The 72089-nt window shown below is 44.1% G+C and overlaps 2 protein-coding genes across 2 annotated transcripts in view; both read left to right on the top strand.

Moving 5' to 3' along the window:
* The first annotated feature begins 22239 nt into the window (after positions 1–22239).
* DYNC1LI1 (dynein cytoplasmic 1 light intermediate chain 1) lies at positions 22240–50375 on the top strand. The gene is made up of 13 exons (XM_075587034.1): positions 22240–22532; positions 24726–24799; positions 40425–40541; positions 40876–41106; positions 41840–42009; positions 42452–42545; positions 42796–42931; positions 43765–43876; positions 45851–45910; positions 46450–46491; positions 47184–47304; positions 47418–47561; positions 48327–50375. The coding sequence occupies exons 1-13, from the start codon at positions 22411–22413 to the stop codon at positions 48437–48439; spliced, it is 1536 nt and encodes a 511-aa protein (XP_075443149.1). The 5' UTR covers positions 22240–22410; the 3' UTR covers positions 48440–50375.
* Positions 50376–57930: 7555 nt separating this feature from the next.
* Positions 57931–72089, top strand: part of CMTM6 (CKLF like MARVEL transmembrane domain containing 6) — a 48448-nt gene continuing 34289 nt past the window's right edge. The window contains exon 1 of the mRNA XM_075587033.1: positions 57931–58421. Coding sequence (XP_075443148.1) covers positions 58302–58421 — 120 coding nt within the window. The 5' untranslated portion in view covers positions 57931–58301. The remainder of the gene's footprint in view (positions 58422–72089) is intronic.

The raw sequence follows: 72089 nt of genomic DNA, 5'->3' as shown, positions 1-72089 counted from the left end.
ATAAAGACATTTGTTGCTATACAGTTAGGTGCAGAAATAATTGGACACTGACACAATTTTCATAATTTTGGCTCTGTACACCACCACAATGGATTTGAAATGAAACAACGAGATGCAATAGAAGTGCAGACTTTTAGCTTTAATTCAAGGGATTGAACAAAAATATCGTATGAAACGTTTAGGAATTGCAGCCATTTTCATACACAGTCCCCTTATTTCAGGGGCTCAAATGTAATTGGACAAATTAACACAACCAGGCAATGACTGCTTGAAGTCTGGAACACATGGACATCACCAAACGCTGGGTTTCCTCCTTTGTGATGCTTTGACAGGCCTTTACTGCAGTTGTCTTCAGTTGTTGTTTGTTCGTGGGTCTTTCTGCCTTAAGTTTTGTCTTCAGCAAGTGAAATGCATGTTCGATCGGGTTGAGATCAGGTGATTGACTCGGCCATTGCAGAATATTCCACTTCTTTGCCTTAAAGAACTCCTGGGTTGCTTTCGCAGTATGTTTTGGGTCATTGTCCATCTGTAAAGTGAAGCGCCATCCAATCAACTTCGTTGAATTTGGCTGAATCTGAGCAGACAATATATCCCTATACACTTCAGAATTCATCCGTCTGCTTCTGTCTTCTGTCACATCATCAATAAACACTAGTGACCCAGTGCCATTGTAAGCCATGCATGCCCATGCCATCACACTGCCTACACCGTGTTTTACAGATGATGTGGTATGCTTCGGATCATGAGCCGTTCCAAGCCTTCTCCATACTTTTTTCTTCACATCATTCTGGTACAGGTTGATCATAGTTTCATCTGTCCAAAAAATGCTGTTCCAGAATTGGGCTAGCTTTTTTAGATATTGTTTGGCAAAGTCTAATCTGACCTTTCTATTCTTGAGACTTACGAATGGTTTGCACCTTGTGTTGAATCCTCTGTATTTGCTCTCTTGAAGTCTTCTCTTTGTGATAGACTTGGATAATGATATGCCTACCTCCTGGAGAGTATCTTCACTTGGCTGGATGTTGTGAAGGGTTTTTTCTTTACCATGGAAAGGAATCTACGATCATCCACCACTGTTGTCTTCCGTGGACGTCCAGGCCTTTTTGTGTTGCCTAGCTCACCAGTGCGTTCTTTTTTTCTCAGAATGTACCAAACTGTTGATTTGGTCACTCCTAATGTTCCTGCGATCTCTCTGATGGATTTTCTTTTTTTTTGCAGCCTAAGGATGCCCTGTTTCACTTGCATTGAGAGCTCCTTTGACCGCATGTTGTGGGTTCACAGCAACAGCTTCCAAATGCGAATGCCACACCTGTAATCCACTCCAGACCTTTTACCTGCTTAATTGATGATGAAATAACAAAGGAATAGCCCACACCTGTCCATGAAACAGCTTTTGAGTCAATTGTCCAATTACTTTTGGTTCCTTGAAAAAGAGGGGGCTACATATTAAAGAGATGTAATTCCTAAACCCTTCCTTCAATTTGGATTTGAATACCCTCAAATTAAAATTGATAGACTGCACTTAAAGCCCATATTCATTATTTAACTGTAACTTGAATTTCTTTTGGTACACAGCCGAAATAACAAAACTTGTATCAGTGTCCAATTATTTCCGGACCTAACTGTATATGCTGAAATGAGAGGAGGAACTGGGTGACACTCTTGATATAGAGAAATGGGTAAAGATATGGGCCGCTTTGGCCACGATTAATATTTGCACAACCTTGAAGGAAACTCCAACAAACTGCTGTTCCGGGGGTACTTGACCCCGGTCCTTTTACACGCAATTAACCCCTCTGAATCCCCTCAATGCTTTCGAGGCTGTGGCCTCACACATGTGGTGGTCCCGTCCTCTGATCATGCCAAATATTCACTCTAATTGGTGCACTGCTAGATGAACATGTCGCTCCTGACCTGTGGATTGCCCTGATGGGTAGGCCTCTGCCTGACCTACCTTGAATGTCAGTCAAACTGGCAAACCAGATCCTGCTGCCAACAAAGTGTGCGATAGCAGCCCTCTGGAGACAACAGACAGTGCCTGACATTAACATTATCAAATGCAGGGTGTGGTACATGCTATCCATGGAACGAATCACAGCCTTTTTAAGGGGAAATACCAACACCTTTGCAGTAATATGGGGTCCATGGCTGATTGCTGAAGGGAGAATGGACCAGGCCGCAACAGTTATGATTAGCAGCAGTGGGTCCAGGTTGACATGTGCTGTGGGTCCAGTGAGGACCATGAAGGGTGGTTCATGTAGTTGAGGAGACCAGCCTCTCACCCCCTCCTCCCCTCCCCCGTCTCCTTGTGTTCTTCCCTGCCCCCTCTACATACCAAGTATCATTACCTGTATGAAATTGCAATGTACTGAGATGACTATTGCACTTATCTCCTTGTCTCCCCCTTTTATTTACTACACTAAATATGCGGAAAAATAAACAGGTTTATATATATATATATATATATATATATATATATATATATACAGTGTTCGACAAACCTATACATTTGCTCGCCCCGGGCAAGTGGATTTAACATCGTGGCGAGCTCCTATTGGCCCAAGCAGCACACGTTTGGTACTAGGTGGCGAGTAGATTTTTTTGTTCGGCGAGTAGATTTTTTGGTGATTTGTCGACCACTGTATATATATATATATATATATATATAAATATATATTTAAAAAAAGTTTTGACTACCCCTCCATGAAATATAGCTCATCTGTAATATCATAATGCATATAGCCTGCTGGCAGATATGGAGAGTCAGCTACCTATAATGTTTAGACAGAAAGAAGACATAGAAAGAAAGGGTGTCATTGGACATGTGCGGAGAAAAGCAAGAATTCTGGAGCAGAGAGAGGCGGAAAGAATTGATGACATCATAATGTATTCCTCAAAGACAAATGAGAGGCACAAAAATAGCATAAAATCCTTTATAGATCATAATATAAAAACATCAAGATAGATTGCACTCACAAATTAAAAAGGTATAGTTGCCTGGTAACTGGAGTCAATACTCCCACTAAGAAACGGCCACTTGTTTCCTCCATCCTCCTCTCTATCTCCGATCGTTGTGGTGCCTGTATTTGTCCTGTCTTCCCTTCAAATACTTTCTGGGCATGCTGCCCGTCTATCTGCACAAGCTCCTCACCCCTACCACATGCAGCACTTATCATCTGAGATCTGACTCCAAAAGAGTGTTCATGGTCCCAAGGTTCAGCAAAGTATCCGGCCGCTCCTCCTTCTCTTACCGTGCACCTCACAACTGGAACAATCTACCGGAGACGCTCACAGCCACCACCAGTCTAAGTTCTTTAAAAACTAAAGCTGTCTCACATTTTAATCTGGTCTGTAACTGTTACATACGCCTATAATATATATATATATCTCTTACTGTGCCTGGAATGTCTTGTATATAATGTATAACCTTGCTCACTTAATGTAATTATTTATTTTTAACCATGTATCTGTCATCATAACCAGGACATACTTGAAAATGAGAGGTAACTCTCAATGTATTACTTCCTGGTAAAACATTTTATAAATAAATTAGCCCGGAGACTGGAAATTCTACTACTAGTTGGACCTCAATCCTAAGAATCGGTGGCCTGACGAGTGAGCAACTCCTAAAGTATGTCAGTGGCATCCCAAAGGGCAGGGCCGCCAACAGAAATCGTGGGGCCCAGGACAAACATTTTAAGCAGGTCCCTCCCCCCCACCACCCATGTCGGCGGTATTGCGAGCCGCGCCCCCATTTCACACCTCACAAGCCTTCTCTCTTCTCCCCCCCCACTTCCCATATATTTCTCTCCCTTCCGTCTCACCCCCTCTAACTCACTCTCCCGCCTCACATGTATTTCTCTCCCCTGCGTCTCACTCGTACACCCTCTTTTCCTTACTCATCCCCTCTCTCCTCTCCCTCTGTCAATTACCCCATACTCACTCATTCTCTCCCCCCGCACACAATTCCCCCCACAAGATATATACCAAAAAACTTCCCACCCCAATGCAAAAAACTTCCCACCCCCAAATACATTTTTAAAAAATCCCCACCCCCAAATGTGTACAACCTCCCCCCCCCCCCCCAAATGCATACAAAAACTCACTGAAAGGGAAAGGCCGGAATCTCCATCTTGTCTGCTTGAACTTTTCCCTGAATTATATACTGTATGTAAGCAGAAAAACGACCTCCAGCTTTTGTTAGTTGTTTTCAGTAAGAGTAGAATTGTTTTGCTGGTCACATGCCAGTACTGTGTTTTCCTTAGAATTGGTTTAACCCAATACATATAAAAAAAACAATACATATGTAGCCGGGCTCCCCTCGCCGCATTTATTGTTGTCGGGTGGGAGGGTTGCAGCAGGGCAGGGAACGCTCCGGTATATCGGAGGTTCCGCGTATTAGGGCGCCGCCATGTTGGGAGTTGGCGCAGGCGCTGAAGGTGTGGAGCAGGAGGTTGCGCATGCACGAGCATAGCAGTCAAAGCCCGCGAAAGAGGAGTAGCTCCCATAGGGTGGAGCATAGGGAACTACGAGTCCCAGCAGCCCCCGCGGGACCATGTGATGCCAGGGGACCAATCGGGTGGTATGAAGGCAGGAAGGAAGAAGGATATAGGGGTCGGAGGGCGCGCACGTTGCTCAGAGCTAGCGGGAGGAGGAAGGAGACGGAGCTCCGGTGTAGGGAGGCATTCAGCCCCTATACCTAGGCCCTATACCCAAGGTCCAGTTAGGCCCTGAGTCCCCGTAGTGTGGAGCGGAGATAGGGACTGGCCCTAGACAGGTTCCGGTTCCCTTATTGTGCCGTTCAAGGATCGCTTAAAGAGACAGTGTGTAATTAGAAGGAGGTCTGGGTTCAGACCCTGTTACTTTGGTTGCTGATCGTCTGGGTGGGATCGCCCCGGACGTCAATTGCTGGAGCCACCTCCCATCTGACCCTTTGTGAAGATCCTTGGCAGGCCCGGGTACTGGAGTGCCCGGCAGGTAACCATCAAATGCACCAACTATACCACCTATTCATACAGGACATAGTGGCTGCGCAGTCACACATACATATCTCACTTGAGGGTGGGGGACATATTGTGGGGGTTACTGGACACGGGGTGGGATCACCTGGTGGAGGTGGAGGTAGCGTCCTGCGAGACGCAGTAGTTAGTGTCTCCTCTAGGGAGGGACACCGGTTAATATATATATTGCATATGCTACAAGTAAAGTCATTCGTTTGTTTTACATGCTGTGTGCGTGGAGTGATATACAATTGTCCTGCAAGGAACCACTCCCCCTCTGGTGGGAGCCATCGCAGGTGGAGGCGCTGCACCAAGTATAAGGTATTATCTGTTATTACGCGTGCCCCAGGTTCTCCGTGGCAGAGGCTTAGGCCCTGTGAGCCTACAGGTTATACAGCACAAGGTAGCGGTCTGTGTTCACGAGGAAACAGGGCTACACATATAACCCCCCCATACATAGATACATATATATACAGTTGTGTGGAAAAAAAAGTACATCCTCTTTCAATTCTATGGTTTTACATATCAGGACATAATAACAATCATCTGTTCCTTAGCAGGTCTAAAAATTAGGTAAATACAACCTCAGATGAACAACATCACATGACATATTACACTGTGTCATGATTTATTTAACAAAAATAAAGCCAACATGGAGAAGCTATGTGTGAAAAACTAAGTACACCCTTGCTGCTTCCATAGGAATTAAGATGCTAAGTAGCAGACAGGTGCTGCTAATCAAATGCCCTTCATTAATTGATCATCAGCAAGTGTGACCACCTCTATAAAAGCCAAAGTTTTAGCAGTTTGCTGGTCTGGAGCATTCAGGTGTGTGTTAACACAATGCCAAGGAGGAAAGACAACAGCAATGATCTTAGAGAAGCAATTGTTGCTGCTCATCAATCTGGGAAGGGTTATAAGGCCATTTTCAAACAATTTAAAGTCCATCATTCTACAGTGAGAAAGATTTTTCAAAAGTGGAAAACATTCAAGACAGTTGCCAATCTTCCCAGGAGTGGACGTCCCAGCAAATTCACCCCAAGGTCAGACCGTGCAATGCTTAGAGAAATTGCAAAAAAACCAAGAGTTACATCTCAGACTCTACAGGCCTCAGTAGCATGTTAAATGTTAAAGTTCATGACAGTACAATTAGAAAAAGACTGAACAAGTATGGTTTGTTTGGAAGGATTGCCAGGAGAAAGCCTCATCTCTCTAAAAAGAACATGGCAGCACAGCATAGGTTTGCAAAGTTGCATCTGAACAAACCACAAGACTTCTGGAACAAGGTCCTTTGGACAGACTAGACCAAAGTGGAGATGTTTGGCCAAAATGCACAGCGAGACGTTTGGCGAAAACCAAACACAACATATCAGCACAAACACCTCATACCAACTATCAAGCACAGTTTTGCGGGGTGTTGATTTGGGCTTGTTTTGCAGCCACAGGACCTGGGAACCTTGCAGTCATTGAGTCGACTATGAACTCCTCTGTATACCAAAGTATTCTAGAGTCAAATGTGAGGCCATCTGTCCGACAGCTAAAGCTTGGCCGAAATTGGGTCATGCAACAGGACAATGATTCCAAGCACACCAGCAAATCTACAACAGAATGGCTGAAAAAGAAAAGAATCAAGGTGTTGCAATGGCCCAGTCAAAGTCCAGACCTCAACCCGATTGAAATGCTGTGGCGGGACCTTAAGAGAGCTGTGCATAAACAAATGCCCACAAACCTCAATGAACTGAAGTACCGTTGTAAAGAAGAGTGGGTCAAAATTCCTCCACAACGATGTGAGAGACTGATAAAGTCATACAGAAAACAATTACTTCAAGTTATTGCTGCTAAAGGTGGTTCTACAAGCTATTGAATCATAAGGTATACTTAGTTTTTCACACATGGCTTCTCCATTTTGGCTTTATTTTTGTTAAATAAATCATGACACGGTGTAATATGTATGGTATACCCAACATTTGGGTAACAGTGATCATAACATGGTCTCATTTGAAATAAATTATCAAAAAACAGATTACTTGGGTTCAACAAAGACCTTAAACTTTAGAAAGGCAGATTTTAATAAACTGAGGTCTACTCTACATGTAATACATTGGGATGATGTTTTTGCAATGAAAAATGTATAATATAAATGGGCAGTCTTTAAAACATTGTTAGAAAAGCACACTCATCAGTGTATACCCTTGGGTAATAAGTTAAAAAGTTAGTTATAAGATAATAAGATAATAGTTTAAAAGAAATAAGTCAAAACAAATGTGGCTAAATAAATAGGTAGGGGAGGAGATGGACAAGAAGAGGAAGGCGTTTAGATTCTTTAAGTCAGAAGGGACGGAGACATCGTATCAGAATTATAAGGAATGTAGCAAACATTGCAAAAGGGCAATCAAATTAGCAAAAATGGATAATGAAAAAAGGATTGCAATAGAAAGTAAGGTCAACCCTAAAAAGTTCTTTAAGTACCTTAATAACAAAAAAATGAGAAAAGAAAATATAGGACCCTTTCAGTGTGAGATGGGTAGGCAGATTATTGGAGATAAGGAAAAAGCAGAGGTATTAAACAAATTGTTTGCCTCTGTGTTTACCAGGGAAGAATCAAGTTCAATAGTAGTGCCGCAGGAGGAAGCCACAACCTCCATATTAATGAACAATTGGTTAACTGAGGAAGAAGTTCATAAGCGACTTGAAAAAATTAAAGTAAATAAGGCACCTGGCCCCAATGGCATACATCCAAGAGTTCTCAAGGAGTTAAGCTCAGTAATAGCCAAACCATTATATTTAATATTCAAGGACTCCATTTCCACAGGCTCAGTACCACAAGATTGGCGTAAAGCAGATGTGGTGCATATATTTAAAAAGGGAGCTAGATCACAACCGGGAAATTGTTGAAGCCTGACTTCAATAGTGGGGAAACTACTTGAAGGTTTAATACGGGATAATATTCAGGAATACCTAATGGAAAACAAAATTATTAGTAATAGTCAGCATGGATTTATGAAGGATAGATCAAGCCAAACTAACCTTATTTGTTTCTTTGAGGAGGTAAGTAGGAATTTAGACCAGGGTAATGGTCTACTTAGATTTTGCAAAGCCTTTTAATACGGTTTCACACAAGAGGTTGGTGTACAAAATAAAGAAAATTGGACTCAGTAATAACATATGCACCTGGATTGAAAACTGGTTAAAGGACAGACAACAGAAGGTTGTCATAAATGGAACTTTTTCAGGTTGGGCTAAAGTCGTGAGTGGAGTACCTCAGATATCGGTACTGGGACCCCTGCTTTTTAACTTGTTTATTAATGATCTTGAGGTTGGGATCAAGAGAAAAGTCTCCATCTTTGCTGATGATACTAAATTGTGTAAGGTAATAGAATCAGAGCAGGATGTAATTTCTTTTCAGAAGGACTTGGAGAGACTGGAAACGTGGGCAGGTAAATGGCAGATGAGGTTTAATACAGATAAATGTAAGGTTATGCATTTGGGATGCAAGAATAAAGAGGCGACTTACAAATTAAATGGGGATATATTGGGAGAATCCTTGATGGAGAAACATTTAGGAGTGCTTGTAGACAGCAAGCTTAGCAATAGTGCCCAATGTCATGCAGTAGCTGCAAAGGCAAACAAGATCTTATCTTGCATCAAACGGGCAATGGATGGAAGGGAAGTAAACATAATTATGCCCCTTTACAAAGCATTAGTAAGACCACACCTTGAATATTTTGGGCACCAATCCTAAGAAAAGACATTATGGAAATAGAGAGAGTGCAGAGAAGAGCCACCAAATTAATAAAGGGGATGGACAATCTAACTTATGAGGAGAGGCTAGCTAAATTAGATTTATTTACATTAGAAAAGAGGCGTCTAAGAGGGGATATGATAACTATTTACAAATATATTTGGGGACACTACAAGGAGCTTTCAAAAGATCTATTCATCCCACGGCAGTACAAAGGACTCAGGGCCATCCCTTTAGGTTGGATCAAAGGAGATTTCACCAGCAACAAGGGAAAGGGTTCTTTACAGTAAGGGCAGTTAAAATGTGGAATTCATTACCCATGGAGACTGTGATAAAAGATACAATAGATTTGTTCAAAAAAAGGTTGGACATCGTTTTAGATGGGAAAGGTATACAGGGATATACCAAATAAGTAACCATGGGAAGGATGTTGATCCAGGGATTAATCCGATTGCCAATTCTTGGAGTCAGGAAGGAATTTATTTTTCCCCTTATGAGATATCATTGGATGTTATGACACTGGGGTTTTTTGTTTGCCTTCCTCTGGATCAATAAGTAAGTATAGATATAGGAGAAAGTATCTGTTGTCTAAATTTAGCATAGGTTGAACTTGACGGACCTACGTCTTTTGTGTTCTTGTTCATCTAAGGTTGTATTTACCTAATTTTAAGACCTGCTAAGGAACAGATGATTGTTATTATGTCCTGATATGTAAAACCATAGAATTCAAAGAGGGTTACTTTCTTTTTCACACAACTGTATACTGTGTTGGATTAGGGACCTGGTTCCAGGCCTTCCCTTCCGCAGGGGAGTGGAAGCAACTATCCCATACTCCACCAGGAAGTGTGGGAGATAAGGAGAGACTCCTGGGGCCTCAAGCTCCTGGGGTTGACTCCAGGGACACAGAGAAGAGGTTGCTGTGTATGTCAAGATGCTGTTGATGTATGCTGTGAGACCAGAATAAAGACCATCTGCGCATTGCTGGGCTGCCTGCACAAGGAGGAGTTTGCTGCCACGACCTGTTTTTTGCCATTGGACATTTCCTCCATTTACTGGACTCAAAGTATGTTCTCGAAAGCCTGTCCTATCTATCCCCACTAACACCGGCGGGCACTCTGAATCCTGTAAGACTAACAGGTCAGCAGCACAACACCAGTAATATGAACCAAATCTTCCTTCAGGTAGGGGAAAAGGGGTTACATACATTAAGACGATTCCTTCTAATACCTCTTTTCAAAAAGAATAGTCCTATTTTCATTTGTATTTTGAGCACAGTGTTAAAAAATGGGACCCTTTTTATTTTTCGACATTTCTCACAGAAATATCACGACATTTTCATGGAAATTTGAGCAATTTTAGGTTTGTCAGTGAATTATCAAATAATTCTTAAATGTAACAATCTAATAAATATTCTTTGGAATTGTTGATGACGTGATGACCTCATTAAGTGCATAGTTACAAAATGGTGTTTAGCGAACGGGATAAGCACGTTATAAAGAACAAGAATTATGTTCCAAAACGCTTACATAAAATGTTTCCTGATAAAGGATGGTCGCTAGGAGAATTGAAAATAACGAATTTGTATCGTTCAGGAGTGGGAGTAGCTGGATCAATGCATTATGGATTATGCAATCAGACATTGACATTCCCGTCTTGGGGCGTGTGTCATCAGGAGGACATTTTGAACACAGAACTCAAACTTTATAGTAATCTTAGTGTTTCAGATTAGATTACAACAGTTTAACACATTTACGACCTACAAGGGAAAAACTCCAATTTCTCATTGAATAGACATGAACCTACTGCAGTGTTTCTGGTACTTGTTTATGTAATACAGTGACATCAATTTAGTTCACATCAGTTGATTGTCTACATTGTGCTTCTTATATAGTGTTAATCTACATAACAGACCTACAATTGTGCACATTTTCATGGAGATTAAGCGACAAATATATAAAATATGATGAGAAGGGTCCCTTTTTTCCTGAACACGGTGTATAATGGTGTGGGTATATTGCAGTATACTAGGTTATTTCTAAAGTGGGTAAAACTGTGCCACGTTAGATGTTTGATCACAATCTTCAGAGCACATAAAAATGGGTGAATCAGAATGCTGTCTTCCAATACCTAGAAAGTTTGGTATGAAGCTTTAGGCTGCGTTTATAGTAGGCGCGCTATGGAGCGCATGACGTCGTGTGCGCCTGTCACTCAAACGATCTCTGCACTGTGATTCGAGGTGACGGGGGGGGGGGCGTGGCCGTGAGGTTGCCCTTATTGGCTGAATCGCTCATAACAATGATCTCTAGGAACCTGATTGTTAGTTTTCATTTCCTGGAGTACTGTTTTGGAGCTGCCATTTTAAGTCTGTGTGTCTGACGCGTTCATACAGTATTCCATTCCAATGACTATTTAGTGCTCCAGAATTTTGGAACCCACACAATGATGAAAGTGCCTGTTATACCAAAAAGATGTACTGAAATCCAAGTGTATATATCGATTTGGAACTCAGAATTTATGTTATGTTTTTCACCTATTCCCTTAATTTCACTCGCTTTTTACTTTAACGTCTCTTTACTTTCTATTTTTCCTTCTCCCTCAGCTCCTGTTTAATGGTTTGCACCATATGCATGTGCTCAATTGCTTTTGGTAGGATGACGACACCTCTCAGGCTTTAGGATTTGTGTGACACTCATTTCAGATAAGTCTTTCTGCACATTACTGCAAAGACGACTTATCTATTACTTTGGCTTAGTAGAGATTACTCCTAATGAGATAAAATCAGGCACTCAGGCTGTTCGTAAATAGTTGCCGGTTTGCACAACAAACATCCATGTACCACAGTTATCAAAGCACTTTTATTTGCTGCACATAAATCTTTAGGAAATCATTTTAAACTCCAATGTTATACATTATGAAATGTTTTAATGATGCAAACATACTTGGTGTTTCAATTATATGAATCCAAATGTACACATATTTTACATGTAAAGTCTTCTCTGAAAATATATAGTAACAAGTAAATTATCTCTCCCTCATGTCATCAACTGTTTAGCTTATCTGATATGTCAGGCATTAGTCTGCTTTTTACATTAATTTCCTCATAAGTCATTTGTCCAGCCTGTAATGTGCAAATTAGATCTGTTCAATTAGGGCACGTCAAGTGATGTTTTAGTAGCAAAAGTTTTAACTTTGTTTGAGGACACATTGCATGGGTGGCATTGCAGTTAAGTGTTCATAAATGAAAGTGAATGTTTTAAATGTAGCTGGAGTTATACAGGAGTTACAGCTTCATCTACATGAGCATATCACTGAACATCTTTCTGTGAGCTACCTCCTCTATCACTAATAATCTACACTAGTGTAGCCTCGGTAAGAAATGGGGGCTATATATCTTTCTCCTACTGGTGTAAGTCCTGCTAAGGGCAGGCCGCCAGTAGCTATCATGGGTTTCCCCCGCTTCAAGCCCTGCCGTGATTGGTGGAGGTAGGCCCCCTGACTCTGTGTGGAAAGGCAGAGACACAGGGGAGGGGCCTGCTGACATCATGATGGGCAGGGCTGTCTCAATTTAGTTGCAGTTCCTGTGTGTTCTGTGTGTTAGTTATTGCTGGAGTGTCTGACTGGACAGTCAGACTGTGTGAGCTAGCTAGGTTCCAGAGGAGCAGGGCCTAGTTAGCTGGAGGTGGACCAATTCCCCTCACCCTGCCTAGGGGGTGAGGGAAGAGCTAGCCCCACCCCGAGAGCCCTAGGTTTGGGGTGGAGACAGGGAGCAAAGACCCCACAGACCATCCTGAGGGTGTACTTCTGGAGGAAAGGAGAAGGAGGAAACCACCTCTACACTTTGTGCTGCTGTTGCACTGTGCTGCTGCTGCTGCTGCTGCTGTGTGCTGTACCGCTGTTACAAGGACAATAAAGACATTGCTGCTTTTATACCAAGACTGTGTGAGATTGGGATCTCTCTTCCCTGAGAGGGAATTCTCTGTAAGGGTCCCACCCCATATCCCTGGGGCTTATAGAGATGGAGGCGCTGCACCGTTGCTAAGAAGATGGAGGCATATACCCCAGAAGCCTGTCCCTGTTAACCCCAATACCAACGCGGGAGACTCAGGCCCTCCTGTTCCTCACAGGTATGCACCACCAATATGCATGTAGCGAGCCCTCACTACACCCTAGAGGTTCAATCTGCGACCGGGGGGTGGGGGGGGAACATGGGTTACATTTGGAGGCGAGCTGCTGAGATCCCGAACAGGACAGGCTTTCAGCAAGGCAGAGCGAGAAGTGTGAAGTGCACCTTCCGTGCAAGTACTGTAGAGAGTAGGGCATGTATGCATACCAGGGGTAGTCAGGGAAGCATGGACTCTAGCACAGTACGCCCTGGGTGCCCTAAGAGGGTGATGTAAGATGGGTGTGGAGCTATAGCTGTCCTAGTCCCTTGAGGCAAGTAGTGTGAGGCAACTGGGGGGATTAGCCTATTAACTTGTCCAGGGACCATGGCCCAGGGCCCGCACTATGAGTGACCAAAAGTAGGAGACGCCCGTACCTTAGGGAGATGCCCGGGTACACTAGCCAGCACCCACATAAAACACACCACAGAGTACATGCAGGAACCGTCAGCGAGTGCGGTGCACAGAGAAAGAGTTCTGCCTAGCCTGGGGTATGCCACATCATATCAGTGGGTGAAAGCAGTCAGAAAGAGAATGCAGGGAGCGTTCAGAGAGCAGTATGAGAGCAGTCGGTGTCTAGGAACGAGTTATACACTAGACACTGAGAATAGTGCAATTATACATTTGGAGGGCTCATCAAAGATGGCGGCCGTCCCTACATGTGCTCCGCGGAGCATGAAAGAGTTAAAAATGGCGACCGCAGTGCCATCCACGGCCCAGCAGTTAGCAGCCGAACTAAAATGGCGACTCCCGCCAATCCTGGATCGCGCACGTAAAGCGTGCAAAGAGACTGTTAGGGAAATGTGGCGGGAGATGTGCAGGGGTTTGGCGCCAAACCCAGATCCCCTGCAAAAGGAGCGGCGCGAAAGCCGAAAGCCCACCCACCTGTGCTGTGACTTGCCGACAGACAAAGCCACATCACACTGAGAGAAGGAGTGCCCCTCTTGTTTCCACCAGAGGGAGGGGGCACAAGGAGAGCCAATCAGGAGCGTCCTCCCCAGCGAAGGGAGGGACAGGAAGTGAGAGCGAGGAACTTCACTTCCATCTGGCATTCGAAGAGCAAGGAGCTGAAACACTGAACTGTTCCACCCCTGAACTAACTATGTCAGAACTAAGCACGACGGTCTTCCAACTCCCAGGAGGCTTCCTGGTGGTGGAGATCGAGGGCCGAGAGTACCTCCGGTGCCTGTGCGTCCACTGCAGGACACCCGGACCGGCCGCAAGCACCAAAGCACGATGCCCTTAATGTGGCACATACTACCTATGGCTTAACGAACCGTGGCCCATGATAAAGACCCCTCGGGGTGCCTCTCCGGGAACCCTAACGGAGGTGGCGGAGACAGCAGACGAGGCTGCCCTAGTTCCCTGCACCACTGCTGAAGTGGGAACCAAGGCCCAGCCAACAACCGAGCCAAGAGAAACTCCGGCGGAGAAGAGCGTGACCGCAGTGGAGGTACCGGAGCAGGCCCGTTTCGTACCACTACCCACTGGCGGGGCCGCAAAAGACCCAGGTGACTCCCTAGCGGAGGATCCGACCAAGTCGTCTTCGGAGGAAGAAGATGGCGTTTCATCAGTGGCGCTGCGCCTACCGGCGAACCACCCCAGCTGTAAGAAAGATGGCGGTCCACTTACCGGAGAGAGGGAGCAGACGAGTCCGGACACCTCCCGACGGCGAGCGCTGGTGTGGCCTAAGGCCCGTAGAAGTCCCACGGCCGTGGTGACTCCCAGTGCGGCGGAGACGGGATCCGAGACGGCTCCAGAGGTACCAGAGGTCATCAGCCGGCAGCGGAGCGGTAAGGAGACTCCACCACCCCCTTACTCCCACCAGGCGAAGAAGGATCCTGCAGAGGGCGAGAAAGAAAGGCTTGCGGCCTACTTACCCATCTGCGGACCGGATGATCCACCACCGCCCCTTCCGGTCTTCGACGCACTTCCGGTGCGTGACCACGGAGCGGATGGAGATTCCACGGGCGGCCATGATGACGACACTTCCGGTTCCGGCTGGCACGGAGGACCGGCGGCCATCTTTGCGGCCAGAGGAGCCGCTATGGCGGCTGCACTTGCCAACCTTGACCGCCACAGCGTTCGCAGATGAGCACGAAGCACGCCGGAGAGGGCAAGCAAGAAAGTGCCCAGCGGTTGCGGCATTACCCGCTTACTGGACATTGATTCGGACATTGCCCCAGCCCCTAGCGCCCTTGCCCCGGCCACTGCCCATGCCCCGTCACGAGTCATGACACCGGGACCTAGCGGGGATAAGTTAAGTAAGAACCCCAAGTACTCCAAGGATTTGCGGGATTGGGAACTAAATGACGAGGGGTCTGATGGTGAAGTACCATATGCCAATGTAATACGTGTGCCTAACCCTATATCATTTTCTCCTATGCCTAGAGGGAAACCCGAGGGTCCCACACTACTGCTGAGACAGGGCCTGTCAGCAAGGTGGTTTCCAAAATGAACCCCACCATCTACATCAATGCACGAGGTAGACGCAGTTGCTCGCACTCTACTGAGGCGGTCACGTCCGGTGTATCATCCCAAGCCGAATCAGAGACAGGTACTTCTAGTGCAGTGTCCGAGTACGAGCACCGTGACAAGTGGTGGGCACCCCTGTTCACTGGGTACCACAATGGTATGGACCGTACCAGGTTTTTGTTAATCAGGAGCAACATAGTAGACCATTGGTGGGCGGTAGGTGCCTATACTCCACAGGAGGTGGCGGATGAGCTAGAACATAGGTTCCAGGAGATAGAGCAGAGGGTCATCCTTCCTAAGGGGCCTAGTATTTTGTACGATGACATTGTATTTTGTACGATGACATTGCACCAGTAGAACCAGAGTTTTGGGTACTGCCAAGTAGGGCGGGTCATAAGAAGCTTCCCAGGTTGAGCCGGGCAGACAGGGCCATAGTGGCCAGGTATAGACAGTCACACGGGTACGAGTTCCCTTATGTGCCTGAACCCATAATGAGTGAGATAGAGGAGCACCGAGACAGCTGGCTCAGAGAGGCTGTGCAAGAGTATTTACGAAGAAAGTTCGGTAAAGCAGGCTACCAGAACGAAGATAAGATCAGTGAAGTAATCCGGGCCTGGAGTGTGGGGAGGTGCATATACATGCACAGTGTGGTTTACCGGCCAGAGTCTGGGTCGGTACAGCCGTACTATGTCACGATAACCGACCATAATGGGCGGGAAGTTCGAAAGCCTGACCCGCGGCATTATCACTAAGGAGTTAGGTTCTCCACTTTGGGAGGTACCTCTGCATTGTTACACCATGGTCTGATTATCTGCACTAATCAATTGTGTTTTGTTTCCCAGATTGTTCACCTGTAGTTTGGTGCTGCTAAATTAGGTCCAAGTGGGGACCATTGGATTCCACCTCAGGGAGAGTGTAGCCCCGGTAAGAAATGGGGGCTATATATCTTTTTCCTACTGGTGTAAGTCCTGCTAAGGGCAGGCCGCCAGTAGCAATCATGGGTTTCCCCCGCTTCAAGCCCTGCCGTGATTGGTGGAGGTAGGCCCCCTGACTCTGTGTGGAAAGGCAGAGACACAGGGGAGGGGCCTGCTGACATCATGATGGGCAGGGCTGTCTCAATTTAGTTGCAGTTCCTGTGTGTTCTGTGTGTTAGTTATTGCTGGAGTGTCTGACTGGACAGTCAGACTGTGTGAGCTAGCTAGGTTCCAGAGGAGCAGGGCCTAGTTAGCTGGAGGTGGACCAATTCCCCTCACCCTGCCTAGGGGGTGAGGGAAGAGCTAGCCCCACCCGAGCGCCCTAGGTTTGGGGTGGAGGCAGGGAGCAAAGACCCCACAGACCATCCTGAGGGTGTACTTCTGGAGGAAAGGAGGAGGAGGAAACCACCTGTACACTTTGTGCTGCTGTTGCACTGTGCTGTTGCTGTGTGCTGTACCGCTGTTACAAGGACAATAATGACATTGCTGATTTTATACCAAGACTATGTGAGATTGGGATCTCTCTTCCCTGAGAGGGAATTCTCTGTAAGATTCCCACCCCATATCCCTGGGGCTTATAGAGATGGAGGCCCTGCACCGTTGCTAAGAAGATGGAGGCATATACCCCAGAAGCCTGTCCCTGTTATCCCCAATACCACTGCGGGAGACTCAGGCCCTCCTGTTCCTCACAGGTACGCACCACCCACATACATGTAACCAGCCCTCACTACACCCTAGAGGTCCAATCTGCGACCGGGGGGGGGGTGGGGCGGGGGAACATGGGTTACACTTATAAGCCTGCAACATTTCCCTTTCACCCACCACAGTCTCTCTCAATAATTATTTTCACCCTACTTTCCTTCTTTTTGCTGCAACATCTGTCCTCAATAACATTTTCTTTTCTTTTATTCTACACTGTTGGTACTATATAAATAAAACTACATATATACACATTGCAAGACATAAATAACTTATTTACCCACTGACACTTTGTTACATATTGTAACAGGAGTCATTTCCCTAGCAATTTTGTTTTGCATGTTTCCTGGTACCAAATGGTACATCCTTTTATCAGGCTTTGCTTTTAATCAGACTTAGGCCTCGGTCCCGCTGCGCTCGTTGGCGCGGGCGGCCATGTCGCGAGTTCCCCACCAGCAGGGGAATCCTCGCGAGCCGGTCCCGGTCCCCCCTGGCGGCACAGCTTACCACACGCTGTGGCGCGTCAGCCGCTAGGGGACACAAGAAAATGGTGATGGTTAGCGTTGACGCGTCACGTGGTGTGGCTGTGAGCCAATGGGAGGGGAGGCTTCGGGAGGAGGAGAGGCTTCGGGGAGCGGGGAGGAGTGTGGAGTGAAAGCGTGAGTGCCTGTCTGTGTGTGTGTATGTGTGTGCCTGAGTGCGTGAGTGCCTGCCTCTGTCTGTGTGTGTGTGTATGAGTGCGTGAGTGCCTGCCTGTGTGTGCGCGTGTGTATGAGTGCGTGAGTGCCTGCCTGCCTGTGTGTGTGTGTATGAGTGCCTGCGTGTGTGTGTGTTTAATACTTACCCTCAGCAGCTCCAGCCCGAGTCCGTGGAGGGAGGGGGGGGGGGGGGAGAGTAGCGGGTCCCTCCGCTCAAGCCACGCCCCCCCTCCCTGTCAAACCTCCCACTCCCGCCCACCTCCCGCTCCCTACAGACCGCATATCGCGGTCTGTGTATGTCAGCGCACCGTCTGTCTGCAGTGTGGGTGCGCTGACTCTGGGAGCGGGGCCTTAGCCTAAAGCTGCGTCCATATTCCCTGTGACCGCGGGGCGAACAAAAAGCGTACCTCTATGAGGCAGGCCATAGAGTGCGCGATTCTCGGGCAGATAAACAATTTTGATTTGGTCGTGCATAGGCCGGGTCACGTGTGTGGTTCAGCCAATGAGGGCAAACTGCTCACGTTACATCACGGCCACAACTCTCCATCGCTGTGCATCTGTAAGGAATTGGGGAACACGTCCCTTATGGTGTGTTCCCTCCTTACCTCTTCATGGTACCGTAGCCGCTGGTGCCTCCGCCCCTCTCTCCGCCGGTGCGCGCACACCCGCTCTGCTTAGAGCGCGTGCGCACCCGGGCTTCTTATTCCATCCCCACGGAGCTCAGCTCCACCTCCGCTGATGTCTCGCCTCCCCCTCGCGCACAGCGCACAGCGCACTCGCGCAACGCTCCCCAGCTTCACGTCAAGCACCAGTAATTCCCTTGTCTCCTTGTGCTATCCCAGCTTCTGCTGGGACCGCACCTCAGACCCGCCTCCCATTGGTTCTCCTCCCTACAAATACCCTGCGATCTCACTCAGTCTTCGCTCAGCATAAACCTTTGTAGCCTCGTTGCTGTCCGTAGTTGTGCCGTGCTCCCTTCCCTGTGCTTTGTCTTGCAGTGTCCTCTTGCGTACCAAACCGACTATCTCTAGAACCCCTGGACTCGGCTGCACGGAATCGGATTATCCTCCCTTGTTTACTCCCAGACCAACGGCTAACGGACCACGACGATTCTCTCTTCTCCAAACCCTGGATCCGGCGCGTATCACGTTTAACCCTCTATCTTCTACCTAGTCCTGGCAACGCTAGACATTCCACCTTCCAGGCACGCTTCCGCCGCTGTGGGTGCGTGGTTTTGTGCCGTTCTACCTCAGTTCCGGGGTCCTGCCTTGTTGGTGGGTAGCGCGAGCGTTATAGCATCACAGGCCACAGATTGCTTGGCTAACACGCGCGCCTACTATATCCGTGGCGTTACAGTGCAGCCACTTTTTTTCAGTTCCTTGCCTAAGGCTAGGTTAAAAATAACTGTGCACCAAATTGTGAATATTTGAGAAATAATATATACTAGTGGGCTGTGGGCTAACACTTGCCCAGAAGCTACTATGGGACAAAACTATGAAGCATTAAGTGTTTATAATGCCAAACAAGTGATAGAAAGTACACCTAAACGTAAAAACAGTGTTACATATGGAAAACGATACTTACTATTATCAAGTAACCACAAATCCTTGAAGTACTATGGGAGTCTGCTGCTAGACCATAACAATATGGCTCGTCATCTCAGATACTGGTAGAAAAAAAAAAAGATAGCGCACAAGTGTAATATTGATACATTCAATTGTGATAAGGCAGGTGATTATCGCACGTACATCAATAAGATTCTTTAACAGCATGTCATGTTATGGATACGTTACCACAATAGCACACAGCCTCCTCCCATGTCCCTGGCAACCACCGTCGGTGTGCCTCCGATCGGGTATGCAGACAAGTCTTTAGTTCCAAGCAGCCTGGATCCCGAGCGTCTATTGCTGTGACGCCGACAACTTCTATGGACATTGTGGAGACCTGGCGTGTCTATGTTGATAATAATAAGGCTCCCACACTACTGGCGATCAAGCCGAAAGCTTCCAGTGGACTGGCTGATGACATCACTGGTATCACGTCGCTAGGCAGCGATCAGACACCGGACCGTCAGATTAGCCAAATATAATAGCCGCAAGCAGATAGCTATAGAAGTGGGTAGAGACTAATGGACCTAGTCCATATAGGTCTAGGACAAAAAAAAAAACATCAACATGTTTCATAGTGTACCTCTACTTCATCAGACTCTATCCACTACTATAGCTATCTACGTGCTACACTACACTACTACGTGCTACAGTATCATGTACCCATAAAATGACATGCTCTTAAAATAATTTTATTGATGTACGTGCGATACTCAAACGCCTTATCACAATTGAATTGATCAATACTAAACAATGAGAGTTGTGTGCTATCTTTTCCCCCTTTATATCCTTGCTTAATGCCCCTATTCAATATGGTGATAAGCAGGGCAGGGTGCTATTGCACTGTGCATCAGAGGGAGGCAGTGTAACGGTTTCACACTGTGAAATATCAATTACACAGCAAGTGTTTTGTTAAAGACTGAACAGCTTTTCATGTCACTACCTGCACGTCACATGTAGCTCATTTCTTCTGCTTCATCACATGTAAAATATTTCTTCAGGGGCCTGTGTAATGATGCAAAATGGGGCTGTGATGCCCACAAAAGTCAAATTGTAATTCACCTTCAATTCTCATGTTAAACTAAACAAGGCTTAGCGCAATGATTTAAAGATCTCCTGTGCTACCAATATCCATCATGTCAATATTTTTAAGATGATCTAATCTTCCAAATTAATATGAAAATTCATACATAGTATAGCCCGGACCTACAAGCGGGGAACTCACCGGGCAGTCAGGAGAGTTGTAGGGGCGACCCAGTCGCTGGGGCACCTCGGCGGGACGCCGGGAAGGGCGCCGCCATTTTAGAAGTGCAGTAACAGCTTGCACATGCGCAGAGGGTATTCAGAGTAGTGGCGGCCATATTGCTACAACCGGCGCATGTGCAGTGCATTAAGGAGCGGCTGCCATTACACCCAGATCCCTAGGGGAACAACAACTCCCATGAGCCTCTGGGAATAGGGACACAAGGCCCACAGCATCTGATAGGGCTCCCATGATTCCCCCTGCAACAGTGATACATTTGACGCGCTCAGCGGGACCCCGCCAGTCGGAAGAGGGAGCTGGATCAAGCAGGTAGTGTCTCAGAGCCAGTGGCTCTGAGACTAGGCCTAGTATATCCCCCCTTAGGCCCCGACTCACAGTAGCTTGTGGTTGCTGCAGGGAAGGCCCATTAGATAGGGGCGCTTCCCCATTTACTGTCTAGTGTCAGGGATACAGTGAAGACGCCGCACTGTGATTGTGGCCTGTGGTCTGGGACCAGACCACCTCTGTTGTAAGAGACCCTGTATGGTGATATTATCAACGCCGGAATTCACCCCATGTGGAGGCGGATGCCATTGCGGACGATGACAACATTGGATCAGACGGATCCCCTTGTTAATCTACATTAGGCTGCGGCCAGGCAGAGAACGGGCGCGCTGGCGCTCATCCACTGCGCCCTGCTCGGCCGGGTGATTCGTGGCCGGCTAGGCGCGTGCTCGCCTGGGGGCGCGGCTACAACGTCACGGAACTGGTTCGACCTCATTGGGCGAACCGCTCACGTGATGCGCTTGCGAGCGGCAAATACAAATTTGCTTGCTCTCAGCGCCGAACGGGCGCAGGCGCTTTCTCACGCTGGCCAAACATGTTGCCGCAATGTGTTTCATTGCGGCCAGCGTGAGTGCGCCCCCCAGCTCAGCGCCACCCTGGACGAGGCCTTACCCAGGTGCTGGAGCCCCAGGCAGGTACCCAACTAAGTGCACCAATACTTCACGGGATAGTGCGATCTCCTACAATTTTGGGGGGGGAGGTCCTGACATTGGGGGAAAAGGACATCAGTGTATTGGTGCCAAGCACCCTATGTACTTTGAGGACAATCATTGGTGGTACGGGGCTGGGCCTATTATACTGTGTGGTACAGGGTACTGTTATAGTGTGTTCAGTAACGGTTGTTATTATACCGGTGTGTATATTATTGGTATTGTTGCTGTAAGGGGCTTATCCCACCACGTTGGGATCCCTCACAGGTGGAGGCACTGCACCGAGACGAACCAGAATCACCCCAGGCTCCCAGTCGCGGAGGCTCAGGCCTCCTGGATGCCAGACAGTTAATAGCAGTACTGGTAGTTACTTCACAGGTACGGGGGAACAAGGGCTACAATAGTAAACAATACATATAAGTTGTAACCCTCCCCCCCAACAAAGGTGTGGTGTGGTGTGGTGTGGTGTGGTGTGGTGTGGTGTGGTGTGGTGTGGTGTGGTGTGGTGTGGTGTGGTGTGGTGTGGTGTGGTGTGGTGTGGTGTGGTGTGGTGTTCAGTAGCAGTAATGCTGTAATTGCTTTTATTACGTCACGCACGTGGGCGGGATCTAAGCACCCGGCGAAACGTCACATCCGCCATGCCGCTTCGCCCCGCCCCCTTTCCCCTCTGCCTGTCTCCCCCCCCTCCTGGCGAATCCTGCTTCCTCTCTCCCGGGGACCGCGCCTTGTCCAGACAGCAGAGGGGTGGCTGGTGAAGAAAAGAAGGGAGAGGGGGGGTTGGCCACTGAAACAATAATAGGAAGACGAAATCCATAGGATGGCGGCAGCATCGGGGCGAGCCGGCTCTTACTCGTCTCCATCCTCCAGCTTTAATGCGGGCTATGGTAACAGCCACAACGGGGCGGCGGCTAGTGAGGATGAGGACGGACAGAATCTGTGGTGAGTGCGGCCACACCTCATCATTATTATTATCATCAGTGTAAACTCCCTCTCCTGCCAGCGCGGCCTAAAATACATCTCTGGCAGCCAAGCGGCTGAAGTGCCTGTGTATGTGTGGCGCGCTGACTGAATGAATGGATGGGGTGGAAGGTGGGAAACACATAATGGCCGTTACGTGGGTAGAACGCCGTTATTTTGAATGTTGATGGGGAGGCGGCGCGCGCAATGTGCACGCGCCTCACTCGGCGGGCTAACCCATTCATTGCTCGATTTGAGGTGGTGGCTACATTCGAAAGGCGAATGCCGGGGGACCAACCGGCATGTCAGGTGTTAAAGCGTGTTGTGGGCGGGGAAAAGGGGTAAGACTGTGTGAGGCGGCAGGGGCGCGCGCCGCACCTGTCACTTATCCGCGCGCACGTACCCACACACCTGTCAGTGTCTCGCGCACTCCGCATTGTTTGCGTTTGGCGACCTAGGCGCGCCTCGGAGGTCACGTGATTCATTGACAGCTGGGCGGGGCTAAGGGCATGTTTGTGCACAATGACAGAGCAGGGATGAAACATGCACCAATTACATGGAGTTCTCTGGTGCACATGGGATTCTCGTTGCTTTTGTGAATTGGCTTTGCAGCTAATCAGAGCATCGTTTTTGATTGTTATTATCAAGCCCAAATAAATGGTGTTTTGCTGTGCTTCAGCATGTAAATCAGTGCTAGTAACTGTCCTCTAATGTCTAATATCTAGTTAGGCTGTGGAAGGACCAACCACAGGTGTGGCCTCATACAACCTGACGTGACTGTCACTGGCACGGAAAGCTGAAATGCCACAGTTATGTTGGTAAAGGGTATATAAAAACGAACAGAATACCAGCGTGTGAATGTTTTTCATAAACCAAAGACATGTTGATTTCTCAGGAGCTGCCATAGTTGTCACTGTTTATTTTATAGCAGCAATCCTGAGAATAAAGATGTTATAGATTGCTCTGGAACCAGTGGATTCCAGGTGGGGGACCCCTGGTTCAGGCTATAAATAACCAGTGGATTGGGGGGTTCATCTGGGTAAACAGTATGACCGCTGGGGCCAGGGCTTGTCCCAGCTGAAAATATTAAAGCCGTATAGTCGTGGCTTTCCATTGATGGCCCCAGTTGCTGTTTGTAATCCACCTCCATATTTGTATTTTGTTGTGGGCGTTTATTTCTATTTATTTTCAACTGGCACAAAAAAAAAATAGATATCTTTGGAACTGAGGGGTCGCTGGCTGTCTTGATTTCTGGGAGGTCCCCTAGTTCAGATCAAGGGGAAGAGAAAAAAATTCATGTAGGATTGCTATTTTATTACTTGATGGTTGGTTAATCAAGGAGTTTGATTATAATGCATCTTTTGTGTGGAGAAATGCATGTAAAGCTAAGTACTTGGATGTTGTGCTACGCACTTTTATGTAGTGGAGTTGAGCCACTGAAGGCTCACAGGCAGTTCTATTTTATTTATCATTTTTGTTTTGTACAGAATTTGTGCATTTTACATACTAATAATAATACTAATTGACAACTATTATGTCATCTGTTTGATACTGGAGTGGCCTGTTATGACCTCCAGCACTAGTTGTAAGGTTGTTTTGTGTGTATTTATTATATTCCCTTGTGATTTGGCATCTGCGGATTGATGTTTGTGAGTTTTGTACCAAATCTTTTTGTTTTGGCACAAACCTCGCATCAAGGGGTCCGTGCAGCCTTTGATGTAGGGAATTACTGTGGCTTGCAATGAGACTTAAAGCAGCAATTATGTTTAACCCTCCCCTATTTTTTTTTACAGCAGTGGAACCGGAGGTCCTCCGGAGCTGAACCACGCTATTTTAAGCTTTGGGAACAGCCCCTCCCCCCCCCTGGATCCCGAGCTATATATCTTGCCGTTTAAGTTACCAATGTTACTTCCTAGTGTCTTCAAATGACCATCCAATGGAAAGTTGCAACCAATGATGATGCTGCTTCCTATTGACCTGAGATTTGGTGGCCATTTTTGTTTCAGCTGCAAGGAGAGTTCAAATTGGTAACTTCACCGATTTTTAAGTGTCCCGGAAGTCAATGGTCCCCAGTTCCCATACTGTGTAAAATAATAAATAAAAATAGCAGCTGGTATTGCTGCTTTAATAGGTCGGCTTGGGACATTTCTGACCACATGACATCTCTCTGGACAGGTCCTCCATCCTGAGTGAGGTCTCAACACGCTCCCGCTCTAAGCTGCCTGCTGGGAAGAATGTGCTGCTGTTGGGTAAGTCATGATTCCCCTCCTTTTGACCACCGCATCCTATTTGTTAACAAATGTCCTTGTTTATTTCTTGATTGTAAGGCTCTTGGAACTTTTTAAGAAGTGAATCCAAAGCATGGACTGTTAATACGTTTTTGATCTGCACGGCAGTTTGCTTTTGCATCATGTGAAAGTTAACTCCTTTCTTCTTGAATGTCTTTGTTTTTTTTGCTGGTTGCAATACCTTTTATTGGATAAATATGACCATGATAATAAACTGTTTTTTAGTGTATGCTTTCAGAAATCTTAAAGTTCCCTTCATTGAATATGCTCCCTAAACAACTGCATTTGTGGATTTGGTAGTGCAAATACAGCATAAAATAAATAACATGTTGGTCCACTATAAGGTATCACCTACTGGAAATAATATAATATTTTGTGGTACCAAAATTGCTGAAAGAAATCTGAACTCCAATTTAGATCCTGTTCACAACGTGGGGAAGTGTGCAGTGGTGAGGATTTTCACATATTTCAGACCTAACATGTTATTAGATAAGTCCTAATAATAGAGCAAGATAAACTGATCAAACAAATGGCACACAAACATGATACTTTTTCAACATTTATTTATCCTCAAATGATTTAACATCCATGTGTAAAAAAGTATGTGAACTTTTAGATTCAGTACCTGGTGGCACCCGCTTGAGCAGCAATAACTTCAACTAAGAGTTTCCTGTAACTGCTGGTCAGTCTCTCACATCAGTTTTGAGGCATTTTGTCCCATTCCTCCTTGCAGAACTTCAACTTGGTGACATTTGAGGGTTCCTTGCATGGACAGTTCGCTTCAGATCCTGCCACATAATTTCGATGAGTTCTAGGTCAAACTTTGACTGGGCCATTCTTAAACGTGGAATTTCTTCTCTGCAGCTCTTTTGTAGATCTGCTTGTATGTTTAGGATAATTTGTCTTGCTGCATGACCCACGTGGCTTCACCTTCAGCTCATGGACGGATGGCCTGACATTGTACAAAAAAAATCTGCTGATACAATGCAGAATTCATGGTTGTCAATGATGGCGAGTTGTCGAGGTCCTGAGGCAGCATAGCAGCCCCAAACCATCACACTCCCACCACCATGCTTGATGCTTGGGAGGAGGTTCTTGTGTTCGAAAAAAATGTTTGTTTTTAGCCAATCATAACGTTTCTCATTAAGGCCAAAAAGATCTGCCTTTGAATTGTCTGTCCAAACAATATTGTTCCAGAAGTCTTGTGGATCGTCTATGTGCTCTTTGGTGAACGTCAGATGGGCAGCAATGTTCTTTTTAGAGAGCAGTGGTTTCCTCCTGGCTATCCTTCCATGAACACCATTCTTGTTCAGTCTTTTCTGACAGTTGAGTCATGAACACTCATTAGCCAATACGAGAGTAGCCTGCAGATCCTTGGATGTTACACTGGGGTTTTTTATGACTTCCTGGATGATTTGCCGCTTTGTTCTTTGGAGAGATTTTGTTAGGATGACCGCTTCTGGGGTAGGGTGACTGTGGTCTTGAACTTTCTCCATTTGTACCCTGTATCTGTCTGACATTGGATTGGTGGAGACACAAATCCTCAGAAATTGTTGTGTGACCCTTTTCTAGATGAGCATCAATAACTGCTTTTCTGAGGTCCTCATTTCTTTTCATACACCTGTATGGTGAAGACCAAACGTACAATTTTTTTTTTATATTTGTATAGGGTGTGGCCTTCCAAACTCCCCCCTGAAGATCTACCTAATTATTTAAACACCTGATTCTAATTATCCCCTTTTAATTTAGCTGCTCAAACCAGGGTTTCACTTACTGTTGAACATACCCCGACTCTTAATTACTCATTGTTTGTCTAATTTATACCTCAATTTGTTTCAAAAGACATGGATTTGGTTAATATAAACCCTATTGGATATTTAAGAACAGACTTGTTTTGATTCATGGAAAAACTATGGCGTTTCCGTAATTATCAATGGGGTTCTGTGATCCAATAGAAATCAGCTGGCTTATCACCCACGATACAGGTGGCACCGCTTTTGAATAAGATAATTTGGTATGTCCTATTGCCACAGTTTGATCGTCTAACTCAGGGGTGTACAAACTTTCTGCCCTGCGCCCCCCTGCCTGCTCTCCCCCAGTGTCGCCCCACCCCCTTACCTTTTAATCTTGTGTCAAATTACGCAGCGGGGTCATGTGACATTACCCCATGGCGACATTTGATGCTGCGTAGCTTGAAGCCGGCTCAATTCAGCTAAGTGAGTTAGAGTGAAACAATTTTTTTTCCCATCTCTTTTTGTTCCCAAGAGCAGTGCTCTGTTTTTTCCATTGTTCAGGTGAGTTACAGAGGCCTCGCGCTGAAGAGCACGGGGCCTCTGTAACCGCTGCAGCTTGCACACCCCTGGTCTAACTCTTCCAGCACTAAATCAAAAGAAAATAACATTATCAAAATTAAGCATGCCGGCCACTCCATGGCTAACCACAAACGGAAAAGATTTATAGCTAGCGTAGGACCCAACTTTTTGAGCAAAATGGTCAACTAAAGAATCTTTCTTTTGGATAATGTCATATACAGGTAGTATGAAAAGAAATTGATGAGGAAGAAAACGAAAGGGTTGGTTATAATGGATTTCAGGCATTCATGCATAATTAAAAGAATAAAAGAAAATGTGCTTTAGTACGGTTTTCTTTTACGTAGTGTGCTCAAAATGTCTTGCATATGGCTTAAATATAAATCTTTCAATTATTGCATGTTTTTGGTGAGCTTACCCGTTTGTGGACCTATTTGGTTCAGAACAGCCCAGCTCTACAATACTTTTCCGATTTTCTCAAAGCACTGAAAAAGTTCTAGATGAATATGGTGCATTTGAAAAGCAGATGGACATTGGAAAATGTTGCCAAAAGCATGCAGAATTTAACTTTCTACCCATGGTTCACTTTTAAGACCACGATTTTAGCAGAATGCTAATTTTTGCAATGCTTGCACTAATGTCTCAATGTTCCATGTGTTCCTGTCAATTTAGCACCATTCTGTCGACTTGGCAATGGGGAAAATGAATGTATTTAGGGTTGTTGAATGGCACTGGACATTGCTGCAGTTTCTCTGTACCATTTGCCAGTCAGGGTAGATGGCTTGAGGAAGTCAATTGCAGTGATCATTGTTGAAATGTGATAGACCTTAACTAATGCCCTTTTCTGTCCTATTGATATTTCGGCAGTGCAGTGGATATTGAGGTGTTCACTGCATAGAAAGTTATATAAAATTCAACATTCATTTCCATACCTTCGGTTAGGAAAGATATGATGTGGGAGCAGTATTGGTTGTGTGCCACAAACCGCGTTGGAAGTGGAGGGTGGGAATTGATGCAATAAACTGGGCGTCAATGCACCACTGTTTATATTGTAGAACAGCGGTGCACAAAGTGGGGGTCGCGAGACTGTGGGGGGGGCGCGGTTTACAGAGGCCCCGCGCGCTTCCCGAAGGCACTTAAATTAAGCTGCAGAGCCTCTGTAAACCTTTCCTTACCTTGGCTCCACACGCGTCGCCATGGCAACGCGGCGTCAAATGACGCCGCATGGTCATGTCACGTTGCTCTGGCAACGTGACATCATGACGCCGGAGCCATGGTGAGGGGGGTCGCGGGGGTGTGGTGACCGCCGGCAGGGGGGTGCAGGGAAAAAAGTTTGCGCCCTCCTGTTGTAGAATAGAGCCCATCATAGTTGCTATTAGTGCAATCAAACGTAGCAGGCGAGAAAACACGACATCTGGAGAAAAAGACTGATCCAGATGAGGTGTCCATCTGTGGGGCTGCTTTGCCTGTCTATGGTACATGCTGGTTTATGCATGACATGCTTTTAAGTATTATCTGTCCTGTACGTGCAATATTTACCTTAACTTTTTTCACTAAATATTACATTACTTACTACGTTATGAGTTGTGCACTTTTCTTGTTTTTTCTGTTTCTGTTGCAACATGCCTAAAGAAAGGACCTGAGTGGTCTTCAACGCTAGCACAGTTTTTAGACATCAGTTAGTACTTAAATGTACCACTTCCACCTTACTAATTCCTTTTTTCTGCCGTAAGAATGCTTCCTTAAGTGCTCTTTCTTTCCTTGTTATGTAGCCTTGAGTTGGTTCATAATTCTGTACTAAACGTGGACTTTTTTCCAGTGTCGTGGCAACTGATTTATCACCTACCATGTTATATATCCAGTGATGTGGGACAGGAATCACCTGGAATGACCCTAACTACATTTATCTTTCCAGTGTAATGCTATTAATTAGTGTTTATACAATACCCAAATCTCCCTGCTGCTTTGTCTAATTCTTACATTTGCCATGTGCTATTTTTATCTTTGTTTAGATTGTAAATTCTTCACGCAGGGAATTCCATCTTCCAAAATGTTCTTGGACACCTTCTCTTTGTTTCTCATGAGTTGGCTCCTGTTTACTTAAACTAATTGTATAGTGTGTATACTTATGTTGGGAAGTCTTACACACGTGGAGCCATATATAATTGGTTTTTATGTATGTAATTTTCCTGGCATTGGACAATTTTAACCTCTCCCCAACCAGAAGATTAGAAGCCCCGCGTGCCAACGTACTTCCGGGATTTGCGGCTCCACTTTCATTTTCATCACCTAGAAAACTAGCAAACAGACTATCATATCATGAGAGATTGATTAAAATATTTAATCGGGTGCTTCAGGGGTTAATGTAGCTACAGTTTGATTTAAAAAATACTACATTTTGTGTATGATGGGTCAAGACCCTTCCTGCGTCTGTGCAGACCTATAAAGAGGACTTAATGGGGGTGAGGGGGACGACGACATCACTAAAAGTGACATATGTCGTTTAGAAGGCAATATATGATCGCCAGACCTCTGGGTTGTCGGCCTCCAAGAAAAGAACATTCCGGAGACATTCCGTGTGCCTCACAGAAAGGGGGTGACGCAGGTCGCTGCTTTCTTGGAGAACTTTATTAGAAAATGAGTATCATATGACGTCATCTGTACTGTACTGTACATACTAAGATACCTATTCGCCATCGTGGCAAAAAGACAAATCAAACCACACGCTACATGGGTAAGAGGTGCCAAGATATTCATTTGTCACTCAAATTTAGGAGCAAGACAGTTAAAATTAGTCTTGTTACATCCGTCATAATCGCCTGAATCTATTTATGACTCATGTGTCGAAGTATTAGAGAGAGGAAGTTATGAGTGCATTTATATATCGAGGCAAAGATTTAAACACTTTTTTTTTTTTTAGGAGTTATATTTTTTTTCTCTGTTGTAAAACCGTCAACCCAACAGTTGATTTACGATAGGGGTGGGCTTATGTTTATTTTAAATGGGAAAATAATGGTATATAGGGCTTGCCCTTGAGCTATGAAATCAGAATTCAACAGAGGTGTGTTTGTGATCAAACACGACTTCTCATATTTCTACCCCAGTGACCTCTGGGGAAAACCTATGGCATATGGTAAAGTATTGTACAGGTGGTCCTCGGTATCCAACTGTCCGCTTTCCGTCGAACGCCTTATCCGATGACACATTAGGCCGTGTCCAGGGTGAAGCTGAATGCGCGCTCAGCGCGATGAAACACATTGCGACAATGTGTTGGCCCAAAGTGTGCCCGTGAGCGTTCCCCACTGCTCAGCTTCAAGAGACAAAATACCTTGAATTTGTAGCGCAATGGCGCATCACGTGAGTGGTTCGACTCGCCCCCCATGCGTGCACAACAAATTTCAAATGGCCAGGAATTGCCCCTGCTTATTCATCGCCTGACGTCACAGCGCCCGAGTGAGAGCGCGCTCGCTCTCACCCTGAACGAGGCCATATCCAACGTCGGAAACGCTTATCTGACTCATCGCCACGGATTAACATGGACCTGCAATTCGATGGTCTGTTATCCGACGGTGGTTTGTGGGATTCATTCTGGTGTATAAGCGAGTATCAACGTGTTTGATTGCGACGAGCACGCGCGCTCGGCTTCATCGTGAACGCGGCCTAACTCTTGACAAAGCGTTAGGCCGCGCTTATAGTGCTCGCGACGCGACCGATGACGTAGCCACTGGCAAGTTGTAATTTGATTTTTAGCGACGTCGCTGGCGACAAGGCCAGTGACGTCACTAAAAGGGACGGGCCGCGCAATTTGATTGGTTTAGAGAGTTACATGTGGCGACTGTCTCTAAAAAAATCATCCCAAGGCACTATAAGCGCAACCTTAGGATGCAAAACGTGTGTCGAATCCGATAACGTGGTGTCTTGTCTGAACAGGCTGATAGATCGGTGCACATACAGGATGCCCAAAATACAATCCCTAATGACACTGCAGATTAATTATCATAGACTTGGCGTATACTGCAGCTAAACCAGCAGTAATACATAAGAGATTGCTATTACAAATCAGCCGACAGAACGCTTGCGCTTCAAACTAACCTATCACGCTCACTACTGCTAACCTAATCCCTAAATGTCCCAACTCTCTGTCTGTGTTCTATCCTAAAGAGACTAAGAAAATCATAGTAGAGCGCAAGAAACTATAAGGAGATCAGTTAGTCAGAGCATCATTATACTGCTGACTTCATTAATGGAGACAAGCATAATCAGTTAGTAGAGGCTCTCCTGCTATTGGTGCATAATGTATACCCTGTTCATTTATGTAACTGTACTTGTAACCATGTACTATTTGTTTTACTCGGTGCCCAGGACATACTTGAAAACGAGAGGTAACTCTCAATGTATTACTTCCTGGTAAAATATTTTATAAATAAATAAAATAAATAATGGGTATTTTACCAATAGACCGTATGTAGCTGGGCTGAGAAACACGAACTGAAGCGCTATATAATACTGCAGATAAACATCTTTCCTTGTGTTTTTTGTTAAGGTTATTTGTTGTAGGGTGTCTATCCGCTATTAGGGACACCTCCCTGCACCCCATTTTTCCATTATTCTTTGTTCCACCTGGTGTATTGTGTATTTGCGTTTAGCCAAGCGATAGACGGGCAGTCTTCCATATCTTACACTGGGTACAACCAATGATATGGAGGTATAGCAGATTTAAAGGTGACATTTTCCACCAGTGAAATTACAACCCTTTGCCTTGCGCATGATTTAGTTTTTTTTATACTGTAGTTTGCTGTGTTTAAGATTTTAAGAACTTGTATTTTAAAATTGATAAAGAATTGCATTCTGTTTTATCGTGACATCAGTGGCTATGTCGGTATCAAGTGCATATTATAAGTCACTCTTCACCCTATATGGGGTAATCTTAGTTTGTAGTTGACATCATTTTTTTTCCTGATTGTATCTACAAAACGGTACAAAAGGTTGAGCGAGTCTACATCTAATAGTTGCTAATAACAAACAAACATCCAACATTTTTTGGAAAAGCAAAGTTATTTCACTTTCATAAACCATGTCATTTAATGCTTTTAAATTTGAAGGCTTTTATTGGGATTTTGCTGCATTTAGCTTATAATTTTGAAAGTTTTGTAGCGAAATTGTCAAAACGAATCATCGGTCACATTGTAGAACAGACAACCACTGCATGTTACAGCTGAGCATCTGACTTGGTTTAGCATCACTTGCATTGCAACTTACTGTAGTCTTGAATCCTGTAAAATACTTTGGATCATTTTTCTGAAATGTATTCCTTACAATAGGTTAAGTATTGTATTTCTGTTTGTCCTATTAATTAAAGCATTATTTGCTGCTGTTGACTTCAGAGCATTGAAGAACACATTACAGGCTCATTCAAGACCGATTTTTCATTTACTAAAAATTAATTAAGTTGTCCATAAAGCTGAGTCCCCGCTGGCATTGTGGGTAGTTGAGCGCGCTGGAAAGTTAAATTTTTTTGGTTTACCTGAGCGCAGGTGAGGGTGTGCGCACCGCGTGAGAGGGATTTGCATACATCTATATATGTAAGTAACCGCCGCCCGCTCAGCGCTAGCGGGGACGCAGCCTAATGAGGGATGTTACTTTAGTAAGTATATCTGGAAATGTGCAGTAGACCTTTTTTGTTATTATCCAGAATAGCCTGTGTCTGGAGTAAATACAATCATTGTATAATGAAGAGATCTGTACAAGTTGTTTTTTTTGTTTGTTTGTTTTTTTATTCCCATATTTTTCCCTGGTTTACCTAGCCGACAGTCCGTACACCCTGGGTTGGCTTGCTCCGGCACCGGGTGAGGGATGGTACTCACCGGGCGGGGTGGGAGGTCTGGGAGAGGGGGGGGGGGCTGGGAGAGGGGGGGGGGGGTTGGCTATCAGCAGTGGTGGATTTCCCGTTAGGCCTGGGCCTACAGCGGCAATATTTTGAGGTGGCAAAAATATCCGTCCCATATATATTTGCCACGCTATCGGGCCTTATGGGAAAGAACTGCCCCATGGCACTTAGCTGTTGCTGCCGCCCTCCTCCTCCTGAACTGCAGCGTCAAATGACGCCACGGACGTCACACGGCGTGTTGGTGACATCCACGTGTCCTTTAACACTGCGGTCCAGGAGGAGGGCGGCACCAACAGCTAAGTGCCTTGGGGCTATTGTAGTTTTTTGCTACATGCTGTAGAAGTGTATTCGCAATGTATGCTTTGTGATGGGGATCACAACTTGATTTGTATCTAAATCTTGCACTATAAATGTATTCCAGGGTGTTAAACAATGTTTGTTTGCAGTCTCATTCTGCAGAACAATTTTCATTGACTTCTCGCTGGCCAGACACAAGTGTCAGCATGCTTTAATGGATTTTTAATTAATGGATAATTTTTATTTAATGGATAGCCTTTCTGCCTAATGGGAACAGAGATGGGCAGTATTTATTTTGATTATTACATAATAAATCAACACTGACTTGGGAGAACTGACCTTTACAATGAAAAATATTACATTCCACTGCCAATGAAACCTGCATTCAGCAGGAATTTAAATTGTTTATAAGTGTCATTGCCAGTATGTAAGTGTGATCAATGTACATTTTTAATGAATTGAGACAGCCAAGAAGTCGTACAAGCTGCAACATAGCAAATTGTATAGAAACCTATTAAATTTTGATCAAAGCATTTAATCAAACATTACCCAAGTGTTTAAATCGTTCTATTATGCAGACACTCCCTCCAACTCCCCCTTATCGTAACACTTGTTTTATGGTCCACAGTAAACCATACTCAAAACCAGCTGTAGATAGATTTTAAAAATCCTTCTTTTTTTCATATCGGTAGCTGTAGATGTACCGTGTTAGCCGAGCTTAATAATCAAAAACGAATAGACAATACCCTTCTGTGGCTAACAAAATGCTTTTATTTGTGCGAGCTTTCGAGATACACTGATCTTCTTCCGGCGGTGTTACAATGGATAAAGCAAGAAAGGGTTTTACTTAAAAACAGTGCATCTTGGAATGTATTTGTGACTGAACTCTCTTCCCATGAGGGCTAAAGGCCATGTCTATACATACTGCGCTACAGTATATGAATGCGCACACACAGCTGTCTCTTACACATACATATGTACAATGTAATTCTATCCCTATATACCAACTATCTGATATACCCGGCATTGCCTGGGATTTAATTTTCCCGCTCCCCCTCTGTCTCCGCTCCATCCCCCCGTTAAGCTCCGTTCCCCCCCTTCACAGTACCACACATCACTCCCCCCCCCCTGCACCTCACATCACTCTCCACCCCTGCACCTCACATCACTCTCCACCCCTGCACCTCACATCACTCTCCCCCCCCTGCACCTCACATCACTCTCCCCCCCCCTTGCACCTCACATCACTCTCCCCCTTGCACCTCACATCACTCTCCCCCCCCTTGCACCTCACATCACTCTCCCCCCCTTGCACCTCACATCACTCTCCCCCCCTTGCACCTCACATCACTCTCCCCCCCCCCTGCACCTCACATCACTCTCCCCCCCCCTTGCACCTCACATCACTCTCCCCCCCCCTTGCACCTCACATCACTCTCCCCCCCCCTTGCACCTCACATCACTCTCCCCCCCCCTTGCACCTCACATCACTCTCCCCCCCTTGCACCTCACATCACTCTCCCCCCCCTTGCACCTCACATCACTCTCCCCCCCCTTGCACCTCACATCACTCTCCCCCCCTGCACCTCACATCACTCTGCCCCCCTGCACCTCACATCACTCTGCCCCCCTGCACCTCACATCACTCTGCCCCCCTGCACCTCACATCACTCTGCCCCCCTGCACCTCACATCACTCTGCCCCCCTGCACCTCACATCACTCTGCCCCCCTGCACCTCACATCACTCTGCCCCCCTGCACCTCACATCACTCTGCCCCCCTGCACCTCACATCACTCTGCCCCCCTGCACCTCACATCACTCTCCTCCCCCCTGCACCTCACATCACTCTCCTCCCCCCTGCACCTCACATCACTCTCCTCCCCCCTGCACCTCACATCACTCTCCTCCCCCCTGCACCTCACATCACTCTCCTCCCCCCTGCACCTCACATCACTCTCCTCCCCCCTGCACCTCACATCACTCTCCTCCCCCCCGCACCTCACATCACTCTCCCCCCCCCGCACCTCACATCACTCTCCCCGCCCCCGCACCTCACATCTCTCTCCCCCCCCCCCGCACCTCACATCTCTCTCTCCCCCCCCCCCCCCGCACCTCACATCTCTCTCTCCCCCTCCCCCCCGCACCTCACATCTCTCTCTCCCCCCCCGCACCTCACATCTCTCTCCCCCCCGCACCTCACACCTCTCTCCCCCCCCTGCACCTCACATCACTCTTCTCCCCCCCCCCCCCTGCAACCCACATTACACACTCCCCGCATCCCCCCTGGCACTCGTTTCCCCGGCGCTCCTCAGTGTGGCTGGATGAAAGCCGGAGGGGTGAGAGGGGGCAGCAGTGTTGGTGGCTCAAGCGGTATGAGTGTGGTGTGTGGGTTGGAGCGCAGCAATGAGAGCCGAGAGCCGTGGGAGGCGGGACACACAGGGGCTGGGGGGGCTGGGTGCCGTGACACACAGGCCAATGAGAGCCGTGGGAGGGCGGCCGGACCAACGGACCAATCAAATTGTCTACAGGGACGCACAAACAAAATTTTCAGTTTATAGATGGGGCTATACATACATAGTATCTACACACAATAGTAATGCAACAACACCCTCTTACATTTCTACACCTACCAACAGCATTGGTATACCACAACACCTTTTTATAAAGCGCTGTATACACTGTGGGCACTTTATAAATGTATATTTACATTCTCTCATTCTCTCATCACCAACATTCAGGGACCATTTCACACCTTAAGGCTGGCGCTGAGCGTGCAGTGCTTGCCACTTTTAGTTACATAAATGTATATAGGCAAGTCCCCGCTCACGTGGTGCACGCTCACTCAAGCTTGGCGCTTGAGTAAACAAAAAAAAATAACTTTCCAGCGCGCTCAACTTGCCTGCAATGCCCTCCGTGCGCGCTTGCGAAATAGCAAGGACACTCTGCGCTCCAGCTTGGAGAGCTGGTGACGTCACCGCTCTCAAGCATGAGCGCGGTCAGCGCCAGCGGGGCTGCAGCCTAAGTCATAAATCGCATACTGCACAGGGGGGAGGGATAGGCTTCAGTCACAGATACAGTACATTCCAAGATGCACTGTTTTTAAGTAAAACCCTTCCATTGTAACACCACCAGAAAAAGAGATCAGTGTATCTCGAAAGCTCGCACAAATTAAAACATTTCGTTAGCCACAGAACGATCTCGTCTATTCATTTTTTTATTACAACAGGGCCCCGGGAATACGGCGGGTTCCGTTCCAGGGGTCCGCCGTATGGTGAAAATCGCCGGAAAGCGGATCCGGCGATTTTCAGTTCTGTACATGCACAGAACGGCGTTTTCGCCGTTCTGCGCATGAGCGGCCTATGGTCTGTGCGCGCAGACAACGGTCTGCGCATGCACGCCGGGCGCAACCGCCTGTTCTGCGCATGCGCGACTCGGAATTAAAGATGGCGGTCCCCTTCTCGGTGCCGCCGTATCAGCGGATCGCCGAAAAGCGGGGCGCCGAGAAGCGGGGCCCTGCTGTATATCTATAACTATCTCGATCATGTGAAATCTTTCAGTTTTTTTGTTTTTGTTTCTGAGAAACAATTGTAGCAAAATTTATTCCTATTTTTCAAATCTGATTGACACAAAAAATAAAACTGTCAGAACAAAAAAAAATTCAGTTGGGTATCTGAAGGAAGGCGAGTTTGACACACAAGTTTCTCAAAGTACATTTTGTTTAATAGCACAGCACACAATTATGATAACAGTAGTGTTGCCTCAGTGTGATAAGAGCAAACACTTATCTCTCCTTAAACACTGGTATTTATACTTAATTTTTACATCATGCATATTCAATTTTCCGTGCCCTTACTCGATGTATCTTCTTCACAGCATGTTCCTGTTATCTCCTTTCTGTGGCTTAGTGTAGTAAAATGGATGGTCGCAGATTTGCCTTAGTAAAGTTAGTAAAGTTGTGTTTGCAAAAGTCTTTAGGGATGGTCCATTGTCCACAGACTTTATTCAGTTCTTCAAAGTTTCCTCCAGCTGTATTCGCCAGTAGATTGTTGAGATAATCTTGCTGACCGTCAAACTTTAACCCATGCCTTGGTGTTCATGCTTTCACAGTTTCATCATAAGAGTGCCGTTCTATAGTGCGTGCGTGCGTGCGTGCGTGCGTGCGTGTGTGCGTGCGTGCGTGCGTGTGTGTATAAATAAGTTTTAAATAAATACGTTAATAAATTATTAATTGTGCGCGCACACACACACACCTACATTTCAGTGGCGGTAACAGCGTGAATTCATTATTTTCCTCATCTTCCCCCATTTCGGACGGTTCCACGTACACTGCCGTGCGCGTGCGGTCCTATTATAGAATGGGTGACTAACCTCAGCCAACTATAAATGCCACGCAGCAAGCGCACGCACTATAGAACAGCCCAGTGTAGGCGGCGGTAGCGTGCGCACACCACAGTACAGCCCTCTATGGGGCAGCCCCAGTGGCTACGTGTGTGGGGGTGCGCAAAGCACGATGACGTGTACGCCAGCAGGGAAGACCAGAATTTTTGTCTTCACCACCGTGCTGGGACGCATTCACATGTCGGCGTGCAGCCAATGGAAGGTTAGATATGCCCTCTCATGGCTGCGCCCCCGCGTCATGGAGTCGCTCCCCTACAGACCGCACAATGTGGCTTTTAACTGTGCACGCGACATCCGGCAAGACTGGGGCCATAGCCTTATGATGGTCTGTTTTTGGAGGTCTTACAAGAAAGTCCAACATTATCACAGATGTTCAGAAGATTGTAATGCAGATTGTAAGCCTGACTTCAGTAGTGGGGAAACGACTTGAAAATTATTAGTAATAGTCAACATGGATTTATGAAGGATAGATCATGCCAAACTAACCTTATTTGTTTCTTTGAGGCGGTAAGTAGAAATTTAGACCAGGGTAATGCAGTTGATGTGGTCTACTTGGATTTTGCAAAGGCTTTTGATACGGTTCCACACGAGGTTGGTGTACAAAATAAAGGAAATTGGACACCGTGAAAATTATATGCACCTGGGATTGAAAACTGTTTGAAGGATAGACAACAGAGAGCTGTCATAAATGGAACTTTTTCAGGTTGGGCTAAGGTCATGAGTGGAGTACCTCACGGATCGGTACTGGGACCCCTGCTTTTTACCTTGTTTATTAATGACCTTGAGATTGGCATAGAGAGCAAAGTCTCCATCTTTGCTGATGATACTAAATTGTGTAAGGTAATAGAATCAGAGCAGGATGTAATTTCTCTCCAGAAGGACTTAAAGAGACTGGAAACTTGAACAGGTAAATGGCAGATGAGGTTTAATAGAGATAAATGTAAGGTTATACATTTGGGAAGCAAGAATAAACAGGCGACTTACAAGTTAAATGGGGATATATTAGGGGAATCCTTGATGGAGAAGGATTTAGGAGTGCTTGTAGACAGCAGGCTTAGCAATAGTGCCCAAAGTCATGCAGTAGCTGCAAAGGCAAACAAGATCTTATCTTGCAACAAACGAGCAATGGATGGAAGGGAAGTAAACATAATTATGCCCCCTTTACAAAGCATTAGTAAGACTACACCTTGAATATGGAGTATAATTTTGGGCACCACTCCTTAGAAAAGACATTCTGGAACTAGAGAGTGCAGAGAAGAGTCACCAAATTAATAAAGGGGATGGACAATCTAACATACGAGGAGAGGCTAGCTAAATTAGATTTATTTACATTAAAAAAGAGGCGTCTAAGAGTGGATATGATAACTATATACAAATATATTCGGGGACAATACAAGGAGCTTTCAAAAGAACTATTCATCCCACGGGCAGTACAAAGGACTCGGGGACATCCTTTAAGGTTGGAGGAAAGGAGATTTCACCAGCAACAAAGGAAAGGGTTCTTTACAGTAAGGGCAGTTAAAATGTGGAATTCATTACCCATGGAGACTGTGATGGCAGATACAATAGATTTGTTCAGAAAAATGTTGGACATCTTTTTAGATGGGAAAGGTATACAGGGATATACCAAATAAGTAACCATGGGAAGGATGTTGATCCAGGGATTAATCCGATTGCCAATTCTTGGAGTCAGGAAGGAATTAATTTTTCCCCTTATGAGATATCATTGGATGATATGACACTGGGTTTTTTTGTTTGCCTTCCACTGGATCAATAAGTAAGTATGGGTAAAGTATCTGTTGTCTAAATTTAGCATAGGTTGAACTTGATGGACGTACGTCTTTTTTCAACCTCATCTATGTAACTATGTAAATAATTTAGAAGCCAATTTCTTTGAAGGCTCACTTTCCCAGAGCAATTGCAACTTCCTGGTCTATGAAACATTAGGCATCAGCAGAACAAATCTGCAAAGCAACAACTTGGTCTTCCCTACATCCATTCTCAAAACACTACCCAATAAATGTATCCACAGAAGCTGACATTGGAAGGAAAGTGTTCCAGGCAGCTGTGTCGCTATAATTTGCCCAACCCAAGATTTTCTTGAGGGGGAGAACGGCTTTAGGACATTCCCTTATGTCATACGCTGACATGGAGGGACTGGAGAGAAAACGGACATTTTGCTCACTGATTTTTCTCCTGGTCCCTCCATTGCAGCAAAGGCCTAGTTCCCACCTCTATTTTCTTTTTGTGCAGATTCTTGCAGTACATTTTCTATCCTTTTTATTATACTATGCTTCAGTTTTTCTTTGCATATGTTACATACAGCTGACCTGAAGCAGGCATAGGAGGAGTTATAATCTTATAATATAAGGCTGCGAACAGGTCAGACGTCTGTGTCTTACCTTGAGATGACAGAGGCTATTCCCTCATCTCATGCACTGCTGCCATGGATGGACTAGTAGAAGTTATCAGGAATCACATTTCTGTTTTTACTATACAAATTATCACACTTTATAAAATTCTGCCTGATAAGAAAACATTAGGAACTCTGATTCAAACACCACATATAAAACTTTTTCTTATTATTACCAGTTCTGTTTACCGTCTTGATAAAAGATTGTGTTAATGATTTTAGTCATTTGTAGGAGCAGTTTTTTATGTGTATATAATGTCCACCTCTTTGTTTGCTGCAGGCGAGGATGGAGCAGGCAAAACCAGTTTAATAGGAAAACTTCAGGGAATTGAGGAGTACAAGAAAGGAAGAGGAATGGAGTATCTGTACATAAATGTGCATGATGAAGACCGAGACGGCAAGTAATTCTCATTTATTTAGTGCAGATGTAACTAGACGTGCTCTTTAAACTATTGTAACATCTATGTTGCCGGAGGTTCTCAAATGAATTACTGAACAATGTGTTTCAAACACATTTGCCCTTTATTTATTTATTTTTATTACATTTTTTACGTTTTCTTCACTCTGCAAGTCCTTTTAAGACAAATAAAACTGTTTTCTATATAGTAGTACTATGCAGCATATAGTATGTATTTAGATTTGGTTCAGATTATCTACAGCTGAATATGGTCATGATCACTTCGTACATGTTCTGTGATTTTATATTACAACCTGTTTTAATTCTACTGCAGATCAAACCAGATGTAATGTGTGGATCTTGGACGGCGATCTGTATCACAAAGGCCTCCTGAAATTTGCTGTGGATGCCAGCAGTGTTAGGGACACATTAGTTATGTTGATAGTAGACATGTCACGGCCATGGTTGGCTCTGGATTCATTACAAAAATGGGCTAGTGTAATCCGAGGACACATGGACAAACTGAAGATTCCACCGGAACAAATGAAAGAGATGGAAGAGAAAAGTAAGTGGTGCAGTTTTATTACTTTTATGTCCAGTGTTTACGTTCTAAGATAGTAATTTTGGGATGCATTACATTCTATCCTTACTCAGAATGTATGACATATGTATTGTAAGACAGCGGCAATTTGGACTAATGAAGAAATGCAGCAGTACTCAATTGCTTTGAAAAATCATACTTACTAAGTGCACTTTTAGCCTTTAATATGGTAGTTACTTAATGGTAAAAAATGTTCCTACAATTAAAATGATTTGCAATCAAACATAAATAGGGCAATGATTTACTAAACATAATTTTAATGCTGACGCTCATATTTGTAGGTTGTACCAATTTTGTCATTTAATTTGAGCTCCATTTTCACACCCTAAAAAATTAACTTGATTTATACAAAGGGAGACTTTGTTTTTTAACCAAGGACTTTCTTTGCACAGATAAGTATTTTTGGAGCAAAATAGCTAGTAAAACCTACAATGTTGTCAACTTTACTCTGTGCCCAGGACATACTTGAAAACGAGAAGTAACTGGCAATGTATTTTTTTTCCTGGTAACATATATTTTATTAATACAAAACTGCGATAAGACTGTAATTGTATTGTGGATATTTGCTTCAGAAAAATCCTGACCTTGGTGTACATTTACAGCAGTCGCTGTCCCCTGTAGTTCAATACTAGGAGACTATGTACATGCTTAAAATGAATAGTTTGCTCAGCATCAATGTGCTTAATTGTATTTGCAGTTGTAAGACATTTTCAAGAATACGTTGAACCTGGAGAAGAGTTTCCATCCTCCCCTCAAAGAAGAAGTACGTCTTCGCAAGAAGATAGAGATGACAGTGTGATTTTACCACTGGGAGAAGACACCCTTACACACAACCTAGGCATTCCCATAGTAGTTGTTTGCACAAAGGTTCGTTAAATGACCTCCCTACCTTGTTTTATACTGTTACTATACTGTTATACTCGGTCAATGCTTCCTAATAATCATTTGTAGTGGGTTGTCTCCTTGTTAATGGGCTAACATAAGAATGCAACGTTTATAATGTTGCCCTTGAGCTTTTTAAATCCAAGAGGTCCTTTCTATTAAGTTTGTATTTGTATCACAATCTGTATTGGTTTCTTTGAAGTGTTGATTGTACTCTTGCTGTATAAAGCTTAATTTGTGTTCTTTGTAATTTAAATATGATTAAACTGTGTTCTGTTGCCCATTTTTAAACTAATGCTAAAAATTAAGATGAATTCTGTTATATCCCAGGACATATTGTTCTCTTTGTTTTTTTCCCCCCCACTACAATGTATAAGAATTGTGGTGGCCTCCATTAGTCCATTCTCTGTTTTTGCTTTTATTCCAGTGTGATGCCATTAGTATTTTGGAAAAAGAACACGACTACAAAGATGAGCACTTCGACTTTATTCAATCACATATCAGGAGGTTTTGTTTACAATGTATCCTTCTCATGAGTTCAGTGCATGGAAGTGTAAAACAGTACACTTAAAAGGTCTTAAAGTGGTTGTAATTGTGTCTGCTTGTTTTCCTGTGTGGGCAGCCAGCAGGCGGACACCTTTTTGTCTTTAGAGCTTCTCAGCCATGTCATGTCTTGCTAGTGATAAATGGAAATCCAGTCTCCCGAGAGGGGAGATCTCATGAACATTATATGTTAAGTGATTTTGTTTTCTTTAACGATTTTATATAAAGATGGTGCAGCACTTATTTACACGTCAATAAAGGAAAATAAAAACATTGACATTGTATATAAATACATTGTCCAACAATTATATGGATTCCCATTTAACATGGCTGCTGTGGTTGTGGAAAAGGATGCAGTGTTTATGTAAGTACTTAAGTAATGTTACAATTTTTCTTCCTGAGCATGTTGCCCTCTTTGTTTTTCTTTTTTGTTGAATTTTTTTTTTTTAGTGGCAAGTTGTTTTCTTACTTTTTAGCTTCTGAGGTTACCAAGGCAACCTTTAGACTGCACTTGGCTGTGGGGGGAGCTCCATTTTAACCGCCACTTAATATTTCAAAAGCTTAGAGCTGATGAAAGGCGCATCAGATTAAATTAAAAAGATTGTTGGAAAGGGCAAGGAGATATCTCTAAATGTAAAAATAAATGAAATGCAAACAAGTGGTGACCAGCACGTTCTATTGATTTTAAGAATTCTATTGGAGAATTGTTGTAGTTAATCGCAAAGAAAGGGAATTTTAAAGAAAGTCATCCTCTAAACTAACAGCCCCCTAAATCCTTCTGATAACCAATCTTCCCTTGCATGAGCTTGCATATTAGTTGGTGTAAGGCAGGGAAAAAAAATACTTGCCTTATTTCCTTTCTAAGTTAATCTTGGTGAGGCATGCGAAAAAGATGTGGATTGTGTAATAGTTTAACATTCATCGTTTTAATAAATGTTCAACTATCCGGAATACAAAATTGCATATTCAAGTTGAAGGGCCATTTTTTGCCAACATTCTCTCATCAAGGAAATGTTTGGAACCATTTACTAACCGCATATTCAGATGTGCTGGAGGCACATTTAATGGTCTCAATACGAACTGTGTTTGTATTTTTTAGAATTCTGGAGGACTATCTGTTTTTTTGCGTTCTCTTGTGTTGGTTTGAGAACAACGCATGGGACCATTTTATTCTCCTGTCATTTATTTTGCTTTCAGTCCAGCAGGATGGGATAACGAAAAGAAGATAGGAATTTTACACGAAAATTTTCAAACACTAAAACTGGAAGACCCTTTTGAAGATACCGTAACAAAACCACCTGTACGAAAGGTGAGTTAGATTTAACTTCAATAAACTTTAACAGAATTGCTATTTTCAATGCCACATACTCAAGAGTACAGTAAATGTAATACCACCTTAAAGCAGCAATCCTGCATTCTTTTTTATTTTTTTAGATCTGTTTGAAGTAGGTCTCTTGAGCTAAACTGCATTAATTTCAGCTCTGTAGAGACCTGATTTCCAAAAGGGTTAGCTCCGTAAAGAGTGCCAGTAGCAGCTCTGGCTGGTTTGTGTGTGGGGGACATAATGGCGGCTTAAATGTCCCGCAGGCCAATAGGAAGCCATGACATCATCCTTTGCGGCTTTCTATTGATCGGTGTGACCAGGACCTTTAAACAAGCTGGAGCTGCTACCGGCACCCCCTACGGAGGTAAGTATCTCGGAGAGCAGGGTGTCCTCGTAGCTGAAATTAACACGGTTCAGCTCCGGAGACCCCCTGCTTCAAACCTATTACAGAAAAACATCTTCTGCTCCTTTAGTGAAGACGTATTTATTTTTAAACCAAATTCTCTTGCATTAAAGGACAAAGTAATGCTTAAAAATGTTAACTAATCACATGAGAATTTTTTTGACACTTTATGATCAGGTTAACCATTTTCATTTTGAAGGCGTTATTCAAAACCACCTATGACATTTACTTTTCATGCCAATTAACCAGAACTTGCTATTGCAAAGAAGCCTTTGGAATGAGCTAAAAGATAAGTTGAGAGCATTCTGGAATAAAATATCTCCGCTTGCCTTCTCCCTCTGCCAGTGTTCAATCATTCCGCTTTACTTGTCAATCGGTAGAGGCGGTTATTAGAGTTGCAAGGCACATACATTGATAAGGACAGACACACATTTTTATGTATTATGGCATTTGAAAATGTTGGTAAATAACCTGAAAAGACACACTAATGTCTGGAATCCATTATTTTAATTGATTATGCTGTTATACCAATTGTAAAATATACTGGACACCTAACAAGCTCCTATTGAACCCCCAAAATAACCACAACATATATATAAGCATATGAGTGTCACAGAGGAGTGCTACTGAGCATGGCATTATATATTTAAAACCAGAGACAGCACATAAAACACAGACAAAGCTCAGTTTTAGCACATCCAGTGAAAATCATACACGGTACAGTGCCTAAATATATATGTATAAATATCTATTAAGTAAATAATTATTCACTTATCTATTAAGTAAATATTTTACAATTGTGTTTCAGCTAGTCCTGGCTGATTGGAGGTTGGCAACCTCCTACTTAATTTAAGCTCACCCCCTCCCACATTTAAATGGTTAAGGGCTCACTCCATAGCATCTTCCACACAGGGGAACTTGCTTGCTTGCAGGATGGTTGTGACATCTCTAAATCAGAGTGCTTTTCCTGGTAATGTACAGGTTAATAAAGGCTTCAATCAGACTTAGAACTTTGCAACTAATATTGACAGATTTACTATAAATCATTCTTCCTGTTATTACACAGGTTATTAAGAATTTATATTAGCGTTAGGGACCCCTGAATTGTGGTCTGCCGTGATGTTGGCTCAGGGGCTTACAACAATTTTGGCCAAAAATGTCAAACTAAAAGACCATTTTACTTAATAGATATTTATACATATATATTTAGGCACTGTATCGTGTATGATTTTCACTGGATGTGCTAAAACTGAGCTTTGTCTGTGTTTTATGTGCTGTCCGCTGTTATAAAAAGTAATGTATTGTTTTTTGGGGTTTTTTTTTTTTTTTGTCTTCTTAGTGTGTGTGTGTGTGTGTGTGTGTGTGTGTGTGTGTGTGTGTGTGTGTGTGTGTGTCTTAAATATGGACATTAAATGTGTGTCTTAAATAAACCTGGAATATGGACATTTATTATGGAAGTTTTTTTGTTTATTTTTGTGTGTGTGTGTTTGTGTGTGTGTTATAAATTAGGTTATCTGTTTGTACTTGATGTGATTGGTGCATTGTTTATTTTACAGTTTGTACATGAGAAGGAAATTGTAGCAGAGGATGATCAAGTATTTCTTATGAAGCAACAGGTAAACCTATGAGTTTGTCCTGAAAAGTGAAATAACCCCAACTACCATATTTCCTTGATCGTAAGGCGCCATCGATTGTAAGACGTACCATTGATTTAAGAACCATTTTCGGGGGGAAACGGGAACCTCCTGCTCAGCACTACGGGCGATGGAAAGTCATTCCGCAACGTAGATCATGTGATCCTCACGTTGACGCGAATTAGCGGCCATATAGGAACAGGAACAAAGTTCCTGAGTGTGCGCAGCTGCCCCACCTTCAACCTTCCCCTGCTTCTACCAACCACCACCTCCTCCCTCCACCAGCTGCGGGTAACCCAGTAGCCCTCCCTGCTGTGGTGGCTCCAGCTTCACGCCCGGCCGGTACTCCAGCAGCACCCTCTTGCAGCCTCATTTTTTTTCAAAGACATCGATTCTAAGACGCATCCCGATTTCAGACATGTTAAAATGTGAAAAATGGTGCGTCTTAGAATCGAGGAAATATGGTATGTAAAATTGAGTCTTGTAATGCTGATTTTTTTATTTTTTTTGCTTGTATTCAGTCACAATTGGCAAAGCAACCACCAACTGCAGCTGGACGCCCAGTAAGTAGAAGTTTCTTTTGACATAGCTTATCCACTTATAAGTGGAGCAAGCAATTTTTTCAGTACAAAGTTTTTGTTTTTAAATGTAATACTTTCGCCAGTACTTGTATGGAAAAACAAAAATGGCTGTAGGATCACAATCGGAAAGCTTGGTGGCATCCCATGATTATTTCACGGCTTTCTGTTGGCAACCAGAGTGAGGCTGACCCCAGTGGCCAAATTGTTTCCCCCAGACAATAATTTTTATACAGTAATTTCAAAATTAAATATCTCTTGCACTAGGGGGATTTTTTTCAAATATGGAAATGGTTAAATTCTAGCACGTAGTCATTTCTGGCTTTTTTTTCTTCGATAAAGTTTTACTGACTTTACATATACTAATAGATGTTAAACAAAATATGTATTTTCTGCTAAGTGCCACAGTGCTTCGTCATTGTGCTGGGTTGGGGGCTCTTGAAATGTGACTTTTCAGCACTGTATTGAAAGGCCCTAGTAACCGCTCCGTGTTTCTGTATCATTAAATACAATAATATTTAGAGCCCTAAAGGTGTACAGTCATACCCCGAATAATTTATATTGGAGCTTGAAAATTTGAGATAAGTTGGGACCCAAAATTAAGAACCCGCACAGATATGGTAGGCTATGAATGTAATGTAATATTGGCCGTTATTCCAAGCGTTGTCTTGTTTCAGGATGCTTCTCCAAGGGTCCCTGGTGGGTCCCCTAGGACACCCAGCAGATCAGTAAGCTCTAATGCTGTAAGCGTGTCTCCTGTTCCTGCTGGCACAAAGAAAATTGATCCCAACATGAAAGGTACCTAATGGGCTATTTTGTCTATTTCAAGTACTTGACATTGTTGAATTATAAAGACTTCTGTAGTAATCAAAATGGTTTTAAAACGTGCCTTTTTTTTTTCCCCAACACAGCTGGAACAACAAGCGAAGGTGTGCTAGCCAATTTCTTTAACAGTTTGTTGAGTAAGAAGACGGGGTCACCAGGTGCAGGGGGTCCTGGTACCACTGCTGGCAATTCAGGAGGTAACAGTCTGCCAACCTCTGCCAAAAAATCAGGTATTCTGCCTATTAATTGGTGCTCCAGAAGAAATGATTCAATATGTAATATAATTGTCATAAGGTTTAGTTGAAACTTCTGTTTCCTGTACTGGTCCTGGGGAGGTATATATTAATTGCAGGTTGTGCTAACTTTGAATGGACCAACACAGTCTTCTCACATTCTCCAATGCATCTTCAGTACAAATAAAACAGATCTAGGTTTGCTCCCTTCCTATTAAGGATACTGAACATTTACTTTGACTTTCATACATATGGTCTCCCATACATGATGCACATAACCCTCCACAGTGCACCTACTTATTTCCTGGAACTTAAGGGAAACATGAAAAATACTGTTGGAAATGAAGGATCCACTACAACAATGCAAACTGTTAATGTTAACATAATGGAAAAATGCATTGTGAAGCTATCAGTATTTTTTTTTTTTTTGGTGGGGAGGCTCTAATATGTGGCAACAGTTTCAAGGGGCTATACATAAATACGTAGCTAGAGTAATTACATTTCAATAAGAACAGCAGGTCTGAGCTCAGTGTATCCCAGGTAGGATTCAAAGACTTGTATAGAGGACAAAAACACAACAACAAAATGAAGTCTGAAACTGCATACATTATTAAACGTAATAAAGAATGAGTGGTTCTCTAAGTGTATCAGTAACATGGTTTTAACCCATAGTAGCACATTAGGTTACATTTTTGCATAATAGTCACGTTTTTAAAAAGCATTGTGTTCTTGTCACTCAACTAACGTGTCATTCATTTTTAGGCCAAAAACCTGTGCTAACAGACGTTCAAGCTGAACTGGAAAGAATTTCCCGCAAAACGGATATTGTGTCCTCTTCAACACCCACATCCCCTACAGAAAGCGAAGCATCTTGAAGACACCAAATAAAGCCCTTCGTCCAACTTCTTGGCGTTATGTTAAATTGCCTCTGCCTTTTCCTTCCTCAGTGATTGTGGAACTATGGAGTTGAAACACTTTTTATTTTATTTTTTTTTAATAAAGTAAAGACACTTGATGTTTCCCAGCTTAACAAAAGGAGTCTGTGTGAGGTAGACAACCGTATGGGACAGCTGATTTTACAGCACATACTTCCATTTAGATTATTTTTTTTGCCCCCCTCATGTTTCCTTGAGCCACCGTTTTGTAAAACTGCAACATGGATCGGTTAATTACTTAATCCTCAAAATGTAGGTGATGTGTCAATGTAATTCCGTAGGCTGACGAATTACCATTACCTCCAACTATTTTAGAAGCCTTTGGAAGATAGCATGAGAAATGGGGAACTTTTTTTTGCTGAAAGGAAGCAAAAAAAGTCAAGTTAAAATTGTGGGGGCTACTGTATGCAGCGGATAGAGAAATAATTACATTCTGAACTTAATTCTGGGATACAAATAACAGGCAAATATTGCTGCTGTGCTTACATATGAAATGATCGAAGGTATGGGCAGGTTCTAATACCAGTTTACTTCAGGCACTGATTAACCTTTTTTTTGTATGAATAAAAATGGCAGAGATTTACTTAATTGTTATGTATAAACTATCGGTCTTTAGATTTGGATATATAATATATCTATCTCTGCATTAGTACATGATGTGTCTCGGATTTCATTGATTGGTTCTAAAAGAGTCATGTCAGTCCAATCGGTTAATAAAGTTGTATTTATTCTATGCATAGATTTAAACCATTATTTTATTTGTTCACATGTTTATTTATTTTTTATTTCCTGCTACTATCTGTTTAATAATTGGAAAAAGTTAACATTCCTCAGATTTGACACCCTTTGGCAATTTGAATAGGAATAAAGTAAACGCTAGTGCAGACTGCGAAAATGCCATTGTGATTTTAGTCAATGTATTTGTTTTTTCTAGTCTGAGTCCTGGCAGTTGCAGTTTTACACCATTTGCAACTGTACAATATCTAACTTTCACAGTCAGCCCACATACTGTATGTGTGATTAAAACTAGAAGAAGATAATGCAGATATTTTTAAATCACAAACTTAACTGATTTATTCATGCATATTTTCTGACTTTGCATTATTTATGTATGATGCTGTAATGTTTCATTAGTACCATACTGTGTTTAATGTGGGCCTAGAGACTTAAGGGGATATCGTGAGCATGTCATTACCTGAATATGGGGTCGTTTCACATTTTTATTTCATATGGTTGATGTTAAAACCAATGTGTGAACGGTCAATAGCACATTGCCATAAGACTATTGCTTATAGGCTTCATTTGGTACTGCAAGTGTGATCATTAGCAGATATAATTTCACTTTAAGATATGATGGCTTTTACATAACCACATGCATGAATTCTCAAACCAGTCCATGACCTAGCCAGACTTTTTGTTTATGTATCTAAAGCATGTATTCATTTACTCACATGTCTGTTGCTGGGATGAAGTTTGGAGTCTGGATTTAAATCCCCTTGCTATTGATGGAATTTGGCTTGGTACAAGTGCATGCATTAAATAAGGTTTTCCAATAAAGAACATGATCACTAGTATTTCCGGTTTTACATGCACATTAGTAGTTAATATATGTATATTAAGTGCCAATTTTTACCATTCAAGAACAAGGATGAAAATGTTAAAAAAAAAAAAAAAAAAACTTTTTGGTCCTGGCTTAATTTGCAAGAAAATAACAGCTAGATTAATTGTTGCGTAAGGGAAACGGTGAAAACAAACTGGTTTATCACCAAAAAATGTATGCTCAGCAAAAATATAACTGTGATAACTGTTGATTTGTGCATTCTTTCATAATAGAAATCAATTTATCACATTAAAAATGGTGCAAAAATTAGACACTTATGGCTTCTTTTAAAATTCTTTCAAATAACATTGCGAAGTCTCAATTTCCCCTTTTATACTTTCTGGTTTATAAACAAAAAGGGCATTCCCTTCTGCAAAAGGAGCTTCTGAAGTGGGGGAAATAGACTATTTTACAGAAAATTAAGATTTTAAGAGCTGAGCTTATTAATACCTTGTCTAGGAATAACACTTTATTATTTAAAGCTGAAAGTTTGAAGGTAAAACTAGTGAAGACCTATCACATGACGTAAAATAACTATTGTATGTAAAAGAGGGAACTTTAAAGTAAGCAAAAAAAGTTTTCTTGTGTATGTTGCTTTTTATTCCCGTCTCCAATCTTTAGTGTAAGTAAATTGTATGAATTTGTATTTTTTTTAAATATATAATATGATTTAAGTGGTTTATGGTACTGTACATGGTAACTGTCACGGTTTGTGTTGACCAGACTACTCGGGATTGCAATTACCAGGCAGTACACCTTTTAATAAACGGAAGTTTATTTGGTGGCTGGAGCCAACTGTAAACCAAATGTACAAAACAGAGCAATAACGAACCACAAAGGGGACTTACTGGGGATACTCTTACAGTAGCTTGCTAGGTGCATTGTGCAACCAAAGCTAATGTACCCTGGATGCTGACCCGAAAGTCCATTCCAGTTTTGAGGGAAGACCACCCCCGGTCCACAGTACTGTTAGTCCCGACACAGGACAACTGTGGAGCTTGGATTGGTGTCGGCTTTTATAGTTTCCTAACCTCCATTTGGTTGGTACCCAGTTTTCCATGTTGCCAATCGGCTGTGTCCCTTTAACCGCTGAGCCAATCTGGAGCGGGGGGCTGTCCAGAACAGGCCAATCTGAAGAAGGTGAAGCCAGTGCCAAAGGGTGGGACATTGGAATTGACCAATGGGAACTGTGCTGGTGGGGTTAGGATCTGAATGCCAGTCCCTGACTTCAGTACCAGGCCTCGCAGCATTCAATGTCTTGCTGCTGGGGAGAGAACAATGCTTTGGCTTTGGAATGTGTACTATCCTAACAGGTGGGTGTGTCTCCTTAGCTCCCCGTTGACCCTAAGAACACTTGGCTCCACACAAAGGCTAACCCTCTGACTTGTATGCCTGGTACTCTGCCATTATTACTGGACCAGGCACACTGACCCCCTAGGGCCGGCATCTCAATTTCTCGCTTGATGCTTGACCGGCTAGGCAGATTTGTGAAGGGTTGTGTAGAAAGCCAGTGCATCAGAAAAAACAAGTCCTGTTTGGCATCATAAACTGAGGTTTAGGATAAACTCCTTCAATGTAAGCATATAGCATAACAAAGCCCTAATAGTACAGACCAACGTCCCACATATCAGAGAAAAAAGGGGTACAGCGACCCACAAAAGTGAACTCACTCAGTTTCTCCTGGAGTATCCAATCTCAGAATCTTCATAGGCATAGTGCAATCTCCCAGGTGATGGCAGGAACAAGTAGAAAAATAAGGCAGTGCACTGCCCAAAGTAAAGGAAGGAGGCTCACGGTTTTTAGCAACAACAAAATAGATTTATTACATAAAAAGTGGACAAAAGGGTCCCCCCTAGGCCGCAGCAGGGGTCCACCAACTAGTTTCAGGCAAAAATGCCCTTTATCAAGGTGTACAGAACAACCCAAAAGCCCCAATTTATAATACAGCACTGATCGTGCTATCACGTGACGTCACGACCAATCAGAAAGCAGCACCTATTAGATGTGTCCCAATTGGCCATTGATGTGATCCCAGTGGCCAATTGGGACACATCTAATAGGTGCTGCTTTCTGATTGGTCGTGACTTTGGGCAGTGCACTGCCTTATTTTTCTACTAGATTTGTGAAGGGGCCTCTGAGATTACCGATGTTGATCAGATGATCAGTGAGGTCGGTCCTGCTCAGCTTATCTGTAAACAGGCCCCGTTACCTACCTAACAACTTTCACTTGTGCCTGTTGGGGGGCTGTAAGCTGTGTCCTGATCCATATATTCTCCCTGCTGGGCTTCCCCAAGGAGATTGGTATCCTGGCTCACCTGATCTCCAAGCGGCAGGCAACAACCGGCCATCGCTGGCGGCTCACTTGCATGGTAGGCCTGGAGTATATTTATGTGGTATGTCTGCTGCCTAATCTGTTTTGGGAATCCACGGGAACATCATACCTTGCTCAGGCAGGGGCTGGGAGTCACTGACTGCTATTTAAAGCCTGAGAACAGGTGCAGCCACTTACTAGGTCTAGGAAGAGATGTCAGGATCATAGATGGCTGTAACAGCACTGTAAGGCTAAGTTCTAGTAAATCCCAGGACTGGAAACCTTACATCCCCCTCCCTTCAAGAAAGACATCCGCGCGATGAGAACCTGGCTTCATCTGAGATCTTGGCAACCTGGACTTATTGCGGAAACGTCTAGGATGGGTAGTAGACTTGAGGTAACACTGTTTCTTACCAAGTAGCATCTCTGAGACAGAAAGTAGAGGTAATATAAATCTTGATATGAAGAATGCATCATAAGGAGTCTCAGGTAACATGACGGAGATCGTAAACGCAAAGGCCAAGACTTGCCGTTCAGCCGTTTGCGTATACATAGATACTAGTTCATGAGTCTGAATACTTAGACATGCAGAGTGGTAGACTCAGACACAGGCTGTATACGCCTGTCAGAAGGCCGCCAGATGGATACAAATTTCTCTGCGATAGTCTGAGTATGGAGTAAGAAGCACAGATGGTTGGTTGGAATCATAAGGCAAAAGTTCTGGTGGAGTCAATATATTACTCAGATCAGCATGTAAATGTTCATGAGAATTTTCTGCCACAGGTCCAATCTGATCAGCAGACAATATGGACAAATACTGAGGGGACCCAATGAAAGGCGCATACAATCCTCTTGTCAAGGTCCAAGCCAGCTACACATAGCAACACATCTGTGACAGTTGAGGTGACAAAGTAGCTCTCTGCCGTTGGACCGGCTGTTAGCAGGAGGCCAGTATCCCTGGCCAAGTGGAAATCGGAATGCATCAATACAGATGCCAGGGAATTCGTGAGCAGTAAACTTGTCTTGGACATGGGAGCCTTGGAATCTGCCGTAGGTACATCGGGCTCTGCAAGAGAATCAATGCGCAGGAAACTTGTCTGCAGTGGGGGTCATAGAATCAGCAGAGGAAGCATCATATACTGAAAGGTAATTAGAAAGAAGTACGCTTGTCTTCACAGCGGGAGCATAGGAATCAACGATGGGTACATCAGGCACTGCAAGGAAATCCAAGAGGGGTACGTTTGTCTTTGATGTGGGCGTCATAAAATCAGGAAAGGGTACATCAGACAGTGCACAAAAATCAGTGATACTTAAACTTGTCTTTGAAATGGGACTCCCAGGGTCATCAATGGTTATAACAGCCACTGCAGAGGAATCAGTAAAATATATTCTTGTCTCTCAGGTGGGTGTCTGAAAATCAGCAGTGGTTATACTAGGTAATGCAGAGGGATCAGAGAAAGATACTCTTGTCTCTGAAGTGGGAGTCTGAGAATCAACAATAGGTATACCAAATACTGTGTGAAACTTTAATGCAAGAGCCTTAGAATCAAAGATAGGGGTATCAAACATTGCTGGGAACCCCCAAGAAAACAAAAGGGGTACCCCAAGGGGGTTAGGAGGAGGACTTGACCGCAGAGGGACTGCAGCATAGCGGAGATGGTGTCCATCTTCCATTCCAATGTAACTAGGTGGTTGGAGTTAGTCTCCGGGACTTTGCCCCGGAGGGACAGCACCCTCCCTACCTCAGCGGGGTCCATGTTTGGCCTGAGCATTATATAACGATGCTCGTTATATAACAACCCCAGAGCTGAGGTAGCGGTATATGATCACTGACCAGAGCCAGGGGACAGAGTCCTGTTAGAGTAGTCATAGTCGGGTCAAGGCAGGCGGCAAAGATGGAAAGTCAAGATACAGTCTGGGGTCAAGGCAGGCGGCACAGGAGCAAAGTTAGGATACAGGCTGTGGTCAAGGCAAGTGGCACAGGAGCGGTGATCGGGTTCACAGGCTGGGGTCGGTACCAGTGAATGCACAGGAACAGGGAATATCATACCATACTGCTATTTAAAGCCCTGGAACAGGTGCAGCCAATTACTAAGTCCAGGAAGAGATTTGCCTTGATCAAAGATGGCTGTAACAGCCACGTAAGGGTAAGTTTCAGCAAAACCCTGGACTGGAACCCTTACACCCTGTGATGTAAAGGCTCCCCCCTCTCCACCACCCATTTTCTTATGTGTTATGTTTATATCATAATGAATTTAAATTGAAAAATAATATAAATATATATAATACAAATACATAATGAGATGTCTAACAGATACATTCAAAACTGAACACCACATTAAATGTAACTGAATGGATGCATATACTCTTGTTAGAATTTGAGATTCAAAGGACCCCAATGGCTCAATGGTATCTAATCTAGACCCTACTATAAATATACAATTTATTAGCAAGACATAAAAAGATATTTATAAAATACTGATTATGTCGACACGTAAACACATATGATAACACATGAACACTGAATTGGATCCAACTAAGTAGATGTGTATACTCTAGTTAGGGTACGAGATCTTTAAGACCTCCTTATCCATGAAACTAGGGAGAAAACATGCAGAATGCACCAAACATGCAGAATGAGCAAAATAAATGAGCGCTAGACTCTAAAGAGATTCACTTAATTGCACACCACAAACTATATCAAATATAACTTTTATTAAAGTGTAATCTTAAAACATATCACTGAATGTGTGTTAAACAGTAATTAAAAAGTGATTAAGTGTGGCAATAGGCTAGAATCTCCCTTCTATAATAAATTCAGACAGAAGAAAATGTCTGTCAGATGGGGGACATGTGAGGCTGAATAAGCATGTAGAGGTATAATAACCATCAAAACCGGACACAGTATCAGCTATAACACCCAATAATAAGGTGATGAGGACTTGAACATGAAGCAAATAGGTGGTGCAATCATATAGTGTACCAATAAGGGGTATATCCAATGTATTAAATTAGTTAGCAACGAGCAGTCCATAAACCTGGTAAAGGTAGAGGACAATACATATAGGAGCTGCAAGCGTATATATGGCTGAGGAACAGAGTCTTCTACAGCACCCTGGTTGAGAAACACCGAATTAAATATTCAGTCTTCCCAGAAACAGAGTCTGGATAACAGTTACTATTAGAGAGCTTTGGGAACCTGTTGTAGGCATATTTGGTCCCAAAATGTGGTTTTTATTAGTACAGTATTTTGACAATTTATTACCACTGAATGATGTGCTTGTTATTGGCTCATTTGTGAAGATAGGACCACTGTTTAGTTGCAATGCAGGTCGTAGAAAACAAAAGAACAGAGAAAAAGAATGACCCATGCCCAAAAAGTGGGGGAAAGCACATGATCCCCAACAAAAAGGGGTAATAAGGTAATATATGGCAGGGACCAGATGATGTGGAGTTCTATGCAATCTTCCGCAGATTATATTCACTTTCTTATAGAATAAATCAGGCAATCTGTGGCAAATGACAGGTGGAAGGTCTGGTGGGTGCAGGTGATCTCAGAAGAGAGGAGATAAGAAATACGATTGCGTAGAGGGTAAACAAAATATACACTTTATAACAATAAAATCTCCAGAATGCACACTTACAAAAAGCCCATTCTTTCAAGCAGTTAAAAGAAATACAGTCAAGCCGGGATCTCCCAGGAGCTGAATGAGTTGCGATCTCACTGCCCTCGTGGATGCTGGCATCTACCGTGATTGTGCATCTGATGGTGTTGTTTCCGGTAAAGGATGCCCGGAAACTGAAGACGGACCTCTCTTGGTCCCCTCTCAGTTTCTCACCACCAGGGTAACGGGACTCAACGTGTTTCGCAGCGTGTCAGCTTCCTCAGGAATTATATCTCCCACCCACTCAAATGGGTCTATTTATACCTTCCTTAAAGCAGCAGTCCAAGCTGCCGTTTTTTTTTTACATTCCCCCTTCCCTTCCTTTAATATGTGCATCAAAACAATTCACACAATGATAAGTAATTAGCTAAGTTGCCGATCGATCTGCATAGATTTGGCTCGGGGGTTCACTAAATGGCCATCAGTGCAGCAGAAGAGGACCAATGATGCAAAGTTCTGTGGGGACGATCATGTGACCAGGCAGTCATTAGATACAATTGGTGCACTGCTAGAGGAGAGGGCAGGGTTCAAAAAGGGGTTTGCCAGAGCCTGTTTCAGAAGAGGAAGGAAATATGACTTTGTAAATGGTTGCTATAGCAACAAAAAATGCTTGTTACATTACACCCATTAAAAATGTTAGAGTTGTTTTTTTTTTGGTTTGTTTTTTTAATGCTACAAGTATTTTCTCATGGTACATAACTGATTTATTTAAAAAAACAAAAAAAAACACATGTAGGATATTGCCTGGTCTGCAGCTTTAACTGGCTATAAGATCATATCAATCAGATAATTAAAAACATGATATCAATTGGTCAGCGATGACCTATATACAAATGTTGACCTAATCTACATATACAAATAATCATAAACAATCTCAGATGGACTGCAGGCAAAGCCCCTATGAAATGTGAGACCTAACCTACATATACAAATATTCATAGACAATCTTGTATAATGATACATATAGATTACAGGTAAAATCCCTATGAAATAATTCAGGGTGACAAAATCTTACATAAAAAATAAAGTGGACAATTAATTCTACACAGAAGGTAGGTCCGCGTGTATTATATATTCCCGGGGAATCTAACACACTATAAACCACCCATAACTGTAGACATGAAACAAACTACAGTACACAAAGAATAAAACATGTACTCACTAGTTTTCTATTCTATGAATCCATACAATCAATAGAATTCTAGACTAGATAACCAAAACCGGTCACGTAATGGGGAATCCAAGCAACTATAGAAAATTCTACACGGGTGATATTGAACAGAATGCAATTGTATCTAATATCTCCTCTGAGATCACCTGCACTCAGCAGACCTCCCACCTGTCATTGGCCAGATTGTGACGTGCCTGATTTATGCTGTAGGAATGCGAGGGGAATCTTGGGAAGATTGCATAGAATTCCACATCTGGTCCCAGCCATATCACCCTATTATTGCGTCTTTTTGTGTTTCCTCTTTCTCTCGGTACTGTCCCTCGCTCCCCTTCTTTTTTTGGAAGTCATTATGCTGTTATTTACCTGGTGCATTTGTTCCCATTGTATGTCATTTGTTTACACCCTATAGTAATGTTGTAAGGCGCGGTGTACATGAATAAGATTACACATACACATACGTGTGCTGTATTATGAGAACCACCTGTGTGGTTTTTGCTTGTTTATCCCCTCCCCTTTTATACTGAAATTAAACTTTTAAAAAAAGGGAGATGACAAAACATAAATAAAACAACATTTGTAATTAAAAAAAGAAACAAAAAATGAGCCGCACACACAAAAGAAAAACTTGTTTTGTGCGTTAGTTTCAGTTTCACTCTCAGGCTCCATTTTAAATGACTGTTGATGAGGGCGGAGGAGGAAGTGAAAAGCCTCACATAGCCACAGGAGAGCGGGAAGGCCGGGGAGCAGCACGCAGAGCAGAGACCCCCCGCTGTGTATCACAGGGGAGCAGCACGCAGGGCAGAGACCCCCCGCTGTGTACCACAGGGGAGCAGCACGCAGGGCAGAGACCCCCGCTGTGTGCCACAGGGGAGCAGCACGCAGGGCAGAGACCCCCCGCTGTGTACCACAGGGGAGCAGCACGCAGGGCAGAGACCCCCCGCTGTGTACCACAGGGGAGCAGCACGCAGGGCAGAGACCCCCGCTGTGTGCCACAGGGGAGCAGCACGCAGGGCAGAGACCCCCGCTGTGTGCCACAGGGGAGAGGAAACTAGAAGATGGATAATCAGGGCGCTGTGTACAACAGGACCACGGAGTCCAACCCCCCGGGCAAGAAGGGTTGGTTCAACATCGCGGACATGGGTCGTGTTCACTTTATACTGAAAGTCCTGCAGCTGGTGAGTATACACAGGGGTTACTCCTTCCTTGTGAGTATACACAGGGGTTACTCTCCTTCCTTGTGAGTATTCACAGGGGTTACTCTCCTTCCTTGTTAGTATACACAGGGGTTACTCTCCTTCCTTGTGAGTATTCACAGGGGTTACTCTCCTTCCTTGTGAGTATTCACAGGGGTTACTCTCCTTCCTTGTTAGTATACACAGGGGTTACCCCATCCTTGCTGGCAGCAGGGCCAGGCATGTATAGGGCTGTCTTGTGGGGTGCATGCAGCCTGGGATGTGTAATAGGGTGATGTGTACCCTAATGTTTGTAAGGCTTAGAATTTTAAATACGTTTTTTTCTCTTGTGATAATTAGCCATTGTTTCTCTTCTGCAAAGAAAAAGCACGATAGGGAAGGGTCTCTATTTTTCACTTATTGGTTTTCTTAATAGGAAAGTGCTGTAGGGATTTAAATAGGATTTTTTGTTGTTGAAAGTTGGAGCAGATTTCATTATTTACTATTGGAAGTTAGAAGTATATGAAAATGTACATACTAAAGATATGTACATTTTCTTTAACTGGTTTGTTTTTGTTCGCATGGATCATATGTTTGCTTGATTTGTGTGTCCATCTAAATAATTTGAAATAAAAGTAGAAATGCATGTGTGGGAATCCTCTCTCAGGCACCTTCACTTAGTGTACACAATGTGAGGTTACTAAGGGTTAAAAACATGGGACTATAAACTCATGAGAACTTTTGATACACTGAATACAAGACTCAATTGTGGAAAATAATGTCTCATTATGAAATAAATTTATGCTACCCTGTTTCAACTCTGCCCTCTCGCAAGCTAAACAAGCCTACTTTTCTTCACTAATCAACATGCACAAGTCTAACCCACACCGACTGTTCTCTGTCTTTGATACTCTACTGAAACCACCCTCAGCGGCTTCTCCTTCCATCTCCGCTCAGGACTTTGCTGACTATTTTAAGGAAAAGGTGGAATCCATACGGCAGAACATCCCCTCTGTTTCTTCCTCCCATCCTACACCTCTTCCTAACTCTCCTCCTGCCTTCCTTGACTCTTTTTCCACTGTCTCAGAGGAGAATGTGTCGCTGTTGATCGCCTCTTCTCCCTCTACCACTTGCCCTCTTGACCCCATTCCCTCCCATCTCCTAAAACCTCTTGCTCCTACTATAATCCCTACGCTCACGCACATTTTTAACTCCTCCCTCTGCTCTGGAACCTTTCCATCCTCCTTCAAACATGCAACAGTCATACCATTACTCAAAAACAGCAAGCTTGACACTACCTGTCTTTCTAACTATCGACCTGTCTCCCTCCTGCCTTTTGCCTCTAAACTCCTTGAACGTCTTGTATTCTCTCGCTTGCTCCATTTTCTCAACACCTATTCTCTCCTAGACCCTCTACAATCTGGCTTCCGCACTGCTCACTCCACGGAAACAGCCCTCACTAAAATAACTAACGACCTCCATGCTGCCAAAGACAGAGGTCATTACACTCTGCTCACATTACTCGACCTCTCTGCAGCATTTGACACCGTGGACCACCCTCTTCTCCTTCACATTCTCCATACTCTTGGCATTCGGAACAAAGCTCTATCCTGGATCTCATCTTACCTATCCCATCGTACTTTCAGTGTCTCTTCTGCTAACACCTCCTCCTCTATTGATCTCTCTGTGGGGGTACCCCAGGGCTCTGTCTTGGGACCTCTTCTCTTTTCTCTGTATACACTCTCTAGGTGACCTAATAACATCTTTTGGGTTTAATTATCACCTCTATGCCGACGACTCACAAATATACTTTTCAACACCCGACCTTACACCTGCTGTACAAACCAAAGTTTCTGAATGTCTCTCTGCTATATCATCCTGGACGGCCCTCCGCCGCCTTAAACTCAACATGGCTAAAACAGAGCTCCTCATACTACCTCCCAAACCTGGCCCTACTACCTCCTTCCACATTACTGTTGGAACTACGATCATTCACCCAGTAGCCCAAGCACGCTGCCTAGGGGGTCACACTCGACTCATCTCTCACATTCGCCCCTCACATTCAAAACATTTCTAAAACCTGTCGCTTTTGCCTCCGCAATATTACAAAGATACGCCCTTTCCTCTGTTGCTCGACTGCTAAAACTCTGACTCAGGCCCTCATTCTCTCCCGTCTTGATTACAGTAACCTCCTGCTGTCCGGCCTTCCTGCCTCTCACCTGTCTCCCCTACAATCTATCCTAAACGCTGCTGCCAGAATCACTCTACTCTTTCCTAGATCTGTCTCAGCATCTCCCCTCATGAAATCCCTCTCCTGGCTTCCGATCAAATCCCGCATCTCACACTCCATTCTTCTCCTCACTTTTTTAAAGCTTTACACTCTTCTGCCCCTCCTTACATCTCAGCCCTAATTTCTCGTTATGCACCATCCAAACTCTTGCGTTCTTCTCAAGGATGTCTTCTTTCTACCCCTTTTGTATCTAAAGCCCTCTCCCGCCTTAAACCTTTTTCACTGACTGCCCCTCACCTCTGGAATGCCCTTCCCCTCAGTACCCGACTAGCACCCTCTCTATCCACCTTTAAGACCCACCTTAAGACACACTTGCTTAAAGAAGCAAATGAATAGCACTGTGGCTATTCTGAACACATGATACATAAAGCTTGGCCCCCTGCAGACGCACTTACCAGAACTCCCTCCTACTGTCTCTGTACGTTCTCCCTACCTACCAATTAGACTGTAAGCTCCTCGGAGCAGGGACTCCTCTTCCTTAATGTCTAAAGCACTTATTCCCATGATCTGTTATTTATATTATCTGTTATTTATTTGATTACCACATGTATTACTGCTGTGAAGCGCTATGTACATTAATGGCGCTATATAAATAAAGACATACAATACAATACAAAATATACATTATACTTTTGTAATGAGGTATTCCTATATACAGACACCCTGCTCTCTGCACCTTCTACCTTCACTCTAATTCCTAAGGTCTCCCCATGTCCTTTGTTCTGCATTGCTGCCCAGACCCCTTCCAATTTCTATGCAAACACTATTTGATTTTTTATTCTAGAAGCGTCAGTCCTGATTTTGAGGCAGAAATATGGTATACATTTTTTTTTTTTTTTACATAATAAAACAATAGCGTTTTCTTAATTTTCCTTTATGAAAAAACACTCGGATCACTGTTTACAGCACAGTGCGCTTTGAAGGGGTTATAGACCTGCATGTCTAGGCGTCCCCCTTCCTACTTGGCAATGGGGGCTGCTTTTAAAGCCGCAGTACCAACTTGCCTTTTTTTTTACTTGGGAAGCAGGAGTCTCACAATGTTGAACAATGTTTATTTCAACTCCGGGGACCACCTGTTATTGCGAAAAGGTGCTGCCGGTACTACATGCGGTTTATATGTATTTATGTATATCTTTACTTGAATAGATCCATCCATATACAAAGTGCTTCAGTAGTAATACATATAACATATTATAACACATAGTGGGAATAAGCACTTCAGGCATGAAAGTAATACTAGAAAAAGGAGTCCCTGCCTCGAAGAGCTTACAATCTAAGTGGTAAGTGGGGAGAAGTTACAGAGACAGCTGGAAGGAGTTCTGTAAGTGCGTCTGCTAGGGGCCAAGGCCACTGCATCTGAGATGTATAGTATCAGCCAGCTGATGTACCCATATGCTTTGTTAAAGGGCTGTGTTTTTTAAGAAAGGTCCTAAAGGTGGAGAGAGAGGGCTATTCCGATATTGAGGGGAGGTGTATAGTGAGAAATAAGGGCTGAGATGTAAGGAGGGGCAGAAGTGTATAGCCTTAAAAGTGAGGAGAAGAATTGTGTGTGATACAGAGTTTAATAGGAAGCCAGGAGAGACACTGAGAGATTTTAGCAGAGAGTAGAGTGATTCTAGCAGCAGTGTTTAGGATAGATTGTAGGAGAGGCAGGAAAGCGGACAGTAGAAGGTTACAATAGTCGAGACGGGAGAGAATGAGGGCCTTCGTTAGAGTTTTAGCAGTAGAGAGACAGAGGAAAGGGCGAATTTTTGCAAATTTACAGAGCTAAAAGCGACAGGTTTTAACTACATTGTGAAAGCGAGGAAGGACTCGTGTGACCCCCTAGGCAGCGTGCTTGTGATACTGAGTCTGATACTGCTGCCAACAGTAATGTGAAAGGGGGCAGTAGGGCTAAGCTTGGGAGGAAGTATGAGGAAGCTCCGTCTTTAACATGTTAAGTTTTAGTCGGCAGACGGCCATCCAAGATGATATCGCGGAGAGACATTCAGAGACTTTGGTCTGTACAGCAGGTGCAAGGTCAGGCGTTGTAAAGTAAATTTGTGTCATCAGCAAAGAGGTGATGAGGACACCTAGAGTGTGTAAAGATAAAAAAAAGTTTAAAAACCCTCCGTCACTCAGGCCAATAAGATATCACTGGCGTTGTGACTTCCTAGGATGTTTTTAGATTTAGATTTTTATTGGCCTAAGTGATGCAGATGACGTCACAACCTTTCATTGGCTGCCGCAGCCACCTCTGACCCTGCGGCTAAGAATACTTGCCCAGTGGACAAAACTACTAGTCGACCAGGGATCGGGGATCCTGAAAGATAACAAAGGCAGCTGCAGTCCAGAGTGTATTGCACTTTCATAACCTGGAGACTTGCTATGGGGACTCAGAGTGATAGGGGAGACCGACATACTGAGAGATACAGAATGTGTCACAGAGTGGGGGTCAGATACAGACACAGGAAAAAGGCAGTTTCCCTGCAAAAGTAACACAATTACTTTTTTTTTTGTGGCGGCAATCTTAAAATATTGAGAACCACTGGTGTACAGGAATTCTGTAACGCAAAATTTATAATGCTTCTTTAGGGTAACAGAGAAGGTATTCAAGGCATTAAGAAGTTTGGTAAATAAGTAAAATCTTCCACTTTATCAGGGAAAGTCTCTTAAATCGTGTGTGTGTGTGTGTGTGTGTGTGTGTGTGTGTGTGTGACACACACACACTGCTAAATCCAGAAATATGAGCAAATGTGACATGAATGCATAAATGTGCTATGTACCAATAAGTGATAATATATAAATACATGAGAATTAATGTCCCATAACACACCGAGTAGGCTTAAAAAGCCAATAGTGTATAACAGGGCTGCACAACACGCGGCCCGCGGGCCGCATGCGGCCCGCCTGGCCTCTCTGTGTGGCCCTCGATGAGATTTAAAAAAAAAAAAAAAACTTTGAAAAAAATTTTTTTTTGAAAAAAAAAAAAAACTTTGAAAAAAAAAAAAACTTTGAAAAAAAAATGGCGCCAATTCCCTGCGGTCCCGGCGCGCATGCGCTAGGCCCGCTCCGTCCCCCCCCCCTTCCCTGCTCCCAACGTGGGCCGGAGGGGGAAGCAACACGCAGCTCCTCTGCGGGCCCGCTCCCCTCCCCCTTCCCTGCTCCCAACGCGGGGCGGAAGGGGAAGCAACATGCAGCTCCTCTGCGGGCCCGCTCCCCCCCCGTGCTCCCAACGTGGGCCGGAGGGGGAAGTAATAATTAAATAATTCAGCTCCTCCAGCGGCCTGCTTCTCACCGCTTCCCTCCGCGGCCAGCTTCTCGCGTCCCCCACGAGCCCTCCTCCCCCCCCTTCCCCCAACCCGCGCCCCCAAGCCCACCTCCCGTCCCAGGCAGCTGCCGCAGGGATATCGGGGGCAGGAGGAGCAAGCGTCCGGCGGCAACCTGCACCCACCCGGGTCAAGGTAAGTCACTGTCACTGTTAGTTACTGTCACCCAAGTCACTGTCACCCAAGTCACTGTCACCCACCCACCCAGTCACTGTCAAGTCACTGTCACCCACCCAGTCACTGTCACCTACCCACCCACTGTCACCCACCCAGTCACTGTCACCCAGTCACTGTCAAGTCACTGTCACCCACCCACCCAGTCACTGTCACCCAGTCACTGTCAAGTCACTGTCACCCACCCACCCAGTCACTGTCACCCACCCACCCAGTCACTGTCACCCACCCACCCAGTCACTGTCACCCACCCAGTCACTGTCACCCAGTCACTGTCACCCACCCACCCAGTCACTGTCACCCACCCACCCACTGTCAGTGTCACTGTCACCCACCCACCCAGTCACCCACCCACCCACCCAGTCACTGTCCCACCCTGTCACTGTGTCCCACCCTGTCACTCTTCCCACCCAGTCACTGTGTCCCACCCCGTCACTGTCACCCACCCCGTCACTGTCACCCACCCAGTCACTGTCACCCACCCAGTCACTGTCACCCACCCAGTCACTGTCATAGTCACTGTCACCCACCCAGTCACTGTCACCCACCCAGTCACTGTCACCCACCCAGTCACTGTCACCCACCCAGTCACTGTCACCCACCCAAGGGGGAGAGTGATGTGAGGTGCAAGGGGGGGAGAGTGATGTGAGGTGCAAGGGGGGGAGAGGGATGTGAGGTGCAAGGGGGGGAGAGGGATGTGAGGTGCAAGGGGGGGAGAGGGATGTGAGGTGCAAGGGGGGGAGAGGGATGTGAGGTGCAAGGGGGGGAGAGGGATGTGAGGTGCAAGGGGGGGAGAGGGATGTGAGGTGCAAGGGGGGGAGAGGGATGTGAGGTGCAAGGGGGAGAGGGATGTGAGGTTCAGGGGGGAGAGGGATGTGAGGTTCAGGGGGGAGAGGGATGTGAGGTTCAAGGGGGGAGAGGGATGTGAGGTGCAAGGGGGAGAGGGATGTGAGGTGCAAGGGGGGAGAGGGATGTGAGGTGCAAGGGGGGAGAGGGATGTGAGGTTCAGGGGGGGAGAGGGATGTGAGGTGCAAGTGGGGAGAGGGATGTGAGGTGCAAGGGGGGAGAGGGATGTGAGGTGCAAGGGGGGAGAGGGATGTGAGGTGCAAGGGGGGAGAGGGATGTGAGGTGCAAGGGGGCAGAAGGATGTGAGCTGCAGGGGGGAGGGATGTGAGGTGCAAGGGGGCAGAGGGATGTGAGGTGCAAGGGGGCAGAGGGATGTGAGGTGCAAGGGGGCAGAGGGATGTGAGCTGCAGGGGGGAGGGATGTGAGCTGCAGGGGGGAGGGATGTGAGCTGCAGGGGGTGGTGGGATGTGTGTGGGGTGTAGGGGGGTATTGTGTGTTTGATGTGGAGGGGGGTATTGTGTGTTTGATGTGGAGGGGTGTATTGTGTGTGGGTGAGGGGGAGAGATGGGGGTATGAGAGATAGATGGGGAGTATCGCAATGGTTGATAGTGTTGGGTTCTGGGGGAGATATGAGGATGATGATGGGTGCTGGAGGAGAGATGATGATGATGATGATGATGATGATGATTATTTTACCCGTGCGGCCCAATTTATTTTTCCTTGGAGCAGTTCGGCCCTTCGCACTTTACGAGTTGTGCAGGCCTGGTGTATAACAAAGGAAGAAATCTGGTAATGCGAGAGATAGCAGCCTCTACTTTGGACAAACCAAATCCAAAAAGTAAAGGTGTTCAATAAAAAGAGAAATGGAGGTGCTTTTGTCCAATTAGTAGCAGAACAATATATATTGAAACTAATGCATAAATAACATTAGCAAAATGTTAAAATTCAACAGTAATAATGTGAATCACAATAATAAAATAGCTTACGGGGAAGGAATATGGAGAAGATGGAAAGATAACATCTAGACCAACCTCGATCTTGCGTGATCGTGGGGTCCACGCTATGCCAGCGTCTTCCAGCAGCCGATCTCCAGACGAAAATATTAGGGCAATTTCCTCCCAGCATGAACATCCCATTTACAGAAGGGATTCACCTTTGATTTCACCTGGAGATATAATATATAACTGAAGTCTGTAACATAATTGAGATTGCCAATTAGGGTAGAGCGTAGTACTAACTGGGTTTATTTACTCCCTGCATCTCTCGCCTCCCTATGGGCTATTAGAATCAACACCACTATACACTTACCAGATTGTAGAGACCAATATGTGACCAGCACGGTGGGATTAATTCAATTACTATTACCCATCTTCAACAGGAGTTGGACTTTGATCAATTTCATTTCACCTAGCAGTGATTTTTGGCATTTTTGACCCTTTTTAGTTAATTTTTAAGCTATATTATTATTGTTGAATTTAAAAATGTTACTAATGTTCTTTATGCATTCATGTCAATAAATAATTGGAGAAAAGTGCCTCTATTTCTCTTTGTCGTGAACATTATATCTATCTTCTACAACGACGATATACAATGTAGTGGATTTGGGGGTTGAGCTTGCTAAGTATGTATGTATGTATGTGTATATGTATATAGACATGTCTCTTGATCTCTCAAGATATCTCTATCTCTAATCTCTCTCGTTAACCCCACAAATCCTGATGTATGCTTTAACAGTGGTCGAAGTGGCTTAAAAAATGGTAGTGCTGCTGTACCTAATTGTATATATGTAAATAAAAAGTAGTGGTGGTGTGAGTGTAAAAATAAATGTAGTGTTCCTCTCTATAGCACCAATAAACTACAGCCACTGCGATCACTGCCATCCTGATGGGCGCTGCACATTCAGGTGCCCTGGAAGTGACACTGCTTCCCCATGTCATTATTTGATCTGAAATCTCTATTTCACCTCTTGAAAGCAGCAATCCTGGCTGCTCATTTTTTATTTTTTTGTTTTTACACCCTCTTCTTTTACAGGATGGGGACCTGGAGCTAAGTCACTCTATTTTCAGCTCTGGGACTCCCTCTTCTCTCCCCCCTCCCCCCCACTTCAATTAGCGGGATACTTGGTATTGAAGGCAAGTGTTCCGGAACCCCTACAGGGGAAACAAAATGGCCGGTTAAATCTCCTGCACCATGTGGACCAATAGGAACGACACAACGTCATCCATTGCGACTTCCTATTGGCTCACATGTCACAGAGATTTTAACCCTGTGAGTAGCTTCCATGACATAGGAGCTATGTCCAAAAATCCAAATTGCATCCGGGGCGCAATCTGAACTGAAGAGGGGTGACTCCTTCCCTTTCATCAACCGTGACGAGAGTGATCACGAGATTGCAGGGCCGCAGGGGATGTGGTACTCTGGTCTCGTGGCCCCTGCAGCACTCAGACGGTTAAACCCAGTGCTAAACCAGCTGATAATGTGGGTAACTTAACCTGTATGTATCTCGGGAACGGGACGCTCCCGGGAGAGGCAGATCGGCTGCCAGTAACCCCTGGTTCATAACCAGTAACATAATAACAAGGTGGGCGGGGGGGGGGGGGATTGCTGCTCTGGAGTCCCTGCATACGGATAGCTCCTCATATTGATGCTACTTGATTCTAACCTCTCTCCTAAATACCTACTCTGTGGTCTGCTCTTGTTTTGCATTTATTGTTTATTCTTAAATTCAGGAAGTAAAGGGGGGGGGGGGGAGATGATGGTATCGGTGCATTCATTCTTGAGTACAAAATGAGCTAAAAGCATATTACCTGTCCAATCCAACTTCTAACCCAATTGCTGTGTAATGATGTATTTGAAAGGAGCAATCCAAGCAATATCCTACATCTGTGGGGTGGTTTTTTTTTTTGTTTTTTTTTAAATTAGTTATGTAGTATTGGATAATAATTTTTTATTTTTTTTTATTTTTTATTAAACTCCATGCCATTTGTAATGAGTTTTTTTTAATATACTGATAAGCCTTTGATTTCTATAGAAGGTTTTAAACATTTTCCCAGCAGAGGAAAATCTTTGTAACACCTTTCCTGTTTGTGATAATTTTGTTGCCAATATTCCCAGCAGTTTGAGCTGTAAACTGTAACAATAGATAATGTTACTTTAGTAATATAAGAGTACATTGTAGCTGCTGAGTTACACTGACGGATTAATTTGAAACTGAAAGGCAGCCATTTAGTGAACCCTGGGAAGAAGGATCTTTGCTGATCAATCCACAGCTTAGGTAATTCGTTTTCAATAAAGGTCATCAAATGCCGCAGATATTAAAACAAAAACAAGATATATATTTTTATTTTTTGTATGTTATTTGTAATACTGCTTGGGTTGCCTCTTTTTTTTTTTTTAAGACTTTTAGATCAAAGTTCTAGTAGCTGTATCAGTCCCGGAGAAAGCAGAAGAGTTCTAGGTTCTTAGTGGACCAGCCTTCTAGTTCTTCATAGAGGACATCATCATATTTGTAGCTTTCTATACCTCAATGCAGGGGTAGCCACCAACAGGTCAGGTTTTCAGGATATCCCTGCTTCAGCACAGGTGACTCAGTCGTAGACTGACATATAGGACCACCTGTACTGAAGCAGTAATATCCGGAAAACCTTGACCTGTCTGTCGGTGGCCTCGAGGACTGGAGTTGGCCACCCCTGGCTCATAGGTTTCTTTGTCCGGATGTGTTTTTAGATGAAGTGGGTTTTGTTATATAAAGGTAGTTGCTGTGTAATTCCATGCGGAAGTCTCCCCCACATTCCCTCCAATCCACCTTCTTGTTTATTGACCAGCAGCAGTGGCAGGTAATAAAGGTCGCTAGTTGTAGGTAACCTGATATGGATGGGAAGGTGTGGCTGCAGACACTTCATGAATGTGTGCTTGCATTGCTCCTGACAGTGCATGTCTATGCCTCCCCTCCCCCCACCCCCCCTGCATTGTCCTCTCTTCCTGGTAGGAGTGACTGGGTGGCTGTACCTGGTTGATGAAATTATAAGCACGCAGAACTGTTTACAGGTCGATTACAGACACCCTAAATGCTCAAATACTGATGCCATCTGCTGCACATTATATGCCACTTGCAATATGTTACAACCTTGAGTGCTAAGCACAGTGAGGGATACAGCACTAGACAGACCTCTCTGTTTTTTACACCTTCACTGTCATTTGTAAATGCTGGCGATACCCGTATTCCTGTTCTAGACTAGATTCCCAGGCATGAGCTATCCTAAATAGTATGTATGGTAAACCTTTAACGCACTTTAAAATGTTTTAAACATTTAAGTTTACCATAGTAAAAACTTCTGTGAGGTTTTTACAATCTGTATCTAATGTATTTCGGAGATGAGACTGTGAGACCTGTTTGCTCTGTAATTTTCGACACTATCATTGGCCAAAAAGAAAAACCTAAGTGGCGAAAATGTTTGTTCCCAGAGAAATGCAAAGCACGTTTTTTTTACATGATACAAATACGTAGAACCGTTCCTTTTTAACCCTTTGGCGGCCCTTGTGACGTTCCCTGAATGTCGCACGTGCCCTCACTGCAATGCCTGTCGTGACTTTCAAAGTACGTCATAGCGATTCTGCTTATTGTATTATTTTTTTAGTGGTGAATGTGATCTGCGTGGAAGCCATCGGGGTCCAGGCCGCGACCATGTGGTTATAGCCCCTGAGGGCATAAACGGGGTTAATGGAGACTATTTTTAAGGCAACCAGTTACCCAGCACATTTCTCTTCTTCCCTACATTGTGTTGCCCCTTGAACTGTTAAGTACTGGCTGTTGAAACACATTTCTTGTTTGATTATTAACTTTCCTTTTCCAACTTTCATATTTAGTTTTTTTTACAAAGTGAACTCTAGCGCTGGTAACAATGGCAGCGAATGGATTACTATACCAGCCATATTAAAAAAACAAATGAGGAACGTCGGCTTGTACAAAACCCGCCCCCCACTGTCGCCCTGTTTCCTACTTTGCAAATTAAAAGCATACAATTTTATGTATTGGAACTTGTGGATAATAAACAGAGACCCTACCCAAAACAGAACCTAGGGCGTTCTTTTTAAAAGTCCAATCCCACATGGGACAAAAACCGAAGTGATTGTCTCATCCCTTTTTTTTTTTTTTGTTTTTCTTTCAAGTGTCAGAAGTGTTTGTTCATTTTCCTTTTTAGTTTTCACTTGTAACTGAGCAGGAGTTTGTGTTGGTACATTGGTAATCCTGTTTTGTTCTCACTCACTGATTAAATAACGAGGTAACCATATTTATTGACCGCCACCCACCTCTTGTGTGAGATTTGCAAAGGCCGTAAGAATTGGTAGTAACCCCTCTTTTTTTAATCTTAGTTTACAAACATTGCAAGGAACATACCCAGTGTATACATTACATGATTTGGAACTTAATATTTACTTTCACATTGAAATCGGGTTACCATGGCAACCTATGGGTATAAAAAAAGGAATGAAGATGGGGCACACGGATTTCCAAAATAAAGAGATTTATTAAAGCATACACAACGTTTCGACCCTAAGGTCTTTGTCAAGTGCAAAACTGTATCTCTTTTTTTTATTTTTTATAACTCTTTGTTATACAACCTATGGGTATAAGACACGCCCACCCCCGAAGAAGTTCGTGTTAGAACGAAACGCGCGTCGGGTAATGATGACGTCATGGTCAACATCTCAAAAGCACGACTGCAACGCAGGTTGTAAGTCAGTTTGCAGCTTCTATAACAGAGTTTGAGTTGAGATAGTTAAACTAAGATGTGGGCTGAAAAGGCATCCACCAGCAGTCAGTTTTTAGCAGCAGGCTCATCGTAGCAAGCACGGAGAACCTTCCGTGAACTTCCGTGATCACATACCCTCGCAAACTGTTATTTTGTTTCCACTTGCATCCGTCGGAGGTAGGAACATTTGAATATAGTAACCGTGTTATGGATGGCAGTATTGTTACATTCTAAGGCGTGTAATGATAGTGTGTGCGCTACCGCGCGCGCCAGTTACAATTGGCTGTGGGAGGCTGACGTTGATACAGTCGAGGAGCGCACGGCCGTGAGCGGTGGCGCGGCAGAGCACAGCAAATGAATTTATATTTTCGCGCTGCTGCCGCGCCACGTGACGCTGCCAATCACAGCGCGGCTATCGCTGTGACGTTTATAGCCATGACCCCCTAGCCCGCACGCCACCGCTTACAACATATAAACGATGCACCAGCGCGCTCTATATTATGGGCCTAACCAGATGAGGCCACAATTACACACTATCTACACAGACTGCACAATAGTAATCTGTCTTAAAGTAATACTACTGGACTTCTTACTATAGAACACTAAGTCAGGTATATGAGGACCATTCAGATCTGATAGCATAATCACACAGACCTCTATAATTAAGGAAAATTACACTCTGCCTTTTGTTTCCTCCCTTTTCTGCAGTGTTACAATCGCCTATGCAGCTCAGGGGTTATAACCCCACCATTCCCTTTACCACACTAGGGATAGAACATAGGACTTTCACTATCGCTTTGTAAATAATATTTGTGTATATATATGCACTTTTACAATCTTTATGGCAATATGATTACCCTTTAATATATAGGCATCCTGTAGAATTTGGATTCGGTTTCTCAAATACATGGAAGCTGAGTAACAAGACATACAAGTATATCAAGATTCTTTTTTTTTTCTAAACTTAGATGATTGTCTTGAAGCGCTATAAGATTATTAGGTTTTAATTATTCTTTTGATTCTATATAATTAATAAACTATTATTTTGTACATAGTGGAGACTTCCATCTCTTTCCAGTTTGATTATTGATTCCTCTAATCATCCCTTTTTGGGAATACTTTTTTCTTTTGCCACTATACCCTATCCCTAGATGCACCCCTCTTACACCAAAGACTATATAGGCTGAGCAGAAGCTATTCCTTTGTATGTGGTGTTCATTATGACCGCTGCTCCTCCCTTGTCTGCAGGTTTGATTGTTATGTTGTGGTTGGCCTTTAGCGATTCTATGGCTCTCCTCTC

Source organism: Ascaphus truei, chromosome 2, assembly GCF_040206685.1.
Source record: "Ascaphus truei isolate aAscTru1 chromosome 2, aAscTru1.hap1, whole genome shotgun sequence".
Taxonomy (NCBI): Eukaryota; Metazoa; Chordata; class Amphibia; order Anura; family Ascaphidae; genus Ascaphus; species Ascaphus truei.
Note: the sequence above shows the minus strand (reverse complement) of the source record. Positions and strands in the feature narration are given on the sequence as shown.

Coding starts and splice junctions, on each gene's coding strand:
- DYNC1LI1 (XM_075587034.1), top strand. CDS start 22,411: ATGGCGGCAGCATCGGGGCGAGCCGGCTCTTACTCGTCTCCATCCTCC. Junction 24,800..40,424: donor GAAGAATGTGCTGCTGTTGG/GTAAGTCATGAT, acceptor TGTTTGCTGCAG/GCGAGGATGGAGCAGGCAAA. Junction 40,542..40,875: donor GCATGATGAAGACCGAGACG/GCAAGTAATTCT, acceptor ATTCTACTGCAG/ATCAAACCAGATGTAATGTG.